General features: G+C 39.0%; 1 long non-coding RNA gene across 1 annotated transcript; it reads right to left on the bottom strand.

Moving 5' to 3' along the window:
• Nucleotides 1-26,585: 26,585 nt before the first annotated feature.
• On the bottom strand, nt 26,586-63,770 carry LOC131721006 (uncharacterized). Its single transcript, XR_009319809.1, has 5 exons — nt 63,674-63,770; nt 47,394-47,537; nt 44,773-44,893; nt 30,163-30,318; nt 26,586-26,665 (listed from the first exon to the last, which is right to left on the bottom strand). It is a non-coding gene; the product is annotated as an uncharacterized LOC131721006 (long non-coding RNA).
• Between the last annotated feature and the right edge of the window lie 8,319 nt (nt 63,771-72,089).

Raw genomic sequence — 72,089 nt, 5'->3', positions numbered from 1 at the left:
TGACTGCTGTGACGGAAGACGAGCGGTATGCTTGTGTGCCGGCAGTGCAGCGGGAATTGTGTAACAGAGGTATACTTGTGTAACGGGTGTACAGCGGTATACTTGTGTGACGGCAGTGCAGCGGGAATTGTGTTACAGGAGTACAGAGGTATACTTGTGTGACGAGAATCGTTATACGATGTGACGGGAGAAGAGCGGTATGCTTGTGTGACGGCAGTGCAGCAGTAAACGTCTAACGGGAGCACGCGGTATATTTGCGTGACTTGAATATGACAGAAAACTTGTGTGCTGGGAGTACAGCGGTATACTTGTGTGACTGATGTCACGGGAGTATAGCGGTATAGTTTGACGGATGAACAGCGGGATAATTGTGTGCTGGGAGTACAGCGGTATTCTTGTGTGACTGATGTCACGGGAGTATAGCGGTATAGTTTGACGGATGAACAGCGGGATTGTGCGAAGATAGCTGGATAATTTAGTGACGAGAAAACAGTGGGATAATTGTGTGATGGGAGTATCGCGGGATAATTATGTCACGGCAGTGCAGCTGTATACGTGTGTGAAGGGAGACTTGCTGGCTAATTGTGTGACGTGAGAATATCGGTATAGTTTGACGTATGAACATCGTGATAATTGTGTGACGGGAGTACAGCGGGATTATTGTGTGGCGGGATAATTGTGTGATGGGAAGTACAGCGGTATACTTGACTGACTGAAGTGACGGGAGTAGAGCGGTATACTTGTGTGCCGGCAGTGCAGCGGGAATTGTGTAACAGGAGTACAGAGGTATACTTGTGTGACGGGAATCGTTATACGATGTGACGGGAGAAGCGGTATGCTTGTGTGACGGCAGTGCAGCAGTAAACGTCTATCGGGAGCACGCGGTATATTTGCGTCTTGAATATGACAGAAAACTTGTGTGTTGGGAGTACAGCGGTATACTTGTGTGACGGGAGAACAGCGGGATAATTGTGTGACGTGAGTATAGCGTTAAAGTTTGACTGATGAACAGTGGGATAATTGTGTGACGGGAGTACTGCGGGATAACTATGTGACGGGAGAACAGCGGTATATATTGTGTGACGGTATGAGAGAGGTATACATGAGTGACAGGAATACAGCTGTATACTTGTGTGACTGCTGTGACTGGAGAACAGTGGTATACTTGTGTGACGAGAATACAGCGGGATTATTGTGTTGAGGGAAACTGTGTGACGGGAAGTACAGCGGTATACTTGTGTGAAGGAAGACGAGCGGTATGCTTGTGTACCGGCGTGCAGCTGAATACTTGTGTGACGCGAGGACAGCGGGATAATTGAGTGACGAGAAAACAGTGGGATAATTGTGTGATGGGAGTATCGCAGGATAATTATGTCACGGGAGTAGAGCGGTATACTTGTGTGACGGGAGAAAAGCGGTATAATTGTGTGACGAGAGTATAGCGGTATAGTTTGACAGATGAACAGTGGGATAATTGTGTGACGGGCGTATGATAATTGTGTGACGGGAGAACAGCGGGATAATTGAGTGACGAGAAAACAGTGGGATAATTGTTTGACGGGAGTATAGCGAGATAATTGTGTGACGGGAGAACAGCGGTATATATTGTGTGACGGTATGACAGAGGTATATATGAGTGACGGGAATACAGCTGTATACTTGTGTGACGGGAAACCAGCTGGCTAATTGTGTGACGGGAGTACAGCGGTATAGTTTGACGTATGAACAGCGGGATAATCTTGTGACGGGAGTACAGAGGTATTGTGTGGCGTGATAATTGTTTGACGGGAGTACAGCGGTATACTTGAGTGACGGGAGAATAGCGGTATACATGTATGTCGGGAGAACAGTGGTATACTTGTGTGACGGGAGTTCAGCTGTATATTGCTGTGACGGAAGAAGAACGGTATGCTTGTGTGACGGCAGTGTAGCTGGATACTTGTGTGACGGGAGCACAGCAGGATTATTGAGTGACGGGAAAACAGTGGGTTAGTTGTGTGACGGGAGTACAGCAGGAATTTTGTAACTGGAATTCAGAGATATACTTGTGTGACGGCAGTGCAGCTGGAATTCTGATACAGGAATTCAGAGATATACTTGTGTGACGGCAGTGCAGCTGGAATTCTGATACAGGAATTCAGAGGTATACTTGTGTGACGGCAGTGTAACGATATACATGGGTAAAGGCTGTTGAGCGGTAAACTTGTGTGACGGCTGTCCAGCGGTAAACTTGTGTGACGGCAGTGCAGCGGGAATTGTGTAACAGTACAGCGGTATATTTGTGTGACTTGAATATGACAGAAAACTTGTGTGCTGGGAGTACAGCGGTATACTTGTGTGACTGATGTCACGGGAGAATAGCGGTATAGTTTGACGGATGAACATTGGGATAATTGTGTGCTGGTAGTACAGCGGTATACTTGTGTGACTGATGTCACGGGAGTATAGCGGTATAGTTTGACGGATGAACATTGGGATAATTGTGTGACGGGAAGTACAGCGGTATAATTGTGTGACTGCTGTTACTGTAGAAGCGCGGTTTACTTGTGTGACGGGCGTACAGCGGTATAGTTTGACGTATGAACAGCGGGATAATTTTGTGACGGGAGTACAGAGGTATACTTGTGTGACGGGAGAATAGCGGTATACATGTATGTCGGGAGGACAGTGGTATACTTGTGTGACAGGAGTTCAGCTATATACTGCTGTGATGGGAGAAGAATGGTATGCTTGTGTGACGCCAGTGCAGCGGGAATTCTGTAACAGGAATTCAGAGGTATTCAGAGTGCAACGATATAAATAGGTAACGGCAGTTCAGCGGTATATTTGCGTGACGAATACGACGGAAAACTTGTGTGACTGAAGGTCAGCGGTATAACTAGTGTGATGGGAGAAGACGGTATGTTTGTGAGACGGTAGTTCGGCTATATACTTGTGTGATGGCAGTGCAGCGGTAAACTTGTGTGACGGCAGTGCAGCGGGAATTGTGTAACAGAAGTACAGAGATATACTTGTGTGACGGGAATCGTTATACTGATGTGACGGGAGAAGAGCGGTATGTTTGTGTGACGGCAGTGCAGCAGTAAACGTCTAACGGGAGCACGCGGTATATTTGCGTCTTGAATATGACAGAAAACTTGTGTGCTGGGAGTATAGCGGTATACTTGTGTAAATGCTGTGACTGGAGAAAAGCGGTCTGCCTGTGACGGGAGTACAGAGGTATTGTGTGGCGTGATAATTGTTTGACGGGAGTACAGCGGTATACTTGAGTGACGGGAGAATAGCGGTATACATGTATGTCGGGAGAACAGTGGTATACTTGTGTGACGGGAGTTCAGCTGTATATTGCTGTGACGGAAGAAGAACGGTATGCTTGTGTGACGGCAGTGTAGCTGGATACTTGTGTGACGGGAGCACAGCAGGATTATTGAGTGACGGGAAAACAGTGGGTTAGTTGTGTGACGGGAGTACAGCAGGAATTTTGTAACTGGAATTCAGAGATATACTTGTGTGACGGCAGTGCAGCTGGAATTCTGATACAGGAATTCAGAGATATACTTGTGTGACGGCAGTGCAGCTGGAATTCTGATACAGGAATTCAGAGGTATACTTGTGTGACGGCAGTGTAACGATATACATGGGTAAAGGCTGTTGAGCGGTAAACTTGTGTGACGGCTGTCCAGCGGTAAACTTGTGTGACGGCAGTGCAGCGGGAATTGTGTAACAGTACAGCGGTATATTTGTGTGACTTGAATATGACAGAAAACTTGTGTGCTGGGAGTACAGCGGTATACTTGTGTGACTGATGTCACGGGAGAATAGCGGTATAGTTTGACGGATGAACATTGGGATAATTGTGTGCTGGTAGTACAGCGGTATACTTGTGTGACTGATGTCACGGGAGTATAGCGGTATAGTTTGACGGATGAACATTGGGATAATTGTGTGACGGGAAGTACAGCGGTATAATTGTGTGACTGCTGTTACTGTAGAAGCGCGGTTTACTTGTGTGACGGGCGTACAGCGGTATAGTTTGACGTATGAACAGCGGGATAATTTTGTGACGGGAGTACAGAGGTATACTTGTGTGACGGGAGAATAGCGGTATACATGTATGTCGGGAGGACAGTGGTATACTTGTGTGACAGGAGTTCAGCTATATACTGCTGTGATGGGAGAAGAATGGTATGCTTGTGTGACGCCAGTGCAGCGGGAATTCTGTAACAGGAATTCAGAGGTATTCAGAGTGCAACGATATAAATAGGTAACGGCAGTTCAGCGGTATATTTGCGTGACGAATACGACGGAAAACTTGTGTGACTGAAGGTCAGCGGTATAACTAGTGTGATGGGAGAAGACGGTATGTTTGTGAGACGGTAGTTCGGCTATATACTTGTGTGATGGCAGTGCAGCGGTAAACTTGTGTGACGGCAGTGCAGCGGGAATTGTGTAACAGAAGTACAGAGATATACTTGTGTGACGGGAATCGTTATACTGATGTGACGGGAGAAGAGCGGTATGTTTGTGTGACGGCAGTGCAGCAGTAAACGTCTAACGGGAGCACGCGGTATATTTGCGTCTTGAATATGACAGAAAACTTGTGTGCTGGGAGTATAGCGGTATACTTGTGTAAATGCTGTGACTGGAGAAAAGCGGTCTGCCTGTGTGACGGCAGTGCAGCTGTACAGTTGTTTGACGGCATTACAGCGTTCTACGTGTGCGACGGGACTGCATCGATATAGTGTGAGAAATGTGACGGGAATATAGCGGTATACTTGGAATGCTTCCGTGTGTTTTTCCATACCAATCTGTGCTTATATATTCCTGTGCTTTACCATACGTGTCTTTGTGCTTTAGGTTACCTCTGTGTAATTTAAAATTCTTCCCTGTGGATTACATGCCTCCTTAAGCAATACCATACTTCTCTGTGCTATGTATGTATGCTTTCTCATACCCATCTCTTCTCTACAATGCTTTCTTGTGCTTTACAATGCTTTCCTGTGTTCTGCAATGTCTACCAGACCTCTCTATGTTTTACACTGTGCATAGACATGCATTTGTGCTTTAAAATACTTCCCTATGCTTAGCAATACTTCTCTGGCCTTTACAATGCTTTCCCATACCCATCTATGCTCTACAATGCTTTCATGTGCTTGACAATGCTTTCCTATGCTCTGCAATGTCTACCAGACCTCTCTATACTTTACACTGTGTATTGACATGCCTTTGCGCTTTAAATTACGTCCCTATGCTTAGCAATACTTCTTTGGTCTCTACAATGCTTTCCCATACCCATCTTTGCTCAGACCTTTCTATGCTTTACATTGTCAATTGAAATGCTCTTGCGCTTTCAAATACTTCCGTAAGTTTAGCAATACCTATCTGGCCATTACAATGCTTTCCGATACCCATCTGTGCTTTACAATGCTTTCCTGAGCTCTGCAATGCCTATCAGACACCTCTATACTTTACATTGTGCATTGATATGCCTTTGTGCTTTAATATACTTCCCTATGCTTAGCAATACTTCTCTGGCCTTTAAATGCTTTCCCATACCCATCTGTGCTCTACAATGCTTTCATGAGCTTTACAATGCTTTCCTGTGCTCTGCAATATCTACCAGACCTCTCTATACCTTACATTGTGTATTGACATGCCTTTGCGCTTTAAAATACTTCCCTATGCTTAGCAATACTTCTCTGGCTTTTACAATGCGTTCCCATACCCATCTGTTCTCTACAATGCTTTCCTATGCTCTGCAATGTCTACCAGAACTCTCTATGCTTTACATTGTGCATTGACATGCCCTTGTGCTTTAAAATACGTACCTACGCTTAGCAATACTTCTCTGGTCTCTACAATGCTTTCCAATACCCATCTGTGCTTTACAATGCTTTCCTATGCTCTGCAATGTCTACCAGACCTCTCTATGCTTTACATTGTGCATTGACATGCCCTTGTGCTTTAAAATACTTCCCTTTGCTTAGCAATACTTCTCTGGCCTTTACAATGATTTACCATACTAAATCTGTGCTCTACAGTGCTTCCCGATTCTTTACCAGACCGCTTTGTGCTTTAAATTGCCTGTGTGCTTCAAAAATGCTTACCTATGCATTTTACCATACCTCTGTGCTTTACAATCCTCCTATGTGCTTTACAATGCTTCCCTATGCTTTACCATAGCTCTCTGACCTTTACAACGATTTATCATACCTTTCGGTGCTCTACAATGCTCTCTATGTGAGTTGCCATACCTGTTTGCTTAATGCCTCTGTCTTAAAAAAACTTCTCTGTGGTTTGCCATACCACTCTGAACATTACCATACCTATCTGAGCTGTCCTATGCTTTACCATACCTATCTGTGCTTTACAACACTTCCCTGTGCTATACAATGCTTCCCTGTGCATTACCATACCTTTCTTCTATATAATACTTCCTTATGCTTAACAATACCTCTCTGGCCATTACAATGATTTACCATAGCTATCTGTGCTTTGCAACATTTCCATGTGCTCTACAATGCTTCACTGTGCTTTACAATACACCTCTATTCTCTGCAATGCTTCTCTGTGCATTACCATACGTTTGTGCTTGATAATACTTCCCTATGCTTAGCAATACTTCTCTGGCCTTTACAATGCTTTCCCATACCCATCTGTGCTCTACAATGCTTTCATGTGCTTTACAATGCTTTCCTATGCTCTGCAATGTCTACCAGACCTCTCTATACTTTACACTATGTATTGACATGCCTTTGCGCTTTAAAATACGTCCCTATGCTTAGCAATACTTCTCTGGCTTTTACAATGCTTTCCCATACCCATCTGTGCTCTACAATGCTTGCATGTGCTTTATAATGCTTTCCTGTGCTCTGCAATGTCTACCAGACCTCTCTATGCTTTACATTGTGCATTGACATGTCCTTGTAGTTTAAAATACTTCCCTATGCTCAGCAATACTTCTCTGGCCTTTACAATGCTTTCCCATACCCATCTTTGCTCTAGAATGTTTGCATGTGCTTTACAATGCTTTCCTGAGCTCTGCAATGCCTATCAGACACCTCTATACTTTACATTGTGCATTGATATGCCTTTGTGCTTTAAAATACTTCCCTATGCTTAGCAATACTTCTCTGGCCTTTACAATGCTTTCCCATACCCATCTGTGCTCTACAATGCTTTCATGAGCTTTACAATGCTTTCCTGTGCTCTGCAATGTCTACCGGACCTCTCTATACCTTACATTGTGTATTGACATGCCTTTGCGCTTTAAAATACTTCCCTATGCTTAGCAATACTTCTCTGGCTTTTACAATGCGTTCCCATACCCATCTGTTCTCTACAAAGCTTTCCTATGCTCTGCAATGTCTACCAGACCTCTCTATGCTTTACATTGTGCATTGACATGCCCTTGTGCTTTAAAATACGTCCCTACGCTGAGCAATACTTCTCTGGTCTCTACAATGCTTTCCCATAACCATCTGTTCTCTACAATGCTTTCCTGCGCTCTGCAATGTCTACCGGACCTCTCTATACCTTACATTGTGTATTGACATGCCTTTGCGCTTTAAAATACTTCCCTATGCTTAGCAATACTTCTCTGGCTTTTACAATGCGTTCCCATACCCATCTGTTCTCTACAATGCTTTCCTGTGCTCTGCAATGTCTACCAGACCTCTCTATGCTTTACATTGTGCATTGACATGCACTTGTGGTTTAAAATACTTCCCTATGCTTAGCAATACTTCTCTGGCCTTTACAATGCTTTCCCATACCCATCTTTGCTGTACAATGTTTGCATGTGCTTAACAATGCTTTCCTGTGCTCTGCAATGTCTACCAGACCTCTCTATGTTTTACATTGTGCATTGATATGCCTTTGTGCTTTAAAATACTTTCGTATGCTTAGCAATACTTCTCTGGCCTTTACAATGCTTTCCCATACTCATCTGTGCTCTACAATGCTTTCATGAGCTTTACAATGCTTTCCTGTGCTCTGCAATGTCTACCGGACCTCTTATAGTTTACATTGTGTATTGACATGCCTTTGCGCTTTAAAATACGTCCCTATGCTTAGCAATACTTCTCTGGCCTTTACAATGCGTTCCCATACCCGTCTGTTCTCTACAATGCTTTCCTGTGCTCTGCAATGTCTACCGGACCTCTTATAGTTTACATTGTGCATTGACATGCCCTTGTGCTTTAAAATACTTCCCTTTGCTTAGCAATACTTCTCTGGCCTTTACAATGATTTACCATACTAAATCTGTGCTCTACAGTGCTTCCCGATTCTTTACCAGACCGCTTTGTGCTTTAAATTGCCTGTGTGCTTCAAAAATGCTTACCTATGCATTTTACCATACCTCTGTGCTTTACAATCCTCCTATGTGCTTTACAATGCTTCCCTATGCTTTACCATAGCTCTCTGACCTTTACAACGATTTATCATACCTTTCGGTGCTCTACAATGCTCTCTATGTGAGTTGCCATACCTGTTTGCTTAATGCCTCTGTCTTAAAAAAACTTCTCTGTGGTTTGCCATACCACTCTGAACATTACCATACCTATCTGAGCTGTCCTATGCTTTACCATACCTATCTGTGCTTTACAACACTTCCCTGTGCTATACAATGCTTCCCTGTGCATTACCATACCTTTCTTCTATATAATACTTCCTTATGCTTAACAATACCTCTCTGGCCATTACAATGATTTACCATAGCTATCTGTGCTTTGCAACATTTCCATGTGCTCTACAATGCTTCACTGTGCTTTACAATACACCTCTATTCTCTGCAATGCTTCTCTGTGCATTACCATACGTTTGTGCTTGATAATACTTCCCTATGCTTAGCAATACTTCTCTGGCCTTTACAATGCTTTCCCATACCCATCTGTGCTCTACAATGCTTTCATGTGCTTTACAATGCTTTCCTATGCTCTGCAATGTCTACCAGACCTCTCTATACTTTACACTATGTATTGACATGCCTTTGCGCTTTAAAATACGTCCCTATGCTTAGCAATACTTCTCTGGCTTTTACAATGCTTTCCCATACCCATCTGTGCTCTACAATGTTTGCATGTGCTTTACAATGCTTTCCTGAGCTCTGCAATGCCTATCAGACACCTCTATACTTTACATTGTGCATTGATATGCCTTTGTGCTTTAAAATACTTCCCTATGCTTAGCAATACTTCTCTGGCCTTTACAATGCTTTCCCATACCCATCTGTGCTCTACAATGCTTTCATGAGCTTTACAATGCTTTCCTGTGCTCTGCAATGTCTACCGGACCTCTCTATACCTTACATTGTGTATTGACATGCCTTTGCGCTTTAAAATACTTCCCTATGCTTAGCAATACTTCTCTGGCTTTTACAATGCGTTCCCATACCCATCTGTTCTCTACAAAGCTTTCCTATGCTCTGCAATGTCTACCAGACCTCTCTATGCTTTACATTGTGCATTGACATGCCCTTGTGCTTTAAAATACGTCCCTACGCTGAGCAATACTTCTCTGGTCTCTACAATGCTTTCCCATAACCATCTGTTCTCTACAATGCTTTCCTGTGCTCTGCAATGTCTACCAGACCTCTCTATGCTTTACATTGTGCATTGAAATGGCGTGCTTTAAAGTACGTCCCTATGCTTAGCAATACTTTTCTGGCCTTTACAATGCTTTCCCATACCCATCTGTGCTCTAAATGCTTTCATGTGCTTTACAATGCTTTCCTATGCTCTGCAATGTCTACCAGACCTCTCTATGCTTTACATTGTGAATTGACATGCTCTTGCGCTTTCAAATACTTCCGTATGCTTAGCAATACCTATCTGGGCATTACAATGCTTTCCGATACCCATCTGTGCTTTACAATGCTTTCCTGTGCTCTGCAATGTCTACCGGACCTCTCTATACCTTACATTGTGTATTGACATGCCTTTGCGCTTTAAAATACTTCCCTATGCTTAGCAATACTTCTCTGGCTTTTACAATGCTTTCCCATACCCATCTGTGCTCTACAATGCTTGCATGTGCTTTACAATGCTTTCCTGTGCTCTGCAATGTCTACCAGACCTCTCTATGCTTTACATTGTGAATTGACATTTGAGCTTTCAAATACTTCCGTATGCTTAGCAATACCTATCTGGGCATTACAATGCTTTCCGATACCCATCTGTGCTTTACAATGCTTTCCTGTGCTCTGCAATGTCTACCAGACCTCTCTATGTTTTACATTGTGCATTGACATGCCTTTGTGCTTTAAAATCATTCCCTATGCTTAGCAATACTTCTCTGGCCTTTACAATGCTTTCCCATACCCATCTGTGCTCTACAATGCTTTCATGTGCTTTACAATGCTTTCCTATGCTCTGCAATGTCTAGCAGACCTCTCTATGTTTTACATTGTGCATTGACATGCCTTTGTGCTTTAAAATACTTCCCTTTGCTTAGCAATACTTCTCTGGCCTTTACAATGATTTACCATACTAAATCTGTGCTCTACAGTGCTTCCCGATTCTTTACCAGACCGCTTTGTGCTTTAAATTGCCTGTGTGCTTCAAAAATGCTTACCTATGCATTTTACCATACCTCTGTGCTTTACAATCCTCCTATGTGCTTTACAATGCTTCCCTATGCTTTACCATAGCTCTCTGACCTTTACAACGATTTATCATACCTTTCGGTGCTCTACAATGCTCTCTATGTGAGTTGCCATACCTGTTTGCTTAATGCCTCTGTCTTAAAAAAACTTCTCTGTGGTTTGCCATACCACTCTGAACATTACCATACCTATCTGAGCTGTCCTATGCTTTACCATACCTATGTGCTTTACAACACTTCCCTGTGCATTACCATACCTTTCTTCATATAATACTTCCTTATGCTTAACAATACCTCTCTGGCCATTACAATGATTTACCATAGCTATCTGTGCTTTGCAACATTTCCATGTGCTCTACAATGCTTCACTGTGCTTTACAATACACCTCTATTCTCTGCAATGCTTCTCTGTGCATTACCATACGTTTGTGCTTGATAATACTTCCCTATGCTTAGCAATACTTCTCTGGCCTTTACAATGCTTTCCCATACCCATCTGTGCTCTACAATGCTTTCATGTGCTTTACAATGCTTTCCTATGCTCTGCAATGTCTACCAGACCTCTCTATACTTTACACTATGTATTGACATGCCTTTGCGCTTTAAAATACGTCCCTATGCTTAGCAATACTTCTCTGGCTTTTACAATGCTTTCCCATACCCATCTGTGCTCTACAATGCTTGCATGTGCTTTACAATGCTTTCCTGTGCTCTGCAATGTCTACCAGACAACTCTATGCTTTACATTGTGCATTGACATGTCCTTGTAGTTTAAAATACTTCCCTATGCTTAGCAATACTTCTCTGGCCTTTACAATGCTTTCCCATACCCATCTTTGCTCTAGAATGTTTGCATGTGCTTTACAATGCTTTCCTGAGCTCTGCAATGCCTATCAGACACCTCTATACTTTACATTGTGCATTGATATGCCTTTGTGCTTTAAAATACTTCCCTATGCTTAGCAATACTTCTCTGGCCTTTACAATGCTTTCCCATACCCATCTGTGCTCTACAATGCTTTCATGAGCTTTACAATGCTTTCCTGTGCTCTGCAATGTCTACCGGACCTCTCTATACCTTACATTGTGTATTGACATGCCTTTGCGCTTTAAAATACTTCCCTATGCTTAGCAATACTTCTCTGGCTTTTACAATGCGTTCCCATACCCATCTGTTCTCTACAAAGCTTTCCTATGCTCTGCAATGTCTACCAGACCTCTCTATGCTTTACATTGTGCATTGACATGCCCTTGTGCTTTAAAATACGTCCCTACGCTTAGCAATACTTCTCTGGTCTCTACAATGCTTTCCAATACCCATCTGTGCTCTACAATGCTTTCATGTGCTTTACAATGCTTTCCTATGCTCTGCAATGTCTACCAGACCTCTCTATGCTTTACATTGTGCATTGACATGCCCTTGTGCTTTAAAATACGTCCCTACGCTGAGCAATACTTCTCTGGTCTCTACAATGCTTTCCCATAACCATCTGTGCTCTACAATGCTTTCATATGCTTTCATGTGCTCTGCAATGTCTACCAGACCTCTCTATGCTTTACATTGTGCATTGATATGCCTTTGTGCTTTAAAATACTTCCCTATGCTTAGCAATACTTCTCTGGCCTTTACAATGCTTTCCCATACTCATCTGTGCTCTACAATGCTTTCATGAGCTTTACAATGCTTTCCTGTGCTCTGCAATGTCTACCGGACCTCTTATAGTTTACATTGTGTATTGACATGCCTTTGTGCTTTAAAATACGTCCCTATGCTTAGCAATACTTCTCTGGCCTTTACATGCTTTCCCATACCCATCTGTGCTCTACAATGCTTTCATGTGCTTTACAATGCTTTCCTATGCTCTGCAATGTCTACCAGACCTCTCTATATTTTACATTGTGCATTGACATGCCCTTGTGCTTTAAAATACTTCCCTTTGCTTAGCAATACTTCTCTGGCCTTTACAATGATTTACCATACTAAATCTGTGCTCTACAGTGCTTCCCGATTCTTTACCAGACCGCTTTGTGCTTTAAATTGCCTGTGTGCTTCAAAAATGCTTACCTATGCATTTTACCATACCTCTGTGCTTTACAATCCTCCTATGTGCTTTACAATGCTTCCCTATGCTTTACCATAGCTCTCTGACCTTTACAACGATTTATCATACCTTTCTGTGCTCTACAATGCTCTCTATGTTTACATTGTGAGTTGCCATACCTGTTTGCTTAATGCCTCTGTCTTAAAAAAACTTCTCTGTGGTTTGCCATACCACTCTGAACATTACCATGCCTATCTGAGCTGTCCTATGCTTTACCATACCTATCTGTGCTTTACAACATTTCCTTGTGCTCTACAATGCTTCTCTGTGCATTACCATACCTTTCTTCTATATAATACTTCCTTATGCTTAACAATACCTCTCTGGCCATTACAATGATTTACCATACCTATCTGTGTTTTGCAACATTTCCCTGTGCTCTACAATGCTTCACTGTGCTTTACAATACACCTCTATTCTCTGCAATGCTTCTCTGTGTATTACCATAAGTTTTTGCTTGATAATACTTCCCTATGCTTAGCAATACTTCTCTGGCCTTTACAATGCTTTCCCATACCCATCTGTGCTCTACAATGCTTTCATGTGCTTTACAATGCTTTCCTATGCTCTGCAATGTCTACCAGACCTCTCTATGCTTTACATTGTGCATTGACATGCCCTTGTGCTTTAAAATACGTCCCTACGCTGAGCAATACTTCTCTGGTCTCTACAATGCTTTCCCATAACCATCTGTTCTCTACAATGCTTTCCTGTGCTCTGCAATGTCTACCAGACCTCTCTATACTTTACATTGTGCATTGATATGCCTTTGTGCTTTAAAATACTTCCCTATGCTTAGCAATACTTCTCTGGCCTTTACATGCTTTCCCATACCCATCTGTGCTCTACAATGCATTCATGTGCTTTACAATGCTTTCCTATGCTCTGCAATGTCTACCAGACCTCTCTATATTTTACATTGTGCATTGACATGCCCTTGTGCTTTAAAATACTTCCCTTTGCTTAGCAATACTTCTCTGGCCTTTACAATGATTTACCATACTAAATCTGTGCTCTACAGTGCTTCCTGATTCTTTACCAGACCGCTTTGTGCTTTAAATTGCCTGTGTGCTTCAAAAATGCTTACCTATGCATTTTACCATACCTCTGTGCTTTACAATCCTCCTATGTGCTTTACAATGCTTCCCTATGCTTTACCATAGCTCTCTGACCTTTACAACGATTTATCATACCTTTCTGTGCTCTACAATGCTCTCTATGTTTACATTGTGAGTTGCCATACCTGTTTGCTTAATGCCTCTGTCTTAAAAAAACTTCTGTGTGGTTTGCCATACCACTCTGAATATTACCATACCTATCTGAGCTGTCCTATGCTTTACCATACCTATCTGTGCTTTACAACATTTCCTTGTGCTCTACAATGCTTCTCTGTGCATTACCATACCTTTCTTCTATATAATACTTCCTTATGCTTAACAATACCTCTCTGGCCATTACAATGATTTACCATACCTATCTGTGTTTTGCAACATTTCCCTGTGCTCTACAATGCTTCACTGTGCTTTACAATACACCTCTATTCTCTGCAATGCTTCTCTGTGTATTACCATAAGTTTGTGCTTGATAATACTTCCCTACGCTTAGCAATACTTCTCTGGCCTTTACAATGCTTTCCCATACCCATCTGTGCTCTACAATGCTTTCATGTGCTTTACAATGCTTTCCTATGCTCTGCAATGTCTACCAGACCTCTCTATGCTTTACATTGTGCATTGACATGCCCTTGTGCTTTAAAATACATCCCTACGCTGAGCAATACTTCTCTGGTCTCTACAATGCTTTCCCATAACCATCTGTTCTCTACAATGCTTTCCTGTGCTCTGCAATGTCTACCAGACCTCTCTATACTTTACATTGTGCATTGATATGCCTTTGTGCTTCAAAATACTTCCCTATGCTTAGCAATACTTCTCTGGCCTTTACAATGCTTTCCCATATCCATCTGTGCTCTACAATGCTTTCATGAGCTTTACAATGCTTTCCTGTGCTCTGCAATGTCTACCGGACCTCTCTATACCTTACATTGTGTATTGACATGCCTTTGCGCTTTAAAATACTTCCCTATGCTTAGCAATACTTCTCTGGCTTTTACAATGCGTTCCCATACCCATCTGTTCTCTACAATGCTTTCCTGTGCTCTGCAATGTCTACCAGACCTCTCTATGCTTTACATTGTGCATTGAAATGGCCTTGTGCTTTAAAGTACGTCCCTATGCTTAGCAATACTTCTCTGGTCTCTACAATGCTTTCCCATACCCATCTGTTCTCTACAATGCTTTCCTGTGCTCTGCAATGTCTACCGGACCTCTTATAGTTTACATTGTGTATTGACATGCCTTTGCGCTTTAAAATACGTCCCTATGCTTAGCAATACTTCTCTGGCCTTTACAATGCTTTCCCATGCCCATCTGTGCTCTAAATGCTTTCATGTGCTTTACAATGCTTTCCTATGCTTTGCAAAGTCTACCAGACCTCTCTATACTTTACATTGTGCATTGATATGCCTTTGTGCTTTAAAATACTTCCCTATGCTTAGCAATACTTCTCTGGCCTTTACAATGCTTTCCCATACTCATCTGTGCTCTACAATGCTTTCATGAGCTTTACAATGCTTTCCTGTGCTCTGCAATGTCTACCGGACCTCTTATAGTTTACATTGTGTATTGACATGCCTTTGCGCTTTAAAATACGTCCCTATGCTTAGCAATACTTCTCTGGCCTTTACAATGCTTTCCCATACCCATCTGTGCTCTACAATGCTTTCATGTGCTTTACAATGCTTTCCTATGCTTTGCAAAGTCTACCAGACCTCTCTATACTTTACATTGTGCATTGATATGCCTTTGTGCTTTAAAATACGTCCCTATGCTTAGCAATACTTCTCTGGCCTTTACAATGCTTTCCCATACTCATCTGTGCTCTACAATGCTTTCATGAGCTTTACAATGCTTTCCTGTGCTCTGCAATGTCTACCGGACCTCTTATAGTTTACATTGTGTATTGACATGCCTTTGCGCTTTAAAATACGTCCCTATGCTTAGCAATACTTCTCTGGCCTTTACAATGCTTTCCCATACCCATCTGTGCTCTACAATGCTTTCATGTGCTTTACAATGCTTTCCTATGCTCTGCAATGTCTACCAGACCTCTCTATACTTTACACTGTGTATTGACATGCCTTTGCGCTTTAAAATACTTCCCTATGCTTAGCAATACTTCTCTGGCCTTTACAATGCTTTCCCATACCCATCTTTGCTGTAAATGTTTGCATGTGCTTTACAATGCTTTCCTGTGCTCTGCAATGTCTACCAGACCTCTCTATGCTTTACATTGTGCATTGACATGCCCTTGTGCTTTAAATACTTCCCTTTGCTTAGCAATACTTCTCTGGCCTTTACAATGATTTACCATAGTAATCTGTGCTCTACAGTGCTTCCCGATTCTTTACCAGACCGCTTTGTGCTTTAAATTGCCTGTGTGCTTCAAAAATGATTACCTATGCATTTTACCATACCTCTGTGCTTTAAAACCCTCATATGTGCTTTACAATGCTTCCCTATGCTTTACCATAGCTCTCTGACCTTTACAACGATTTATCATACCTTTCGGTGCTCTACAATGCTCTCTATGTGAGTTGCCATACCTGTTTGCTTAATGCCTCTGTCTTAAAAAAAACTTCTCTGTGGTTTGCCATACCACTCTGAACATTACCATACCTATCTGAGCTGTCCTATGCTTTACCATACCTATCTGTGCTTTACAACACTTCCCTGTGCTATACAATGCTTCCCTGTGCATTACCATACCTTTCTTCTATATAATACTTCCTTATGCTTAACAATACCTCTCTGGCCATTACAATGATTTACCATAGCTATCTGTGCTTTGCAACATTTCCATGTGCTCTACAATGCTTCACTTTGCTTTACAATACACCTCTATTCTCTGCAATGCTTCTCTGTGCATTACCATACGTTTGTGCTTGATAATACTTCCCTATGCTTAGCAATACTTCTCTGGCCTTTACAATGCTTTCCCATACCCATCTGTGCTCTACAATGCTTTCATGTGCTTTACAATGCTTTCCTATGCTCTGCAATGTCTACCAGACCTCTCTATACTTTACATTGTGCATTGACATGCACTTGTGGTTTAAAATACTTCCCTATGCTTAGCAATACTTCTCTGGCCTTTACAATGCTTTCCCATACCCATCTTTGCTGTAAATGTTTGCATGTGCTTTACAATGCTTTCCTGTGCTCTGCAATGTCTACCAGACCTCTCTATGCTTTACATTGTGCATTGACATGCCCTTGTGCTTTAAATACTTCCCTTTGCTTAGCAATACTTCTCTGGCCTTTACAATGATTTACCATAGTAATCTGTGCTCTACAGTGCTTCCCGATTCTTTACCAGACCGCTTTGTGCTTTAAATTGCCTATGTGCTTCAAAAATGCTTACCTATGCATTTTACCATACCTCTGTGCTTTAAAATCCTCCTATGTGCTTTACAATGCTTCCCTATGCTTTACCATAGCTCTCTGACCTTTACAACGATTTATCATACCTTTCTGTGCTCTACAATGCTCTCTATGTTTACATTGTGAGTTGCCATACCTGTTTGCTTAATGCCTCTGTCTTAAAAAAAACTTCTCTGTGGTTTGCCATACCACTCTGAACATTACCATACCTATCTGAGCTGTCCTATGCTTTACCATACCTATCTGTGCTTTACAACATTTCCTTGTGCTCTACAATGCTTCCCTGTGCATTACCATACCTGTCTTCTATATAATACTTCCTTATGCTTAACAATACCTCTCTGGCCATTACAATGATTTACCATACCTATCTGTGTTTTGCAACATTTCCCTGTGCTCTACAATGCTTCACTGTGCTTTACAATACACCTCTATTCTCTGCAATGCTTCTCTGTGCATTACCATAAGTTTGTGCTTGATAATACTTCCCTATGCTTAGCAATACTTCTCTGGCCTTTACAATGCTTTCCCATACCCATCTGCTCTCTACAATGCTTTCCTATGCTCTGCAATGTCTACCAGAACTCTCTATGCTTTACATTGTGCATTGATATGCACTTGTGGTTTAAAATACTTCCCTATGCTTAGCAATACTTCTCTGGCCTTTACAATGCGTTCCCATACCCGTCTGCTCTCTACAATGCTTTCCTATGCTCTGCAATGTCTACCAGAACTCTCTATGCTTTACATTGTGCATTGACATGCCCTTGTGCTTTAAAATACGTCCCTACGCTAAGCAATACTTCTCTGGTCTCTACAATGCTTTCCAATACCCATCTTTGCTCTACAATGTTTGCATGTGCTTTACAATGCTTTGGTATGCTCTGCAATGTCTACCAGACCTCTCTATGTTTTACATTGTGCATTGACATGCCTTTGTGCTATAAAATACTTCCCTATGGTTAGCAATACTTCTCTGGCCTTTACAATGCTTTCCCATACCCATCTGTGCTCTACAATGCTTTCATGTGCTTTACAATGCTTTCCTATGCTCTGCAATGTCTACCGGACCTCTTATAGTTTACATTGTGTATTGACATGCCTTTGCGCTTTAAAATACGTCCCTATGCTTAGCAATACTTATCTGGTCTCTACAATGCTTTCCCATACCCATCTGTGCTCTACAATGCGTGCATGTGCTTTACAATGCTTTCCTGTGCTCTGCAATGTCTACCAGACCTCTCTATGCTTTACATTGTGCATTGACATGCCGTTGTGGTTTAAAATACTTCCCTATGTTTAGCAATACTTCTCTGGCCTTTACAATACTTTCCCATACCCATCTCTGCTCCACAATGTTTGCATGTGCTTTACAATGCTTTCCTGTGCTCTGCAATGCCTATCAGAACTCTCTATACTTTATATTGTGCATTGATATGCCTTTGTGCTTTAAAATACTTCCCTATGCTTAGCAATACTTCTCTGGCCTTTACAATGCTTTCCCATACCCATCTGTGCTCTACAATGCTTGCATGTGCTTTACAATGCTTTCCTGTGCTCTGCAATGTCTACCGGACCTCTCTATACTTTACATTGTGTATTGAAATGCCTTTGCGCTTTAAAATACTTCCCTATGCTTAGCAATACTTCTCTGGCCTTTACAATGCGTTCCCATACCCATCTGTTCTCTACAATGCTTTCCTATGCTCTGCAATGTCTACCAGACCTCTTTATGCTGTACATTGTGCATTGACATGCCCTTGTGCTTTAAAATACATCCCCACGCTTAGCAATACTTCTCTGGTCTCTACAATGCTTTCCAATACCCATCTGTGCTCTACAATGTTTGCATGTGCTTTACAATGCTTTGCTATGCTCTGCAATGTCTACCAGACCTCTCTATGCTTTACATTGTGAATTGACATGCTCTTGCGCTTTCAAATAATTCTGTATGCTTAGCAATACCTATCTGGCCATTACAATGCTTTCCGATACCCATCTGTGCTTTACAATGATTTCCTGTGCTCTGCAATGTCTACCAGACCTCTCTATGTTTTACATTGTGCATTGACATGCCTTTGTGCTTTAAAATACTTCCCTATGCTTAGCAATACTTATCTGGCCTTTACAATGCTTTCCCATACCCATCTGTGCTCTACAATGCTTTCATGTGCTTTACAATGTCTACCAGAATGCTCTATACTTTACATTGTGTATTGACATGCCTTTGCGCTTTAAAATACGTCCCTATGCCTAGCAATACTTCTCTGGCCTTTACAATGCTTTCCCATACCCATCTGTGCTCTACAATGCTTTCATGTGCTTTACAATGATTTCCTGTGCTCTGCAATGTCGACCAGACCTCTCTATGCTTTACATTGTGCATTGACATGCCCTTGTGCTTGAAAATACGTCCCTATGCTTAGCAATACTTCTCTGGCCTTTACAATGATTTACCATACTAATCTGTGCTTTGCAACATTTCCATGTGCTCTACAATGCTTCACTGTGCTTTACAATACACCTCTATTCTCTGGAATGCTTCTCTGTGCATTACCATACGTTTGTGCTTGATAATACTTCCCTATGTTTAGTAATACCTCTTTGGCCATTACAATACATTCCCATACCCATCTGTGCTCTACAATGCTTTCATGTGCTTTACAATGCTTTGCTATGCTCTGCAATGTCTACCAGACCTCTCTATGCTTTACATTTTGCATTGACATGCCTTTGTGGTTTAAAATACTTCCATATGTAAAATACTTCCATATGCTTAGGAATACTTCTCTGGCCTTTACAATGCTTTCCCATACCCATCTGTGCTTTACAATGCTTTCCTGTGCTCTGTAATGTCTACCAGATCTCTTATGCTTTACATTGTGCATTGACATACCTTTGTGCTTTAAAATACTTCCCTATGCTTAGCAATACTTCTCTGGCCTTTACAATGATTTACCATACTAAATCTGTGCTCTACAGTGCTTCCCGATTCTTTACCAGACCACTTTGTGCTTTAAATTGCCTGTGTGCTTCAAAAATGCTTACCTACGCATTTTACCATACCTCTGTGCTTTAAAATCCACCTATGTGCTTTACAATGCTTCCCTATGCTTTACCATAGCTCTCTGACCTTTACAACGATTTATCATACCTTTCGGTGCTCTACAATGCTCTCTATGTTTACATTGTGAGTTGCCATACCTGTTTGCTTAATGCCTCTGTCTTAAAAAAACTTCTCTGTGGTTTGCCATACCACTCTGAACATTACCATACCTATCTGTGCTGTCCTATGCTCTTACATACCTATCTGTGCTTTACAACATTTCCTTGTGCTCTACAATGCTTCCCTGTGCATTACCATACCTTTCTTCTATATAATACTTCCTTATGCTTAACAATACCTCTCTGGCCATTACAATGATTTACCATACCTATCTGTGTTTTGCAACATTTCCCTGTGCTCTACAATGCTTCACTGTGCTTTACAATGCATTCCTGTGCTCTGCAATGTCTACAAGATCTCTCTATGCTTTACATTGTGCATTGACATGCTCTGGCGCTTTGAAATACTTCCATATGATTAGCAATACCTCTCTGGCCATTACAATGCTTTCCCATACCCATGTGTGCTCTACAATGCTTGCATGTGCTTTACAATGCTTTAATGTGCTCTGCAATGTCTACCAGATCTCTCTATGCTTTACATTGTGCATTGACATGCTCTGGCGCTTTAAAATACTTCCCTATGCTTAGCAATACTTCTCTGGCCTTTACAATGCGTTCCCATACCCATCTGTTCTCTACAATGATTTCCTATGCTCTGCAATGTCTACCAGACCTCTCTATGCTTTACATTGTGCATTGACATGCTCTTGCGCTTTCAAATACTTCCGTATGCTTAGCAATACCTATCTGGGCATTACAATGCTTTCCGATACCCATCTGTGCTTTACAATGCTTTCCTGCGCTCTGCAATGTCTACCAGACCTCTCTATGTTTTACATTGTGCATTGACATGCCTTTGTGCTTGAAAATAGTTCCATATGCTTAGCTATACTTCTCTGGCCTTTACAATGATTTACCATACTAATCTGTGCTTTGCAACATTTCCATGTGCTCTACAATGCTTCACTGTGCTTTACAATACACCTCTATTCCCTGGAATGCTTCTCTGTGCATTACCATACGTTTGTGCTTGATAATACTTCCCTATGTTTAGTAATACCTCTTTGGCCATTACAATACATTCCCATACCCATCTGTGCTCTACAATGCTTTCATGTGCTTTACAATGCTTTGCTATGCTCTGCAATGTCTACCAGACCTCTCTATGCTTTACATTGTGAATTGACATGCTCTTGCGCTTTCAAATACTTCCGTATGCTTAGCAATACTTCTCTGCTCTCTACAATGCTTTCCCATACCCATCTGTGCTCTACAATGCTTGCATGTGCTTTACAATGCTTTCCTGTGCTCTGCAATGTCTACGAGACCTCTCTATGCTTTACATTGTGCATTGACATGCTCTAGCGCTTTCAAATACTTCTGTATGCTTAGCAATACCTATCTGGCCATTACAATGCTTTCCGATACCCATCTGTGCTTTACAATGCTTTCCTGTGCTCTGCAATGTCTACCAGACCTCTCTATGCTTTACATTGTGCATTGACATGCCCTTGTGCTTTAAAATACGTCCCTATGCTTAGCAATACTTCTCTGGCCTTTACAATGCTTTCCCATACCCATCTTTGCTCTAGAATGTTTGCATGTGCTTTACAATGCTTTAATGTGCTCTGCAATGTCTACCGGACCTCTCTATACTTTACATTGTGTATTGAAATGCCTTTGCGCTTTAAAATACTTCCCTATGCTTCGCAATACTTCTCTGCCCTTTACAATGCGTTCCCATACCCATCTGTGCTCTACAATGCTTTCCTGTGCTCTGCAATGTCTACCAGACCTCTCTATGCTTTACATTGTGCATTGACATACCCTTGTGCTTTAAAATACGTCCCTATGCTTAGCAATACTTCTCTGGTCTCTACAATGCTTTCCCACACCCATCTGTTCTCTACAATGCTTTCCTGTGCTCTTCAATGTCTACCAGACCTCTCTATGTTTTACATTTTGCATTGACATGCCCTTGTGCTTTAAAATACTTCCCTATGCGTAGCAATACTTCTCTGGTCTCTACAATGCTTTCCCATACCCATCTGTTCTCTACAATGCTCTCCTGTGCTCTGCAATGCCTACCAGACCTCTCTATGTTTTACATTGTGCATTGACATGTCTTTGTTCTTGAAAATACTTCCCTATGCTTAGCTATACTTCTCTGGCCTTTACAATGATTTACCATACTCATATGTGCTCTACAGTGCTTCCCGATTCTTTACCAGACCGCTTTGTGCTTTAAATTGCCTATGTGCTTTATAAATGCTTACCTATGCATTTTACCATACCTCTGTGCTTTAAAATCCTCCTATGTGCTTTACAATGCTTCCCTATGCTTTACCATAGCTCTCTGACCTTTACAATGCTTTAGTGTGCTTTACCGTACCTATCTCCGCTATACCATACCTATCTGTGCTTTACAATGCTTCTCTATGCTTTACCAGACCTCTCTGTGCTTCACCATCCATCGCTATGCTTTACCAGACCTCTCTGTGGTTTACAATGCTGCTCTATGTTTTACCAGACCGCTCTGTGCTTCACCATCAGGACATAAGAAAGTTTACAAATGAGAGGAGGCTATTCAGCCCATCTTGCTCGTTTTTTTTAGTAGCTTATTGATCCCAGAATCTCATCAAGCAGCTTCTTGAAGGATCCCAGTGTGTCAGCTTCAACATCATTACTGGGGAGTTGGTTCCAGACCCTCACAAGTCTCTGTGTAAAAAAAAAGTGCTTCCTCTTTCGTGTTCTGAATGCCCCTTTATCTAATCTCCATTTGTGACCCCTGGTCCTTGTTTCTTTTTTTCAGATCAAAAGGGTCCCCTGGGTCGACATTGTCAATACCTTTTAGAATTCTGAACTTGAATCAGATCACCGCGCAGTATTCTTTGTTCAAGACTGAACAGATTCAATTCTTTGACCCTGTCGGCATACAACATGCCTTTTAAACCCAGAATAATTCTGGTTGCTCTTCTTTGCACTCTTTCTAGAGCAGCAATATCCTTTTTGTAACGAGGTGACCAGAACTGAACACAATATTCTAGGTGAGGTCTTACTAATGCATTGTAGAGTTTTAACATTACTTCCCTTGATTTAAATTCAACACTTTTCACAATATATCCAAGCATCTTGTTGGCCTTTTTTTTATAGCTTCCCCACATTGTCTAGATGAAGACATTTCTGAGTCAACATAAACTCCTAGTTCTTTTTCATAGATTCCTTCTTCAAATTTCAGTATCTGCCATATGATATTTATAATGCACATTTCTATTAACTGTGTACTTTTCACCATTAAATGTAATTTGCCATGTGTCTGCCCAGTTTTGAATGAAGTCATTATTATTATTTGTTTATTTAGCAGGCGCCTTTATCCAAGGCGACTTACAGAGACTAGGGTGTGTGAACTATGCATCAGCTGCAGAGTCACAAAATTACATCCCACTCAAAGACGGAGCACAAGGAGGTTAATTGACTTGCTCAGGGTCACACAATGAGTCAGTGGTTGAGGTGGGATTTGAACAAGGGACCTCCTGGTTACAAGCCCTTTTCTTTAACCACTGGACCACACAGCCTCTAGATCATTTTGAATGAAGTTTGCTGCTTCAGCAGTCTTTGCCACTCCTCCTATTTTTGTGTCGTCTGCAAATTTAACAAGTTTGCTTATACCAGAATCTAAATCACTGATGTAGATTAGTATAGCAGAGGACCTAATACTGATCCCTATGGTACTGGGTACACCACTGGTTACCTCGCTCCATTTTGAGGTTTGTTTTCTACATATAATTTACAAATGTATCTGTGCTTTAAAATGCTTCCCGGTGCTTTACCATACCTGTCTGTGTTTTACAAAGTATACCTGTGCTTTACCATAACTCTTTGTTTTACAATGCTTCCCTGTGCTTTACTAGACCTCTCTGTGCTTCACCATAATTTGCTTGATTTGTCGTCCATTTCTGGTATTGTCTGTCTAATGCTGAAAACTAGATTTTAGCAACTCAAAACAATGCAGCACTGACTCTGTCCCATCTGCTATGCTCAGTACAGCAGGTCACAGAAAAGCCAGTACAGACGCACTGATAGGCTGATTAAAACCGCTTTAGAGTATGTATTATTTATTTTTTAAAATGATATTTCACTGAGGTTTTTTTTTTGCCTAAGTGCTTAGAAATACAAAAACGCCCATCTACAAAAGAAAGATACGTAGTTTGCGTCACTTGCGTTGTGCAGTAGTTCACGAGGTTTCTTTCCTCCCCTCACCAACTGAAAAAAGTGTCCCGATTTTTCACTCTTGCTATCTGGTCACCCTAGGTCAGTATGGCAAAATAAATATGCACACAGGTTTAAGAATTTAGTTTAGTAGAAATGCTCGCGTGAACAGAATTAAGACAGCTAGCCGAATGCTGACAAATAGTTTAAAATCGCTGTGGTTTGAAGAGATATGTGCCCCTACGCTTTATGCTGTGTAAGGTGAAGAGGAGACGAGAGGATACGAACTAGGCAATGGTAAGTAACTGACGTACTTTCATTGTATTTAGTAATGCTTAAAAAATGTAAGATTGTGTTCTCGCTGGGTGACGCTGCCTATTTGACTTTTTAAAATACATTCACAGCGAATATATGCAAGTATATTTATTTTCTGTATACTTAAAACATTTAAACAGTTTACATGCGAGGTATATAGTGGTTGGGAGTGTTCCGTAGACAGTTTTCCATCTTAAATATTTTGGGAACTGAAAAATGAGTGTTTTGAATGTGTACTGTAGCAATGGCGGGCATTGGCGAATTAAAGTTGCTTTCAGCTTCTTGCAATTTACCGTGAAACAAATAGGCATTTTATTTCTTACAGTACTTCACACTATGAATTCATACTTTTATCAGCGCTGTGCATTTGGTTACTATGACAAGGCAGTCAAACATATAACAACTTTATCATGATTGGTGTTCGAGTCATGCTACATACCTAGTAAGGGGACTTTTTTTGACCTGCAAAAAGAAACAAGGATCATGGGTCACAAATGGAGATTAGATAAAGGGGCATTCAGACCAGAAAATAGGAGGCGCTTTTTTACGCAGAGAATTGAGATGGTCTGGAACCAACTCCCCAGTAATGTTGTTGAAGCTGACACCCTGGGCTCCTTCAAGAAGCTGCTTGATGAGATTCTGGGATCAATAAGCTACAAACAATCAAACGAGCAAGATGGGCTGAATGGCCTCCTTTCGTTTGTAAACTTTCTTATGTTCTTAAGGCAGTGGCATGTATCATGTTACAATGTATTAATAATTTGAAGGTAAGGTTTGTTGTTAACTTCTCTCGTATATGAGATTTAATTTTAAAGGGCAGCAAATATGGAAATTACACGTTCCTTTTCATTAGCGTGTCAACAATTTAAAAAGGTTTATAAAACTTGAAAAATGTTGCTGAATGTGTCACTGAAGGTTGTTTTTTAAAAAAAATCTTTTTGTCTGCTTGTTACGTTTTTTGCAGCCAGCACAATCTTTGTTTAGCTGTACCTGAGAGAATGCAGTGAAAACGAAAGCAGCCATATTTAGCGGGAAACCAGGTATTCTCAGCACAGCTAAGATTTTAATTTTGGTGTGAAGGCAGCAGGAGCTTAGCATGACTTTTAATTTTTGTTTGACAGACGTCCTCATGCAGGGCGACTTGGGTAACAAGTTATCACAATATAGCAAAGATTACAATACAGCAAAAAAAAAACAATACAGTTTTGTTTTGCACAGTGTGTTTGTTTTTGTAGGTTGTTTGCATGTGTGCTTTGTATTTGTAGTGTATATGTGCAACTACTGTTACAAATTGCAAAAGATATTCGCCTTGCTTCATTCGGCACCATACATTTTCAGTCTTGGCTACTTTGCTCTGTTTTAATAGTTTTAATTCATTTAAATCATGTTTGTAATGTAAACTATTTCCAGTGACGTCAGACCTAAGATACCCAAGATTGACTGTAATAAACAAATACATTCTCAACTTCACAACGTGTCCAGAAGTGTTCAACAGTCCAGACCTACAGTTTCCAGTCGCAAGCAAGCAAAGAAAATAAGTGACAATACATAAACGTATCCAGTGTTTAAATGTTCTGCACGTCCATGGCATTCTAATGTTCAGTTAATACACTGTAAATATTTGTGTAGTATAATATACTTACAGCTCTCCTGCAAGTTCTCTTCAGAGTTGCTGGTTCTTGGATTGTCAATTTCCCCTTTCACCCTGATCCTGACACAATCTTTCTTTTATTCTTTGGACTTCAGAGACTCATGCAGTGCATCCTACAAGGAAGGAACAAATACGTCAAATGCAATAGAGTATAAAACCAGTATATTCAGATGTGCAAATATTAGAACTTTATAGGAGGTATGCTACTCAAAATTGAAAAGTATGCATTGTCACAATGCATTTCTGATAAAAATGTTGTTCTTCATTTCTGTTTAAAAACTTTTATGAACTGAATTGAAATAGAAATGTATTGCAAATGAAGTACCTGTGGCACAATAACCCTCTCTGGCCTGGGCGATTTTGAATGTATCACAGTCTGCTGCAAACAGATTATCTAGGTCCAAGGAGATGACAAAACAAAAAATAGGAGGGGAGTTCGGCTCCTACCCCCACCCTTCAGGCCAGATAGGGGTTAAGATATTGCTCTACCCCATTTTTTGGAAGAAATCTGCATAATTTGAATAGGTTTTGGAGAGGTGTTGACTAGAAATTAGGATATCAGTGTTTTATTTTTAAATAACTGACTAACTGATAGGTGTTACAGAAACTTGGTTGTCTAAGAGTGATGGAGACGAATATAATATTAGTGGGTACAAACTGTATATGAAAGACAAGCAGGACAGAAGAGGCGGAGGGGTAGCGCCATATATAAGAAATAGCCTTGAAGCCCAGGAGTTAAATCAGGACAAAGACAATGCAGAATCAATATGGGTCAGAATAATGGACACAAATTCAAAGGGCAGAATAATAATACGAGCATGCTATAGACCGCCAAATTCAGACGCTGAGAAAAATAATCTGTTATACAATGACATTCGAAATGTGTGTAGAAAAGGAGAAGCCATACTAACAGGGGATTTCAAGTTCCCCCATACAAAATGGGAAAACCCGATGGGGGGCACAACGGACGAAATTGAAATGGTGGAAATGACAAACGACTGCTTCCTAACGCAATTTGTCAAGGCACCGACTAGAGGGGAGGCATGCCTTGATTTAGTCTTTTCAAATAATGATGAAGACAGAAAAACTAAAACAGGTCAGAGTGCCATTGGCAAACTCAGACCACAACATGGTCTAATTTGAAGTATTTTTTAAAACCCCAAAAGTAATGACTAAAGCTAAGGTTTACAATTTTAGAAAAGGAAACTATGAAGGTATGAAACAGAGACTAACAGACGTAGATTTGAGTAAAATAGAGAAAACATCCACAGAAAAAGGATGGCTGTTTTTTAAAAATGAAGTACTAGAAACAATTACATCCCAAAAGTAGACGAATCTAAATCTAAAACAAAATGGCCAAAATGGTTTAATAGATCAATTAAAAAACATATTCAGCGAAAAAAGGCACATTACAGAGCGTTTAAAAGGGACCAAAAACAAAGTACACAGAAAGAGTACTTGGAACTGCAAACACAAGTCAAAAATAAGTTAGAAAGGCCAAAAGAGAGATAGAAATCAATATTGCTAAAGGGGCTAAAACCAATTCGAAAATGTTTTTCCAATATTATAGCAGCAAGAGAACATTCATAGATGAAGAAAAAAAAATAGCAAATATATTAAATGATTACTTTTCACAGGTTTTTACAAAGGAGGACACGGACAACATGCCCGGCATGTTGACCTGTTCCTATCCAGTTTTAAATAACTTTAGCATAACAGAGGCAGAAGTGTTAAAGGGACTAGGAGCTCTTAAAATAAACAAATCCCTTGGGCCTGATGAGATCCTCCCAATAGTACTCAAAGAAATGAAAAGTTATTTACAAACCGCTAACCAAGTTCATGCAACAGTCTCTTGACACAGAGGTTGTACCGACAGACTGGAAAATAGCAAACGTAATACCGATCCACAAAAAGGGAGACAAAGCCGAACCAGGTAACTACAGACCAATAAGCCTGACTTCTATTATATATAGAATTATGGAAACTATAATAAGATCCAAAATGGAAAATTACCTATATGGTAACAATATCCTAGGAGACAGTCAGCATGGTACAGATTACTGATTAGAGGAGAAACCTCAAAATGGAGCGAGGTAACCAGTGGTGTATCACAGGGATCAGTATTAGGTCCTCTGCTATTCCTAATCTACATTAATGATTTAGATTCTGGTATAGTAAGCAAACTTGTTAAATTTGCAGACGACAGAGGAGTGGCAAACACTGTTGCAGCAGCAAAGGTCATTCAAAATGATCTAGACAGCATTCAGAACTGGGCAGACACATGGCAAATCTAATTTAATAGAGAAAAATGTAAAGTATTGCATGCAGGCAATAAAAATGTGCATTATAAATATCATATGGGAGATAATTAAATTGAAGAAGGGAACTATGAAAAAGACCTAGGAGTTTATGTTGACTCGGAAATGTCTTCATCTAGACAATGTGGGGAAGCTATTAAAAAAAAAAAAAAAAGGCCAACAAGATGCTTGGCTATATTGTGAAAAGTGTTGAATTTAAATCAAATATTGTGGTCAGTTCTGGTCACTTTGTTACAAAAAGGATATTGCTGCTCTAGAAAAAGTGCAAAGAAGAGCAACCAGAATTATCCCGGGTTTAAAAGGAATGTCATATGCAGACAGGCTAAAAGAATTGAATCTATTCAGTCTTGAATAAAGAAGACTACGCGGCGATCTGATTCAAACATTCAGAATCCTAAAAGGTATAGACAATGTCAACCAAGGGGACTTCTTTGACTTGAAAAAAAGAAACAAGGACCAGGGGTCACAAATGGAGATTAGATAAAGGGGCATTCAGAACAGAAAATAGGAGGCACATTTTTACACAGAGAATTGTGAGGGTCTGGCACCAACTGCCCAGTAATGTTGTTGAAGCTGACAAGAAGCTGCTTGATGAGATTCTGGGATCAATAAGCTACTAACAACCAAACAAGCCAGATGGGCTGCATGGCCTCCTCTCATTTGCAAACTTTCTTATGTTCTAATACGTATCCTTTTGATTGATGATCGCTTGTTGTCAAACGTTGTTATGCAATAATATTTAACTTAAATGCTTTAGTTAGCATCTTCTGAAGGCAGTGGGAAAAGGGTAGGAAAGTAAATAAATTGACTTATAGCCTGATCCAGTTTTTTCTCGAAAAAAATGGGAAATGTGTCACTAGCGATGCTAACTACACATATTGCTTATGGGATGGGTACCCTTTAATCAACATGATTAATATACACAAACATTTATGTTGTAATCTAGAAAATATTATAGCGGCCCAGTCAAAAGACAGAGACTTTGGATATTTATAATTGTAAACAGTTGCCTATGCGTTTGTGTAGAACAGTCTATGTCTGTGTGTTGGAACTGTGTTAGAGACTGGGTCTGGCTTTAGTCCAATCATCAGCGTGCATTGCAGGTTGAGGTTTGGGGCTTGCAGATGTGTGGCGATGGTTGGTGGGAAAAGTGTGTTCTGCAGGGATTGGAGTGCGTTTGTCGCTCTCACATATTATTGTGGGGTGTTGGTTGGCTGTGTGGGAGGGTGAAAGAGGGTGGATAAAAGTAACTGCAAAAGCTCTATTCTGTTGGATCCGGGATTTAAACTTACATTGTGAAGGAACTGAGATGGTCAAACAGCACTTGGAGCAAGGCTGTTTATCTTTGTCCTTTTTGCAGATTTAAGTTATCATGCTGATTTTGCAGGGCTGTCCTCATCATAGGTGGAAACATGGGCAAAGCTCCTACAACTCAAGACTGCAAGACTCTGAAAAAAAGAATAAATAATGGAGTCACAAATTTTATAAATGTATAATAAACTAAAGCATTTAAAATGTGTTAGAAATGGGTTTGATTACATTGTTTCAAAGTCACACTTAAAATGTGTACCACAACAAAATGCATAGGTCACAATAAATTGTTAAAAAGGAGAGGAGAAAAGTCGTTGAAAACCAAAAGCACCAATTAAAATGTATTTACACGTCAATGTGTGACGCGTTTGGCTTTTAACTTATTTTAATTAGCGGTTCTCATAAGGGGGGCACGGAATGTAGGCTATGGGTGGACGTGAAAAGCTTCAGGAAAAAATAGTCAAACATATTATGTACTGTAACTGTATATATGAATGGCTGTGTTTGAATGAAATCCTTACAGTTCTTATTTAAGGAGTTTAACTTAGTTTTTGGTACTTGGGGGTGGGTGTTGTGACGTAATTACCCAGACACCATAAATTGAGTCCCGCCCAAATATCCTTCCCTCTTTGCAGTCACCCTCCTTTCAAAAGCACATTCTGTCGCTCTCCACTCCAGAGCTGCGGACTCCGTCCACTTGTCACCCGTTGGCGCCTCGATCACCGTTATGTGGGTGACGTCACTCGCACACAGACACTCACGTAGGCAGGCAGGCAAGTCTGCCAGTGAAACATACATTCATTCACGCACGCAGCAGTACACGAAACAGGTTCGATTGATATGGTGTCAGACACGCGTAACTTACTGTTTCATTTCGTACAGTCATATATATATATATATATATTGTTTTTGCTCACATAATCAATTACTAAATCCTATAAACACTTGTATCTGCCTCATAGGCAGTAACATGATGTTATCGAGTTTCGTATTAACTTGAAGGGAGGGAAGGCGGTCAGAATTCTCAATTTGAAAATCACAACATTCTTCTCAGGCGCCGCTTGATTTTCTTGGCCCGCTAAACTCCACCTATGACGTTTTGTCGATTTTTTCATCTGCGCTTTAGGGCTTTGGTAACTTTTAGTGTCAATCTTACCTTTTCTGATTTGCGTGAACTATTTACACTTATTCAATTTAAATATATTTGCTAGCAATTCTTTCGAATATACAATATTCAATTTTTGTTTTTATATAGCGGCTAAATATTAAGTTTCCTCAAAGCGCTGTACAGGAGAACAATAAATACAAATAAAACAGAATCTTAATTCTTAAAAGGAACACAAGAAATGAATACATTGGTATAAATACATTAATAAAGAGTGGTAAAAACGTAGGCTAACAATAGGTAACGTTATTATTTCTAGCAGCAAATTAAAATATTGGCTATATATAAAGTGTAAAGGGATTTAATTACCAACCGCTTTCCTCCAAGTCTGGAACGCCTCTGACAATTATATTGAGATTTTCTCGAGGCAGAGACTCACGAGACATGAACTGCCTGTTTTAAAATGGTTCTTTAAAAGAACCCTTTGACTTGAGAATGAAAACGGTTCTATATGAAACCATTGAATGCTGTAAAGAACCCTTAAAGGGTGCAAAGAACCATTTTCTCTATGGTGAAGCTACGCCCCTGGACTGATGATAGGTGTACCGATGCAAAAAAAAACAAAAAAAAAAAAACCCCACACACACCACAGCTGAAGAGAAGTAGACTTAATTACAGTAATACAGTATTAGGGGATGGGGTAAAAGCCGGAACGAGGCGGAACGGTACTTTAATGAATTCAATTGCTTAAAAAAACAGCATAAAACGTTAGACATATGATGAGAAAATGTTAACAAATCAGAACCGATTAATAACGCGCTGTCATTAACCAGTTCAGGGACAGAACCCTTTTTATCACCAAAAAGCTCCCGTAACACTGGGTTCTGAAGGTGCAAAGACGACGAAAATTACGCACACAATACAACTAAGTGGGAACAACATAACACTTGAAAAAACCCACCGAACCGACCTTTAACTGCTGCCCATTCCGTGCAATAAACAGCCGTATAGACAAAACCGTCCGGAACACGGGGTTCCGAAGGAATACAGAGCATGAAAATGATACACACAATAAAACTAGGACATCATAACACAATTGAAAAAAAAAAAAAAAACATCTTTCATTTCCCATTGCGTGCAATAAACAGCTTGATTAATAAAGCTGCCCAGAAGACGAAAAATAAGATGCACATAATACAGTGAGTAACATACTTACAAAAACTGTACGAAGTGTTAACCGACCTTTAATTGCCGATTCACTGCATGAAATGGGTTAATATGACATGATCTACTGCAAATTCAAATAATGGGTATTCAGCGAAAAATGGCACTTTACAGAGCGTTTAAAAGGGACTAAAAACAAAGTACACAGAAAGAGTACTTGGAACTGCAAACACAAGTCAAAAAGGAAGTTAGAAAGGCCAAGAGAGAGATAGAAATCAATATTGCTAACGGGGCTAAAACCAATTCCAAAATGTTTTTCCAATATTATAACAGCAAGAGAACATTCAAAGAGGAGGTTAAATATCTAAGAGACACAAATGGCAAAATCATAGATAAAAGAAAAAAAAAATAGCAAATATATTAAATGATTACTTTTCACAGGTTTTTACAAAGGAGGACACGGACAACATGCCCCACATGGTGACCTGTTCCAATCCAATTTTAAATAACTTTAGCATAACAGAGGAGGAAGTGTTAAAGGGACTAGGAGCTCTTAAAATAAACAAATCCCCCGGGCCAGATGAGATCCTCCCAATAGTACTCAAAGAAATGAAAGAAGTTATTTACAAACCGCTAACCAAGGTCATGCAACAGTCTCTTGACACAGAGGTTGTACCGACAGCCTGGAAAATAGCAAACGTAATACCGATCCACAAAAAGGGAGACAAAACCAAACCAGGTAACTGCAGACCAATAAGCCTGACTTCTATTATATGTAAACTTATGGAAACTATAAGAAGCTATAAAATGGAAAATTACCTATATGGTAACAATATCCTGGGAGACAGTGAGCGTGGTTTTAGTTAAGGGAGATTGTGTCTAACTAACCTACTTGACTTTTTTGAGGATGCAACATTCAAAATGGATAATTGATGGTTTATTTAGATTTCCAAAAAGCCTTTGACAAAGTCCCGCATAAAAGATTAATTCTCAAACTGAACGCAGTAGGGATTCAAGGAAATGCGTGCACATGGATTAGGGAGTGGCTAACAAGTAGAAAACAGAAAGTATTGATTAGAGGAGAAACCTCAGAATGTACCACAGGGATCAGTATTAGGTCCTCTGCTATTCCTAATGTACATTAATGATTTTGATTCTGGTATAGCAAGCAAACTTGTTAAATTTGCAGACGACACAAAAATAGGAGGAGTGGCAAACACTTGCGCAGCAAAGGTCATTTAAAATGATGTAGACAGCATTCAGAACTGGGCAGACACATGGCAAATGAAATTTAATAGAGAAAAGTGTAAAGTATTGCATGTAGGAAATAAAAAATGTGCATTATAAATATCATATGGGAGATAATGAAATTGAAGAAGGGAACTATGAAAAAGACCTAGGAGTTTATGTTGACTCAGAAATGTCTTCATCTAGACAATGTGGGGAAGCTATAAAAAAGGCCAACAAGATGCTCGGATATACTGTGAAAAGTGTTGAATTTAAATCAAGGGAAGTAATGTTAAAACTCTACAATGCATTAGTAAGACCTCACCTAGAATATTGTGTTCAGTTCTGGTTACCTTGTTACATATAAAGGATATTGTTGCTCTACAAAGAGTGCAAAGAAGAGCAACCAGAATTATCCCGGGCTTAAAAGGCATGCCGTATGCAGACAGACTAAAAGAATTGAACCTATTCAGTTTTGAACAAAGAAGACTACTCGCCGATCTGATTCAAACATTCAAAATTCTAAAAGGTATACACAATGTCGACCCAGGGGACTTCTTTGACCTGAAAAAAATAGACATTTAATTTCTTACAGTATTTCACACTATGAATTCATACTTTTATCAGCGCTGTTCATTTTGTTACTATGACAACGCGGTCAAACATATAACGTCTTTATCATGATTGGTGTTCGAGTCATACTACAAATGACTTTTTTTGACCTGCAAAAAGAAACAAAGACCAGGGGTCACAAATGGAGATTAGATAAAGAGGCATTCAGAACAGAAAATAGGAGGCACTTTTTTTACACAGAGAATTGTGAGGGTCTGGAACCAACTCCCCAGTAATGTTGTTGAAGCTGACACCCTGGGATCCTTCAAGAAGCTGCTCAATAAGCTACTAACAACCAAACGAGCAAGATGGGCTGAATGGCCTCCACTCGTTTGTAAACTTTATGTTCTTATGCTAGTTGATTTTAACTGTCTATACAAACTGTACTTTTCAGCCTTGATAGAACACCTGCAAAGAGCCACTGATTAGTATGTTAATATTGTACTGGATCATAACACTACATTTGCCTACAAATTCAGTGACAACAGAGAATATCATGTTATTGACCAGATCTTGTTTTTAGTAATTAAGCACTAGAAGCAAATTTCAGCTATGCGTTATACTTTCAGGAAAACAAAATGGAGCAAAAACTGTTCTATGTCTTAGATGTGGAACCGTTTATCTGGTGCTGTGCTATTTGAAACCACATGTGAGATTCTGTATTTGTACTTTTTAATAATCAATCAGTTTAATAGTCCATGCAGTATGCTGGGAACTCTGTACTCATTTCTCTGCTGAATGTGCTTAGCGTTGACAATCATTCAAGCTTGTGTTGGTAAGTTTGTGGTACAATGGATGTTGTTGTAGACTGAATGATGAGAATATATGGGTTAGAGAACATCAGCTTGCCCCTCAGTTCCCATGTGCTTCTTCTTGGTCCATGCATCACTAATGATAGAGAATTTGTCCATATTACTAGATGTACATATTTTAAAAGAGTCATAAGAAACATGTGTGTGTACTTTTAAAAATGTTGACGGTGTAACCACATATAAATTGTTGATTGTTGACTTCAACAAGTTAGAGTTGTTGATGAAAATTTTTTTTTAGAGTGAGATGCAAAAGCGGCAGTAGTAAATGTGTGCTATTAAGATTGCAATGTAAACGAGTGAGATGTCGGTCGGATTGTTAAACTGGATCTCATTTTTAACGTGGTAGGCCTATGTGTTGGGCATGATGAGATTGGGGTTTCATTAGCCTTTAATGTAAGATACAACCCCTGTGGGTACGAATGAGCCAGAGCATTTATGATTTATTTATTTATTTTTTACAACACAAGCCAGTGTTTATTAAATTAATAAGAAAAAGGTAACGGGAACTCGGAGCAAATAAAAGACTGAAGTTATTTGTAAACTCCGGCGGCCACGACAAAGCCCAATAATAACCCCCCCCCCAGATAACCCCACAATCACACTCCACACCCTTGCTCAATGTCCAGCAATTCAGTAAATTCCCCTTCATCAGGGACCCGCTTCGAGGCGTTGGACCCCGGGGAAATTTCCCTATCCTCTCGGTGGGCCTGTTCATACCAGGTGGTTCCTGGTTCAAATCCCAACTCGCACTGTGTGTGACCCAGAGCAAATCACTTTGTCTCCTTGTGCTCCGTCCTTGAGACGTAAAACCGAGGTCCTGTTGGAGGCGACTGTGATGCATAGTTTACCCCTAGTCTCTGGAAGTCGCTTTGGATACAAGCGTCTGCTAAAATGACTAATTAATAATAATAATAATAATAATAATAATAATAATAAGAATAATAATGAATTATTAAGAGGCAAAACTGCTTGATGCAGAAACTCCAGACCGCACCCAAATTCCCATTGAGAATGGGTAATAACCATTTGTTTTGACTGCTATGGCTTAATATTGTTTGGTACTGTACTGGGAGTTAAATAAAGGTTTTGTTGATTGATGGGCTACACTTGCATCAGGTGTCTGATTTATTACTAACACCTTCCAGGAATATTCTAAAACATTTGTGAGGTTTCAAAATTTTACACTCTCTTGAAAAAGTATTCCAAGAAACCGTATTTCAGGGGTTCCAAATAGTATACAAAGAACCTTTTTAAACAGCAGGCTAATCAACCATAAATAAACGTTGAACTCTTGAAGGATTAATAAGAAACCCTAAAACACCCAAAGAACCCACAAGGGTTCTGATCTATAGAGCCTTCTAATACTAAAAAAGCCATGCAAATTGACTAAAACGCACAGATTTTGTGCATGGCTCCACATTTGAAAGCCATATATTCAATTAGACTTCAGCAGTAAATACCGCGTTGGTGACTAAACATTCCGCTACTTATTAGCAATAAAGGTCACACTGTAGCGAGGGCTAAACTGAGTTTAAAATATAATTTATGGTAGCCGCCTATGCCACTGAAGGCACTACCTTAAAATTAAGTTAAATATTTTAGGTTGTTATCACCAGGTTATTTTATTTGGGCCAGGGGATAAGGTCTTGACACAAACACAATAAAAATGGCAGGGATGTAAAATAGTTAAATTTATTTAAAACACAATTTCGTTTCAATTCTCATATTGCACAAACTAGTGCTGTCTATTAGTTACAGCCAAATACTTCAATTCGATACATTGTTTCAGGGGTTCAGTCGTTCTCTCTGGCATTACACTGTTACATAGTTTACTATAGCAGCAACTCATTTAGAGCAAGAATACATTGTTTCATTTCTCTCGTATTCAGACACACAGAACTAGACAAGGCAGGAGGTTCCCAAATTAGACATAAAAACGGTTTATGAAAATGTTTGTGTTTATTTTATTTAAGCATATGACACAATGTAAAAACAAATTCATTTTTTGAATTAAATGGGAAATGCATCAAGGTTTCTGTATTTGAAGTCATCCTGCATAATATTAAAATCTAAACTGTTTTTCTTTGTTTGCTCGTTTTTCCTTACATGTTGTAAACTACATAATTGTGTGTTTGCTTGCCTTTGCACTGAAATTGCATTGTATACATTTTGTATGAAATATATGTATATATGAATATGTTAAATACATTTAAACTATCATTGTAAGCAAGAACAAAAACGTTGTGAAATTGTTGCAGCTATATATACATGTTATTTTTTAAATCACATATATACTAACTGTTACAGTTAGGGGCTACCAGCAATTCTAGACCTTTGCAATGATTCTACTTGTGGAAATACTGTTACTTTATCACCTCCTTCCCTGCAAAGTAGAAAGAAGGCCTCAATATATTCCATTATAAAGAAAAAGATAGAAACTATGTTAATCAATATGGTTCTGCTAAAATAATATTAAATAGATAGATAATATAAAAACAAAATAAACAGTTTTATTACCCGGAATGGGCAGTTAAAGGCGGGTTCTTTCAATAGTGTTATGTTGTTCTCACTTAGTTGTATTGTGTGTATCATTGTCATACTCTTTGCAGCTTCGGAACCCCGTGCTCAGGACGGTTTTGTCTATTCATCTGTTTATTGCACGGAATGAGCAGTTAACGGCCGGTTCGGTGGGTTTTTTCAATAATGTTATGTTGTTCCCACTTAGTTGTATTGTGTGTATAATGTTCGTCGTCTTTGCACCTTCGGAACCCAGTGTTCCCAGGACCTTTTTGGTGATAAAAAGGGTTTTGGCCCAGAACAGGAGGCTGTGTGGTCCAGTGGTTAAGAAAAGGACTTGAAACCAGGAGGTTCCCGGTTCAACTCCCACCTCAGCCACTGACTCATTGTGTGACCCTGAGCAAGTCACTTAACCTCCTTGTGCTCCGGCTTTCAGGTGAGACGTAATTGTATGTGACTCTGCAGCTGATGCATAGTTCACACACCCTAGTCTCTGTAAGTCGCCTTGGATAAAGGCGTCTGCTAAATAAACAAATAATGTAATGAGGTTAATGACAGTGCGTTATTAATCGGTTCTGATTGTTAAAATATTCTCCCCATATGTCTAACTTTTTATGCTGTTTTTAAAAGCAATTGAATTCATTCAAGTTCCGTTCCAGCTTTTACCCCATCCCCAGTATTAGACTTGAGTCGAAAACAAAATAATCGGTTATAAATGAGTACTATCATTTTCCATAAACGACCAGCTTACATTTTCGTCCTCACTGTCAGACTGAAGATCTTGTAAAATATTACCAAAGGTGTTTTCAATCATTGTGTTTCTCACTGATGACTTCCATTTTCAAACCATTTTAGGTTGTTGAAAAACTAAAAGAAAAAAAATGCTCTGAAGCACCTAAGGAGATTCCTCGGACGCTCTTTCAGTGTCAGATTGAGTTTATGAACACACCCTATATCTTTCTAGGAAATTTGAATCAAAGGATTCTTTTCCTTTTTGTGAAAATAATTCTGTAAACGTGCCTGAGAAGTAATTAGGCTATTTGTATTTAGTTGTATCAATTTACTGTAAAAGAACTGCTTCATTGACACTTCAATAGAAAAAGCGGGCATTCCAGGTTTCCCAGGATGCTTAGAACACATTAATGTGATCTGGCAACAAATTCAATCGGCTAAAAAGGAGAGGAAGGAGCTCCATGTGACATTCCTGGATTTGGCTAATGCACCATTTCTCCACTGGCTTTTACCATGGCAATGGAAGTAATCATTAGGGCATCAAATTGGGTAAAGGTGAGGCAATACCAACAATGTCTGAGAAACCAGTGAAGAGTCTTGGGAGATGGTACGACGAGGATCTAAAGGACACAGTTTGTGTGGGAGAAGTTAGACAACAAGCAGTGGAAGGGTTGAAGAGCATAGACAGCAGTGCTTAACCAGGCAAACTAAAACTCTGGTGCTTTCAGTTTGGTCTACTGTCGAGGTTGCTGTGGCCACTGACTGTGTACGAGGTTTCTTTGACAACAGTAGAAAAGCTGGAAGCTTTAATCAGTTCATACATCAGGAAACGGTTGGGAGTTCCACGCTGCCTCAGCAGAGTGGGACTTTATGGTAAAAGAATACTGCAGCTACCAGTCTCCGCTCTAACCGAGGAGTTTAAGTGCGCCAAGGTCAGACTGGAAATGACATTAGTAGAGTCACGCGACAAATGCGTAAGGGAGGCAGCACCTGTGTTGAAAACTGGAAGAAAGTTGACGGCAAAGAAAGCTGTGGAGGATGTAAAGGCTGCCCTTCGAATTGGTGATATCATGGGGCAAGTTCAGCATGGAAGAGGGGGTCTTGGTCTCAGTTCAGCTCCTTGGCCAAGAGTTGTGTCGCACAGTGAAGAACTTATCTGAAGTTATCTGACTGGCACAGAGGATGGAAGGTGCCCACTTGAAGACCCCAGAGATGTACCCTACTTAGCTCAATCCAGACGGTTGTCGTCATGCTGATGCGCTGGGGAGACCGCACTGCGGTTGATCCCCGGAGCCAGCATCGCAGCCGTTGTGTGTGCTGATGCGCTAGGGAGGCAATAAGCCGGTCCCTGGAGCCAGCATTACACTTCAGCCATCAACACCAGACAGAAGGATATCTACATCATCATATGGAAGGAAGCGCAAATGGATGGAGACACAGATGGATAACATTAGTTTACTGTAAAGCTACGTCTTAGTTGGTGCTTATCTTGGCGAGAGCCGAGTTCAGATCAGCATGAAGTTTTAACATTTACTCTCGTGTAATGGAAATCATGTGTTCAAGCAACTTTTTAAAATTGACGTGTTGCAACCATTGAAAGGTAAAGTTGCTTATCTGAAAACCGGTTTTATTTCTTTCTTTCTTTTTGCTTTGAACACCTTTTTAATAATGAAAATTTCAAATCAAAACATTTTGATGGCAGAGGCGCTTAACATAAAGTTAAAAATATCAATAAAACTGTACAAGCCATAGAAAAAGCAGAATAGTAAGACTCACATAAGAATGGAAACGATAGATCATAAATTCATTTTCAATAGAGCCAGGGACAGCGTTCCACAGTACAAGGGCCCTACAACTGAATGCTCTACCTGTGTTTTACTTCAAAGCCCTTGGGAACGTAAGGGCCCTTCAGGGCTTCATAGGTTAGCAGCAGGACCTTGAAACCACTTGTAGACCACACCGGGAACCCATTTAGGGCTGTTAGCACAGGGGAGATATGTTGACGTGTTTTTGTTCTGTTGGAACCCTGGCCGCAGATAAATAAACATGGATATTAACTTGTGATATGGTTGGTAGAGTAATTAACAAAACAGAGTTATTTTTTTTAAAAAAAGGTCAGGTTCTCCATTTTATTCAACATAGCAACATCTGATGCATTTAAATCATTTGTTTCAGATATGGGATAGTTTACAGAGTGTCTCGGATTGAAGTTTTTTTTAACCAGTTGTTACTACCTAGGCAACTGCCTAAACTTGTGCAAAACTACAATTGGGGTAAGAAATAGCAATAGTGGCCAAACTGGGGGAAAACAAGCAACACACAAAATCAGTATAAATATACACTATCAAAACCAAACACAAATGAAACACAGCCACATTATCAACACCAAGCAAATCAAATTATATTGTAACAAGAAAGCACAAGCAGCATGCAACAAACATATTCCTTAATCTAATTCATAGCACACAGTTTTAAAAAGATTTAAAACCTTTTCAAACAGTTAAAGCACATGGCTTACCTGAGGTATCCTTCCAAACAAAGCTTCCCCAATGCCACAGGTGTTCTCAGTTTATACAAATAAAATCCAGGGTGCGTCCACCAGAGGGAACTCTAACTTAACCCATTTTCTGCCAAACTGGCCACATGAGTTTGAACTTTTAGTTTCCTTTTTGGATTCTTGGCTCACCTCTTATTCTCATTTGTTTCATTTCATTTTTTATAATGATCAAAAAGATGACATACCAAAATGTTATAGTGTCTTATGAACACCTCCTGTGTCTGCTGGCTTTCATTCCAGCTTAACTCCCAGTTAACTAGACCCTTCATTTCACGGATCATTTTTAATAGCCAGTTTAACATGCCCTTCATTTCACAGATCATTTTTAATTGCCAGTTTATACTTGTTTTCAGCTTTAAAGTAGGAGATTTCAAGTTAGCTATAACATTTTATCAGTCCACTAACTTTAACTCTGCAACTGTTTAGAGCTGAAAAACAATTTAAGGGTCTAATTAAGCCAATTATCAGTTCAGTTGTTAATATTAAAGGTTTTCTGACCATCGGGGATCGCTTTTGTGGCGGGATTTTAACTTTCCGACTTGTTCCGAGCAAAAATCCCTGATTTCACACAGTATGAAGGATGTTATGCAAATTAAGCGGGTACCTAATTAACATTTGCTCTCAAATGTAATTATTTACGGTTTATCTTCTCTATTTGATTTTGCTGTTACTACTAACTTTATTGTAATTTTAACTGCTTTTATATATAATGTGATATTTTGTAACAACTGTAAGCCGCCCTGGCTAAGGGCATCTAAGAAATACATTTTTTAAAAAGGCTACAGTAAAATAGGAGCTCTCTAAAAATTTACTTTTTTTCCTCTTTGTCCTGATGTACTTGATTTATTATTAAATGTCTCCTCTCTGCATCTCCTGAAACACGCGTCTGTTTTATTTTTCTCTGCCTTTATTATTATTATTATTATGATTTATTTCTTAGCAGACGCCCTTAAGGCACCGACGAGAGTGGAGGTATGCCTTGATTTAGTCTTTTCAAATAATGAAGACAGAATAACTAAAACAGAGGTCAGAGAGCCATTGTCAAACTCAGACCACAACATGGTCTAATTTGAAGTGTTTTTTAAAACCCCAAAAGTAATGACTAAAGCGAAGGTTTACAATTTTAGAAAAGCAAACTATGAAGGTATGAAACAGAGACTACCAGACGTAGATTGGAGTAAAATAGAGAATAGGGATAGGGATCATTCAAGAAGCTGCTTGATGAGTTTCTGAGATCAATAAGCTATTAACAACCAAAACGAGGAAGATGGGCTGAATGGCCTCCTCCTCTTATGTTCTTATCCAGGGCGACTTACAGTTGTATACAAAAAATACATCAATAATGATAGTGCAAATCAGACCTGTCCATTGATTGAAATCCTGAAATGAAGAATAAACTGTAATTTGAATGACCTGTGCTGCTGCAGCAGCAGCAGTCTTTGCCACTCCTCCTATTTTTGTGTCGTCTGCAAATTTAACAAGTTTGCTTACTATACCAGAATCGAAATCATTAAATGTACAGTAGGAATAGCAGAGGACCTAATACTGATCCCTGTGGTACACCACTGGTTACCTCGCTCCATTTTGAGGCTTCTCCTCTAATCAGTACTTTGTTTTCTACATATTAACCACTCCCTAATCCATGTGCATGCATTTCCTTGAATCCCTGCTGCGTTCAGTTTGAGAATTAATCTTATACAAAACTTTGTCAAAAGCTTTTTGGAAATCTAAATAAGCAATGTCATATGCTTTGCAATGATCCATTGTCAATGTTGCATCCTCAAAAATGTATCCCTCTGCTTTACCATAATTTGTTGTGCTTTCCAAAGCTTTACTTGACCTCTCTGTGCTTTAAAATGCTTCCCGGTGCTTTACCATACCTGCCTGTGCTTTACAATGTATCTCTGTGCTTTACAATGCTTCCCTGTGCTTTACTAGACCTCTCTGTGCTTCACCATAATTTGCTTGATTTGTCGCCCATTTCTGGTATTGTATGTCTAATGCTGAAAACTAGATTTTAGCAACTCAAAACAATGCAGCACTGACTTTGTCCCATCTGCTTCGCTCAGTACAGCAGGTCACAGAAAAGCCAGTACAGATGCACCGATAGGCTGATTAAAACCGCTTTTAGAATATGTATTTATTTTTTTTTTTTGCATGCGGGCAATAAAAATGTGCATTATAAATATCATATGGGAGATTGTGAAATTGAAGAAGGGAACTGTGAAAAAGACCTAGGAGTTTATGTTGACTCTGAAATGTCTTCATCTAGACAATGTGTGGAAGGTATAAAAAAAAGCTAACAAGATGCTCGGATACATTGTGAGAAGTGTTGAATTTAAATCTAGTGAAGTAATGTTAAAACTCTACAATGCATTAGTAAGACCTCACCTAGAATACTGTGTTCAGTTCTGGTCACCTCGTTACAAAAAGGATATTGCTGTTCTAGAAAGAGTGCAAAGAAGAGCAACCAGAATTATCCCAGGTTTAAAAGGCATGTTGTATGCAGACAGGCTAAAAGAACTGAATCTATTCAGTCTTGAACAAAGAAGACTACGCGGTGATCTGTTTCAAACATTCAAAATCCTAAGAGGTATAGACATTGTCAACCCAGGGGACTTCTTTGACATGAAAAAGTAAAGAAGGACCAGGGGTCACAAATGGAGATTAGATAAAGGGACATTCAGAACAGAAAATAGGGGGCACTTTTTTACACAAAGAATTGTGAGGGTCTGGAACTCCCCAGTAATGTTGTTGAAGCTGACACCCTGGGATCCTTCAAGAAGCTGCTTGATGAGATTCTGGGATCAATAAGCTACTAATAACCAAACGAGCAAGATGGGCTGAATGGCCTCCTCTCGTTTGTAAACTTTCTTATTTTCTTAAGTCAGTGGCATGCATCATGTTACAATGTATTAATAATTTGAAGGTAAGGTTTGCTGTTAACTTCTCCCATATGTAAGAGTTAATTTTAAAGGGCAGCAAATATGGAAATGCACTTCATTAGCGTATCAACAATTTAAAATGGTTTATAAAAATTGAAAAATGTTGCTGAATGTGTCATTTAAGGCTGTTTTTTTAAAAAAAAACAAAAAAAACTTTTTGTCTGCTTGTTACGTTTTTTGCAGCCAGCATGATCTTTGTTTAGCTGTACCTGAGAGAATGTAGTGAAAACAAAAGCAAACATATTTAGCGGAATACATGGTATTCTCAGCACAGCTAAGATTTTAAATTTTGGTTTGAAGGCAGCAGGAGCTGATTTTTAATTTTTGCTTGACAGATGCCCTTATGCAGGGCGACTTGGGTAACAAGTTATCACAATATAGGAAAGAGATTACAATACAGCAAAGAGAAAAAAAAGCAATACAGTTTTGTTTGGGGATTTTTTTTGTTTCTGTTTGCACTTTGTCAAATGAAACGGTTTTTGCAGTTATTGTGCACAGTGTGTTTGTTTTTGTAGGTTGTATGCATGTGTACTTTGTATTTGTAGTGTATATGTGCAACTACTGTTACAAACTGCAAAAGATATTTGCCTTGCTTCACTCGGCACCATACATTTTCAGTCTTGGCTACTTTGCTCTGTTTTAATAGTTTTAATTGATTTAAATCATGTTTGTAATGTAAACTATTTCCTGTGACGTCAGACCTTAGGTACCTCTTGACTGTAATAAACAAATACATTCTCAACTTCACAATGTGTCTACAAGTGTTCAACAGTCCAGACCTACAGTTTCCAGTCGCAAGCAAGCAAAGAAAATAAGTGTGAATACATAAACGTATCCAGTGTTTAAACGTTCTGCACGTCCATGGTATTCTAATGTTCAGTTAATAAACTATAAATATTTGTGTAGTATAATATACTTACAGCTGTCCTGCAAGTTCTCTTCAGAGTTGCTGGTTCTTGGATTGGCAATTGCCGCTTTCACCCTGATCCTGACACAATCATTCTTTCATTCTTTGGACTTCAGAGACTTATGCAGTGCATCCTACAAGGAAGGAACAAATACGTCAAATGCAATAGAGTTTAAAACCAGTATGTTCAGATGTGCAAATATTAGAACTTTATAGGAGGTATGCTACTCAAAATTGAAAAGTATGCATTGTCACAATGCATTTCTGATAAAAATGTTGTTCTTCATTTCTATTTAAAAACTTTTATGAACTGAATTGAAATAGAAATGTATTGCAAATGAAGTACCTGTGGCACAATAACCCTCTCTGGCCTGGGCGATTTTGAACGTATCACAGTCTGATGCAAACAGATTATCTAGGTCCAAGGAGATGACAAAACAAAAAATAGGAGGGGAGTTCGACTCCTACCCCCACCCTTCAGGCCAGATAGGGGTTAAGATATTGCTCTACCCCATTTTTTGGAAGAAATCTGCATAATTTGAATAGGTTTTGGAGAGGTGTTGACTAGAAATTAGGATATCAGTGTTTTATTTTTAAATAACTGACTATAACTGATAGGTGTTACAGAAACTTGGTTGTCTAAGAGTGATGGAGACAAATATAATATTAGTGGGTACAAACTGTATATGTTCCCCCATATAAAATGGGAAAACCCGATGGGGGGCACGACGGACGAAATTGAAATGGTGGAAATGACAAATGACTGCTTCCTAACGCAATTTGTCAAGGCACCGACTAGAGGGGAGGCATGCCTTGATTTAGTCTTTTCAAATAATGATGAAGACAGAAAAACTAAAACAGAGGTCAGAGCGTCATTGGCAAACTCAGACCACAACATGGTCTAATTTGAAGTATTTTTTAAAACCCCAAAAGTAATGACTAAAGCTAAGGTTTACAATTTTAGAAAAGGAAACTATGAAGGTATGAAACAGAGACTAACAGACGTAGATTGGAGTAAAATAGAGAAAACATCCACAGAAAAAGGATGGCTGTTTTTTAAAAATGTAGTACTAGAGGCGCAAAACAATTACATCCCAAAAGTAGACGAATCTAAATCTAAAACAAAATGGCCAAAATGGTTTAATAGATCAATTAAAAAAAAAAAGGACCAAAAACAAAGTACACAGAAAGAGTACTTGGAACTGCAAACACAAGTCAAAAATAAAAAAACACAAGTCTAGAAAGAGTGCAAAGAAGAGCAACCAGAATTATCCCAGGTTTAAAAGGCATGTCGTATGCAGACAGGCTAAAAGAATTGAATCTATTCAGTCTTGAACAAAGAAGACTACGCGGCGATCTGATTCAAACATTCAAAATCCTAAAAGGTATAGACAATGTCAACCCGGGGGACTTCTTTGACTTGAAAAAAGAAAAAGGACCAGGGGTCACAAATGGAGATTAGACAAAGGGGCATTCAGAACAGAAAATAGGAAGCACATTTTTACACAAAGAATTGTGAGGGTATACACAATGTCGTAAAGGTATACACAATGTCGACCCAGGGGACTTCTTTGACCTGAAAAAAATTTCATTTCTTACAGTATTTCACACTATGAATTCATACTTTTATCAGCGCTGTTCATTTGGTTACTATGGCAACGCGGTCAAACATATAACGACTTTATCATATTCGAGTCATACTACAAATGACCTAGCAAGGGGACTTTTTTTGACCTGCAAAAAGAAACAAGGACCAGGGGTCACAAATGGAGATTAGATAAAGGGGCATTCAGAACAGAAAATAGGAGGCACTTTTTTACACAGAGAATTGTGAGGGTCTGGAACCAACTGCCCAGTAATGTTGTTGAAGCTGACACCCTGGGATCCTTCAAGAAGCTGCTTGATGAGATTCTGGGATCAATAAGCTACTAACAACCAAACAAGCCAGATGGGCTGCATGGCCTCCTCTCATTTGCAAACTTTCTTATGTTCTAATACGTATCCTTTTGATTGATGATCGCTTGTTGTCAAACGTTGTTATGCAATAATATTTAACTTAAATGCATTAGTTAGCATCTTCTGAAGGCTGTGGGAAAAGGGTAGGAAAGTAAATAAATTGACTTATAGCCTGATCCAGTTTTTTCTCGAAAAAATGGGAAATGTGTCACTAGCGATGCTAACTACACATATTGCTTATGGGATGGGTACCCTTTAATCAACATGATTAATATACACAAACATTTATGTTGTAATCTAGAAAATATTATAGCGGCCCAGTCAAAAGACAGAGACTTTGGATATTTATAATTGTAAACAGTTGCCTATGCGTTTGTGTAGAACAGTCTATGTCTGTGTGTTGGAACTGTGTTAGAGACTGGGTCTGGCTTTAGTCCAATCATCAGCGTGCATTGCAGGTTGAGGTTTGGGGCTTGCAGATGTGTGGCGATGGTTGGTCGCCTGGTGTGGGAAAAGTGTGTTCTGCAGGGATTGGAATGCGTTTTGCAGGGATTGGAGTGCGTTTGTCGCTCTCACATATTATTGTGGGGTGTTGGTTGGCTGTGTGGGAGGGTGAAAGAGGGTGGATAAAAGTAACTGCAAAAGCTCTATTCTGTTGGATCCGGGATTTAAACTTACATTGTGAAGGAACTGAGATGGTCAAACAAGACTGTTTATCTTTGTCCTTTTTGCAGATTTAAGTTATCATGCTGATTTTGCAGGGCTGTCCTCATCATAGGTGGAAACATGGGCAAAGCTCCTACAACTCAAGACTGCAAGACTCTGAAAAAAAGAATAAATAATGGAGTCACAAATTTTATAAATGTATAATAAACTAAAGCATTTAAAATGTGTTAGAAATGGGTTTGATTACATTGTTTCAAAGTCACACTTAAAATGTGTACCACAACAAAATGCATAGGTCACAATAAATTGTTAAAAAGGAGAGGAGAAAAGTCGTTGAAAACCAAAAGCACCAATTAAAATGTATTTACAGGTCAAAGAGTGACGCGTTTGGCTTTTAACTTATTTTAATTAGCGGTTCTCATAACGGGGGCACGGAATGTAGGCTATGGGTGGACGTGAAAAGCTTCAGGAAAAAATAGTCAAACATATTATGTACTGTAACTGTATATATGAATGGCTGTGTTTGAATGAAATCCTTACAGTTCTTATTTAAGGAGTTTAACTTAGTTTTTGGTACTTGGGGGTGGGTGTTGTGACGTAATTACCCAGACACCATAAATTGAGTCCCGCCCAAATATCCTTCCCTCTTTGCAGTCACCCTCCTTTCAAAAGCACATTCTGTCGCTCTCCACTCCAGAGCTGCGGACTCCGTCCACTTGTCACCCGTTGGCGCCTCGATCACCGTTATGTGGGTGACGTCACTCGCACACAGACACTCACGTAGGCAGGCAGGCAAGTCTGCCAGTGAAACATACATTCATTCACGCACGCAGCAGTACACGAAACAGGTTCGATTGATATGGTGTCAGACACGCGTAACTTACTGTTTCATTTCGTACAGTCATATATATATATATATATATTGTTTTTGCTCACATAATCAATTACTAAATCCTATAAACACTTGTATCTGCCTCATAGGCAGTAACCTGATGTTATCGAGTTTCGTATTAACTTGAAGGGAGGGAAGGCGGTCAGAATTCTCAATTTGAAAATCACAACATTCTTCTCAGGCGCCGCTTGATTTTCTTGGCCCGCTAAACTCCACCTATGACGTTTTGTCGATTTTTTTCATCTGCGCTTTAGGGCTTTGGTAACTTTTAGTGTCAATCTTACCTTTTCTGATTTGCGTGAACTATTTACACTTATTCAATTTAAATATATTTGCTAGCAATTCTTTCGAATATACAATATTCAATTTTTGTTTTTATATAGCGGCTAAACATTAAGTTTCCTCAAAGCGCTGTACAGGAGAACAATAAATACAAATAAAACAGAATCTTAATTCTTAAAAGGAACACAAGAAATGAATACATTGGTATAAATACATTAATAAAGAGTGGTAAAAACTTAGGCTAACAATAGGTAACGTTATTATTTCTAGCAGCAAATTAAAATATTGGCTATATATAAAGTGTAAAGGGATTTAATTACCAACCGCTTTCCTCCAAGTCTGGAACGCCTCTGACAATTATATTGAGATTTTCTCGAGGCAGAGACTCACGAGACATGAACTGCCTGTTTTAAAATGGTTCTTTAAAAGAACCCTTTGACTTGAGAATGAAAACGGTTCTATATGAAACCATTGAATGCTGTAAAGAACCCTTAAAGGGTGCAAAGAACCATGTTCTCTATGGTGAAGCTACGCCCCTGGACTGATGATAGGTGTACCGACGCAAAAAAAAAAAAAACCCCACACACACCACAGCTGAAGAGAAGCAGACTTAATTACAGTAATACAGTATTAGGGGATGAGGTAAAAGCCGGAACGAGACGGAACAGGACTTTAATGAATTCAATTGCTTAAAAAAAAACAGCATAAAACGTTAGACATATGATGAGAATATTTTAACAAATCAGAACCGATTAATCAGAAAAAATCAGAAAACATTGCAGCTTAAAGCCTTGCAGCTGCGTGTATTTTTCTGATCAGCTGAAACTCGGAGCAGCTGATTCAAATCCCGCGGCGTTCTGGGACACGGGGGAGGAGCGGAGCACGCAGCACAAAAACAAACAAACAAAAGGCAGGCAGACTTCCAAGCGACAGCGTGTGGAAGCGACATCGTGGGAGAAGTACGAGTGGACAAGTACAACGCAGTTAGAAGCTACACTAAACAAAAAAAAATGGTATTCAAGCCAGTAATCTGTGACAACTGCATGATGTGGGAAATCCGAGAAAACCCAACAGAGCTCAACCAAGTTTGTGTAAAGTGCCGCACCATCCAGGACTTGCTTCAGCGATTAAGCCTGCTAGAAAAGGAGCTGGAGGAAATGAGACAGCAGGAGCTTGAGGAGCTGACACACCCACAATTCATGGAAGTCTGCACCCCTAGCAGACTGAAAGCCAATAGGGAGATGGAAGAGAGTCGAAACAGCTGGGTTCAGATAGGCAGAAGCAGGGAAAAAAAGAAACTTCGTCAAACACAACCACCAGAAATCCAGACAGCCAACACATTTGAGCCACTTCAACACTTAGATGACCAAAACCAACATCACGAGAATGAAAGAAACAACACCCAGGACCCTATAAACAGTGCTGACCAGGCAGCAAAAAGAAGGGAGGTCATGATTGTTGGGGACTCCATACTGAGAAACACCAAGTTCAGTTTGCAGTTTGGACCCCCTTACTACAACAGTGTGCTGCCTTCCAGGAGCCTCAGTCAAGCACATCACTGAGAATGTGGACAGGCTCCTAGAATGAACAGGGGATGACCCGGTAGTAGTCGTCCACATTGGTACAAACAACATTGGAAGAGACAGACCAAGATCCCTGCAAAACAAATTCAGAGAGCTAGGAAGGAAATTAAAAGACAAGACCAAAACTGTGGTCTTTTCTGGGATACTGCCGGTGCCTTGCAAAGGACCATATGGACAGCTGGAAACACAAAATCAAAATGCATGGCTGAAATCGTGGTGCACACAGGAAGGCTTCACCTTTCTTGAACATTGGAGCACTTTCTACAACAAGGACTATCTATACAGGGGGGACGGACTGCACTTAAACAGAAAGGGAACCAATCTACTCGGAGAAAGGATCCTTCAGGCGGTACAGAAGCATTTAAACTAGAAAGGAAGGGGGGAGAAAACAAAAAAACAGAAGGGAGACTACATCAAAACAAGAGCAACAACTCAGGTAAGACAACAATTAAATGTACTTATCTTAATGCTAGAAGTCTCAGAAACAAAATGTTAGAACTTGAAGCTACTGCACTAACAAGTAACTACGACGTGATAGGTGTTACAGAAACTTGGTTGTCCGAGAGTGATGGAGACGAATATAATATTAGTGGGTACACACTGTATAGGAAAGACAGGCAGGACAGAAGAGGCGGAGGGGTAGCGCTATACATAAGAAATAGCCTTGAAGCCCAGGTGTTAAATCAGGACAAAGAAAACAATGCAGAATCAATATGGGTCAGAATAATGGACACAAATTCAAAGGGCATAATAATAGGAGCATGCTATAGACCGCCAAATTCAGACGCTGAGAAAAATAATCTGTTATACAATGACATTCGAAATGCGTGTAGAAAAGGAGAAGCCATACTAATGGGGGATTTCAACTTCCCCTGTATAAAATGGGAAAACCCAATGGGGGGCACGACGGACGAAATTGAAATGGTGGAAATGACAAATGACTGCTTCCTAACGCAATTTGTCAAGGCACCGACTAGAGGGGAGGCATGCCTTGATTTAGTCTTTTCAAATAATGAAGACAGAATAACTAAAACAGAGGTCAGAGAGCCATTGGCAAACTCAGACCACAACATGGTCTCATTTGAAATATCTTTCAAAACCCCAAAAGTAATGACTAAAGCTAAGGTTTACAATTTTAGAAAAGCAAACTACAAAGGTATGAAACAGAGACTAACAGGAGTAGATTGGAGTAAAATAGAGAAAACATCCACAGAAAAAGGGTGGCTGTTTTTTAAAAATGTAGTACTAGAGGCACAAAACAATTACATCCCAAAAGTAGACAAATCTAAATCTAAAACAAAATGGCCAAAATGGTTTAATAGATCAATTAAAAAAAAATTTCAGCGAAAAAAGGCACTTTACAGAGCGTTTAAAAGGGACCAAAAACAAAGTACACAGAAAGAGTACTTGGAACTGCAAACACAAGTCAAAAAGGAAGTTAGAAAGGCCAAGAGAGAGATAGAAATCAATATTGCTAAGGGGGCTAAAACCAATTCCAAAATGTTTTTCCAATATTATAACCGCAAGAGAACATTCAAAGAGGAGGTTAAATGTCTAAGAGACAAAATGGCAAAATCATAGATCAAGAAAAAAAAATAGCAAATATATTAAATGATTACTTTTCACAGGTTTTTACAAAGGAGGACACGGACAACATGCCCCACATGTCGACCTGTTCCTATCCAGTTTTAAATAACTTTAGCATAACAGAGGCAGAAGTGTTAAAGGGACTAGGAGCTCTTAAAATAAACAAATCCCCTGGGCCGGATGAGATCCTCCCAATAGTACTCAAAGAAATGAAAGAAGTTATTTACAAACCGCTAACCAAGTTCATGCAACAGGCTCTTGACAAAGGGGTTGTACCAACAGACTGGAAAATAGCAAATGTAATACCAATCCACAAAAAGGGAGACAAAACCGAACCAGGTAACTACAGACCAATAAGCCTGACTTCTATTATATGTAAACTTATGGAAACTATAATAAGATCCAAAATGGAAAATTACTTATATGGTAACAATATCCTGGGAGACAGCCAGCATGGTTTTAGGAAAGAGAGATCATGTCTAACTAACCTGCTTGACTTTTTTGAGGATGCAACATTGAAAATGGATAACTGCAAAGCATACAACATGGTTTATTTAGATTTCTAGAAAGCTTTTGACAAAGTCCCGCATAAAAGATTAATTCTCAAACTGAACGCAGTAGGGATTCAAGGAAATGCATGCACATGGATTAGGGAGTGGTTAACAGGTAGAAAACAGAAAGTACTGATTAGAGGAGAAACCTCAAAATGGAGTGAGGTAACCAGTGGTGTACCACAGGGATCAGTTTTAGGTCCTCTGCTATTCCTAATCTACATTAATGATTTAGACTCTGATATAGTAAGCAAACTCGTTAAATTTGCAGACGACACAAAAATAGGAGGAGTGGCAGACACTGTTGAAGCAGCAAAGGTCATTCAAAATGATCTAGACAGCATTCAAAATTGGGCAGACACATGGCAAATGAAATTTAATAGAGAAAAGTGTAAAGTATTGCATGCGGGCAGTAAAAATGTGCATTATAAATATCATATGGGAGATACTGAAATTGAAGAAGGGAACTATGAAAAAGACCTAGGAGTTTATGTTGACTCAGAAATGTCTTCATCTAGACAATGTGGGGAAGCTATAAAAAAGGCCAACAAGATGCTCGGATATACTGTGAAAAGTGTTGAATTTAAATCAAGGGAAGTAATGTTAAAACTCTACAATGCATTGGTAAGACCTCACCTAGAATATTGTGTTCAGTTCTGGTTACCTTGTTACATAAAGGATATTGTTGCTCTACAAAGAGTGCAAAGAAGAGCAACCAGAATTATCCCGGGCTTAAAAGGCATGCCGTATGCAGACAGACTAAAAGAATTGAACCTATTCAGTTTTGAACAAAGAAGACTACTCGCCGATCTGATTCAAACATTCAAAATTCTAAAAGGTATACACAATGTCGACCCAGGGGACTTCTTTGACCTGAAAAAAATAGACATTTCATTTCTTACAGTATTTCACACTATGAATTCATACTTTTATCAGCGCTGTTCATTTTGTTACTATGACAACGCGGTCAAACATATAACGTCTTTATCATGATTGGTGTTCGAGTCATACTACAAATGACTTTTTTTGACCTGCAAAAAGAAACAAGGACCAGGGGTCACAAATGGAGATTAGATAAAGAGGCATTCAGAACAGAAAATAGGAGGCACTTTTTTTACACAGAGAATTGTGAGGGTCTGGAACCAACTCCCCAGTAATGTTGTTGAAGCTGACACCCTGGGATCCTTCAAGAAGCTGCTCAATAAGCTACTAACAACCAAACGAGCAAGATGGGCTGAATGGCCTCCACTCGTTTGTAAACTTTATGTTCTTATGCTAGTTGATTTTAACTGTCTATACAAACTGTACTTTTCAGCCTTGATAGAACACCTGCAAAGAGCCACTGATTAGTATGTTAATATTATACTGGATCATAACACTACATTTGCCTACAAATTCAGTGACAACAGAGAATATCATGTTATTGACCAGATCTTGTTTTTAGTAATTAAGCACTAGAAGCAAATTTCAGCTATGCATTATACTTTCAGGAAAACAAAATGGAGCAAAAACTGTTCTATGTCTTAGATGTGGAACCCTTTATCTGGTGCTGTTTGAAACCACATGTAAGATTCTGTATTTGTACTTTTTAATAATCAATCAGTTTAATAGTCCATGCAGTATGCTGGGAACTCTGTACTCATTTCTCTGCTGAATGTGCTTAGCGCTGACAATCATTCAAGCTTGTGTTGGTAAGTTTGTGGTACAATGGATGTTGTTGTAGACTGAATGATGAGAATATATGGGTTAGAGAACATCAGCTTGCTCCTCAGTTCCCATGTGCTTCTTCTTGGTCCATGCATCACTAATGATAGAGAATTTGTCCATATTACTAGATGTACATATTTTTAAAGAGTCATAAGAAACATGTGTGTGTACTTTTAAAAATGTTGACGGTGTAACCACATATAAATTGTTGATTGTTCACTTTAACAAGCTATTGTTGATGACTGTTTTTAGAGTGAGATGCAAAAGCGGCAGTAGTAAATGTGTGCTATTAAGATTGCAATGTAAACAAGTGAAATGTCGGTCGGATTGTTAAACTGGATCTCATTTTTAACGTGGTAGGCCTATGTGTTGGGCATGATGAGATTGGGGTTTCATTAGCCTTTAATGTAAGATACAACCCCTGTGGGTACGAATGAGCCAGAGCATTTATGATTTATTTATTTATTTTTTACAACACAAGCCAGTGTTTATTAAATTAATAAGAAAAAGGTAACGGGAACTCGGAGCAAATAAAAGACTGAAGTTATTTGTAAACTCCGGCGGCCACGACAAAGCCCAATAATAACCCCCCCCCCCAGATAACCCCACAATCACACTCCACACCCTTGCTCACAATGTCCAGCAATTCAGTAAATTCCCCTTCATCAGGGACCCGCTTCGAGGCGTTGGACCCCGGGGAAATTTCCCTATCCTCTCGGTGGGCCTGTTCATACCAGGTGGTTCCTGGTTCAAATCCCAACTCGCACTGTGTGTGACCCAGAGCAAATCACTTTGTCTCCTTGTGCTCCGTCCTTGAGACGTAAAACCGAGGTCCTATTGGAGGCGACTGTGATGCATAGTTTACCCCTAGTCTCTGGAAGTCGCTTTGGATACAAGCGTCTGCTAAAATGACTAAATAATAATAATAATAATAATAATAATAAAAAAAATAATAATAATAATGAATTATTAAGAGGCAAAACTGCTTGATGCAGAAACTCCAGACCGCACCCAAATTCCCATTGAGAATGGGTAATAACCATTTGTTTTGACTGCTATGGCTTAATATTGTTTGGTACTGTACTGGAAGTTAAATAAAGGTTTTGTTGATTGATGGGCTACACTTGCATCAGGTGTCTGATTTATTACTAACACCTTCCAGGAATATTCTAAAACATTTGTGAGGTTTCAAAATTTTACACTCTCTTGAAAAAGTATTCCAAGAAACCGTATTTCAGGGGTTCCAAATAGTATACAAAGAACCTTTTTAAACAGCAGGCTAATCAACCATAAATAAACGTTGAACTCTTGAAGGATTAATAAGAAACCCTAAAACACCCAAAGAACCCACAGGGGTTATGATCTATAGAGCCTTCTAATACTAAAAAAGCCATGCAAATTGACTAAAACGCACAGATTTTGTGCATGGCTCCACATTTGAAAGCCATATATTCAATTAGACTTCAGCAGTAAATACCGCGTTGGTGACTAAACATTCCGCTACTTATTAGCAATAAAGGTCACACTGTAGCGAGGGCTAAACTGAGTTTAAAATATAATTTATGGTAGCCGCCTATGCCACTGAAGGCACTACCTTAAAATTAAGTTAAATATTTTAGGTTGTTATCACCAGGTTATTTTATTTGGGCCAGGGGATAAGGTCTTGACCAAATACAACACAAACACAATAAAAATGGCAGGGATGTAAAATAGTTAAATTTATTTAAAACACAATTTCGTTTCAATTCTCATATTGCACAAACTAGTGCTGTCTATTAGTTACAGCCAAATACTTCAATTCGATACATTGTTTCAGGGGTTCAGTCGTTCTCTCTGGCATTACACTGTTACATAGTTTACTATAGCAGCAACTCATTTAGAGCAAGAATACATTGTTTCATTTCTCTCGTATTCAGACACACACAACTAGACAAGGCAGGAGGTTCCCAAATTAGACAAAAACGGTTTATGAAAATGTTTGTGTTTATTTTATTTATGCATATGACACAATGTAAAAACAAATTCATTTTTTGAATTAAATGGGAAATGCATCAAGGTTTCTGTATTTGAAGTCATCCTGCATAATATTAAAATCTAAACTGTTTTTCTTTGTTTGCTCGTTTTTTCTTACATGTTGTAAACTACATAATTGTGTGTTTGCTTGCCTTTGCACTGAAATTGCATTGTATACATTTTGTATGAAATATATGTATATATGAATATGTTAAATACATTTAAACTATCATTGTAAGCAAGAACAAAAACGTTGTGAAATTGTTGCAGCTATATATACATGTTATATTTTAAATCACATATATACTAACTGTTACAGTTAGGGGCTACCAGCAATTCTAGACCTTTGCAATGATTCTACTTGTGGAAATACTGTTACTTTATCACCTCCTTCCCTGCAAAGTAGAAAGAAGGCCTCAATATATTCCATTATAAAGAAGAAGATAGAAACTATGTTAATCAATATGGTTCTGCTAAAATAATATTAAATAGATAGATAATATAAAAACAAAATAAACAGTTTTATTACCCGGAATGGGCAGTTAAAGGCGGGTTCTTTCAATAGTGTTATGTTGTTCTCACTTAGTTGTATTGTGTGTATCATTGTCATACTCTTTGCAGCTTCGGAACCCCGTGCTCAGGACGGTTTTGTCTATTCATCTGTTTATTGCACGGAATGAGCAGTTAACGGTCGGTTCGGTGGTTTTTTTCAATAATGTTATGTTGTTCCCACTTAGTTGTATTGTGTGTATAATGTTCGTCGTCTTTGCACCTTCGGAACCCAGTGTTCCCAGGACCTTTTTGGTGATAAAAAGGGTTTTGGCCCAGAACAGGAGGCTGTGTGGTCCAGTGGTTAAGAAAAGGACTTGGAAACCAGGAGGTTCCCGGTTCAACTCCCACCTCAGCCACTGACTCATTGTGTGACCCTGAGCAAGTCACTTAACCTCCTTGTGCTCCGGCTTTCAGGTGAGACGTAATTGTATGTGACTCTGCAGCTGATGCATAGTTCACACACCCTAGTCTCTGTATGTCGCCTTGGATAAAGGCGTCTGCTAAATAAACAAATAATGTAATGAGGTTAATGACAGTGCGTTATTAATCGGTTCTGATTGTTAAAATATTCTCCCCATATGTCTAACTTTTTATGCTGTTTTTAAAAGCAATTGAATTCATTCAAGTTCCGTTCCAGCTTTTACCCCATCCCCAGTATTAGACTTGAGTCGAAAACAAAATAATCGGTTATAAATGAGTACTATCATTTTCCATAAACGACCAGCTTACATTTTCGTCCTCACTGTCAGACTGAAGATCTTGTAAAATATTACCAAAGGTGTTTTCAATCATTGTGTTTCTCACTGATGACTTCCATTTTCAAACCATTTTAGGTTGTTGAAAAACTAAAAGAAAAAAAATGCTCTGAAGCACCTAAGGAGATTCCTCGGACGCTCTTTCAGTGTCAGATTGAGTTTATGAACACACCCTATATCTTTCTAGGAAATTTGAATCAAAGGATTCTTTTCCTTTTTGTGAAAATAATTCTGTAAACGTGCCTGAGAAGTAATTAGGCTATTTGTATTTAGCTGTATCAATTTACTGTAAAAGAACTGCTTCATTGACACTTCAATAGAAAAAGCGGGCATTCCAGGTTTCCCAGGATGCTTAGAACACATTAATGTGATCTGGCAACAAATTCAATCGGCTAAAAAGGAGAGGAAGGAGCTCCATGTGACATTCCTGGATTTGGCTAATGCACCATTTCTCCACTGGCTTTTACCATGGCAATGGAAGTAATCATTAGGGCATCAAATTGGGTAAAGGTGAGGCAATACCAACAATGTCTGAGAAACCAGTGAAGAGTCTTGGGAGATGGTACGACGAGGATCTAAAGGACACAGTTTGTGTGGGAGAAGTTAGACAACAAACAGTGGAAGGGTTGAAGAGCATAGACAGCAGTGCTTAACCAGGCAAACTAAAACTCTGGTGCTTTCAGTTTGGTCTACTGTCGAGGTTGCTGTGGCCACTGACTGTGTACGAGGTTTCTTTGACAACAGTAGAAAAGCTGGAAGCTTTAATCAGTTCATACATCAGGAAACGGTTGGGAGTTCCACGCTGCCTCAGCAGAGTGGGACTTTATGGTAAAAGAATACTGCAGCTACCAGTCTCCGCTCTAACCGATGAGTTTAAGTGTGCCAAGGTCAGACTGGAAATGACATTAGTAGAGTCACGCGACAAATGCGTAAGGGAGGCAGCACCTGTGTTGAAAACTGGAAGAAAGTTGACGGCAAAGAAAGCTGTGGAGGATGTAAAGGCTGCCCTTCGAATTGGTGATATCATGGGGCAAGTTCAGCATGGAAGAGGGGGTCTTGGTCTCAGTTCAGCTCCTTGGCCAAGAGTTGTGTCGCACAGTGAAGAACTTATCTGAAGTTATCTGACTGGCACAGAGGATGGAAGGTGCCCACTTGAAGACCCCAGAGATGTACCCTACTTAGCTCAATCCAGACGGTTGTCGTCATGCTGATGCGCTGGGGAGACCGCACTGCGGTTGATCCCCGGAGCCAGCATCGCAGCCGTTGTGTGTGCTGATGCGCTAGGGAGGCAATAAGCCGGTCCCTGGAGCCAGCATTACACTTCAGCCATCAACACCAGACAGAAGGATATCTACATTATCATATGGAAGGAAGCGCAAATGGATGGAGACACAGATGGATAACATTAGTTTACTGTAAAGCTACGTCTTAGTTGGTGCTTATCTTGGCGAGAGCCGAGTTCAGATCAGCATGAAGTTTTAACATTTACTCTCGTGTAATGGAAATCATGTGTTCAAGCAACTTTTTAAAATTGACGTGTTGCAACCATTGAAAGGTAAAGTTGCTTATCTGAAAACCGGTTTTATTTCTTTCTTTCTTTTTGCTTTGAACACCTTTTTAATAATGAAAATTTCAAATCAAAACATTTTGATGGCAGAGGCGCTTAACATAAAGTTAAAAATATCAATAAAACTGTACAAGCCATGGAAACAGCAGAATAGTAAGACTCACATAAGAATGGAAACGATAGATCATAAATTCATTTTCAATAGAGCCAGGGACAGCGTTCCACAGTACAAGGGCCCTACAACTGAATGCTCTACCTGTGTTTTACTTCAAAGCCCTTGGGAACGTAAGGGCCCTTCAGGGCTTCATAGGTTAGCAGCAGGACCTTGAAACCACTTGTAGACCACACCGGGAACCCATTTAGGGCTGTTAGCACAGGGGAGATATGTTGACGTGTTTTTGTTCTGTTGGAACCCTGGCCGCAGATAAATAAACATGGATATTAACTTGTGATATGGTTGGTAGAGTAATTAACAAAACAGAGTTATTTTTTTTTAAAAAAGGTCAGGTTCTCCATTTTATTCAACATAGCAACATCTGATGCATTTAAATCATTTGTTTCAGATATGGGATAGTTTACAGAGTGTCTCGGATTGAAGTTTTTTTTAACCAGTTGTTACTACCTAGGCAACTGCCTAAACTTGTGCAAAACTACAATTGGGGTAAGAAATAGCAATAGTGGCCAAACTGGGGGAAAACAAGCAACACACAAAATCAGTATAAATATACACTATCAAAACCAAACACAAATGAAACACAGCCACATTATCAACACCAAGCAAATCAAATTATATTGTAACAAGAAAGCACAAGCAGCATGCAACAAACATATTCCTTAATCTAATTCATAGCACACAGTTTTAAAAAGATTTAAAACCTTTTCAAACAGTTAAAGCACATGGCTTACCTGAGGTATCCTTCCAAACAAAGCTTCCCCAATGCCACAGGTGTTCTCAGTTTATACAAATAAAATCCAGGGTGCGTCCACCAGAGGGAACTCTAACTTAACCCATTTTCTGCCAAACTGGCCACATGAGTTTGAACTTTTAGTTTCCTTTTTGGATTCTTGGCTCACCTCTTATTCTCATTTGTTTCATTTCATTTTTTATAATGATCAAAAAGATGACATACCAAAATGTTATAGTGTCTTATGAACACCTCCTGTGTCTGCTGGCTTTCATTCCAGCTTAACTCCCAGTTAACTAGACCCTTCATTTCACGGATCATTTTTAATAGCCAGTTTAACATGCCCTTCATTTCACAGATCATTTTTAATTGCCAGTTTATACTTGTTTTCAGCTTTAAAGTAGGAGATTTCAAGTTAGCTATAACATTTTATCAGTCCACTAACTTTAACTCTGCAACTGTTTAGAGCTGAAAAACAATTTAAGGGTCTAATTAAGCCAATTATCAGTTCAGTTGTTAATATTAAAGGTTTTCTGACCATCGGGGATCGCTTTTGTGGCGGGATTTTAACTTTCCGACTTGTTCCGAGCAAAAATCCCTGATTTCACACAGTATGAAGGATGTTATGCAAATTAAGCGGGTACCTAATTAACATTTGCTCTCAAATGTAATTATTTACGGTTTATCTTCTCTATTTGATTTTGCTGTTACTACTAACTTTATTGTAATTTTAACTGCTTTTATATATAATGTGATATTTTGTAACAACTGTAAGCCGCCCTGGCTAAGGGCATCTAAGAAATACATTTTTTAAAAAGGCTACAGTAAAATAGGAGCTCTCTAAAAATTTACTTTTTTTCCTCTTTGTCCTGATGTACTTGATTTATTATTAAATGTCTCCTCTCTGCATCTCCTGAAACACGCGTCTGTTTTATTTTTCTCTGCCTTTATTATTATTATTATTATGATTTATTTCTTAGCAGACGCCCTTAAGGCACCGACGAGAGTGGAGGTATGCCTTGATTTAGTCTTTTCAAATAATGAAGACAGAATAACTAAAACAGAGGTCAGAGAGCCATTGTCAAACTCAGACCACAACATGGTCTAATTTGAAGTGTTTTTTAAAACCCCAAAAGTAATGACTAAAGCGAAGGTTTACAATTTTAGAAAAGCAAACTATGAAGGTATGAAACAGAGACTACCAGACGTAGATTGGAGTAAAATAGAGAATAGGGATAGGGATCATTCAAGAAGCTGCTTGATGAGTTTCTGAGATCAATAAGCTATTAACAACCAAAACGAGGAAGATGGGCTGAATGGCCTCCTCCTCTTATGTTCTTATCCAGGGCGACTTACAGTTGTATACAAAAAATACATCAATAATGATAGTGCAAATCAGACCTGTCCATTGATTGAAATCCTGAAATGAAGAATAAACTGTAATTTGAATGACCTGTGCTGCTGCAGCAGCAGCAGTCTTTGCCACTCCTCCTATTTTTGTGTCGTCTGCAAATTTAACAAGTTTGCTTACTATACCAGAATCGAAATCATTAAATGTACAGTAGGAATAGCAGAGGACCTAATACTGATCCCTGTGGTACACCACTGGTTACCTCGCTCCATTTTGAGGCTTCTCCTCTAATCAGTACTTTGTTTTCTACATATTAACCACTCCCTAATCCATGTGCATGCATTTCCTTGAATCCCTGCTGCGTTCAGTTTGAGAATTAATCTTATACAAAACTTTGTCAAAAGCTTTTTGGAAATCTAAATAAGCAATGTCATATGCTTTGCAATGATCCATTGTCAATGTTGCATCCTCAAAAATGTATCCCTCTGCTTTACCATAATTTGTTGTGCTTTCCAAAGCTTTACTTGACCTCTCTGTGCTTTAAAATGCTTCCCGGTGCTTTACCATACCTGCCTGTGCTTTACAATGTATCTCTGTGCTTTACAATGCTTCCCTGTGCTTTACTAGACCTCTCTGTGCTTCACCATAATTTGCTTGATTTGTCGCCCATTTCTGGTATTGTATGTCTAATGCTGAAAACTAGATTTTAGCAACTCAAAACAATGCAGCACTGACTTTGTCCCATCTGCTTCGCTCAGTACAGCAGGTCACAGAAAAGCCAGTACAGATGCACCGATAGGCTGATTAAAACCGCTTTTAGAATATGTATTTATTTATTTTTTTTGCATGCGGGCAATAAAAATGTGCATTATAAATATCATATGGGAGATTGTGAAATTGAAGAAGGGAACTGTGAAAAAGACCTAGGAGTTTATGTTGACTCTGAAATGTCTTCATCTAGACAATGTGTGGAAGGTATAAAAAAAAGCTAACAAGATGCTCGGATACATTGTGAGAAGTGTTGAATTTAAATCTAGTGAAGTAATGTTAAAACTCTACAATGCATTAGTAAGACCTCACCTAGAATACTGTGTTCAGTTCTGGTCACCTCGTTACAAAAAGGATATTGCTGTTCTAGAAAGAGTGCAAAGAAGAGCAACCAGAATTATCCCAGGTTTCAAAGGCATGTTGTATGCAGACAGGCTAAAAGAACTGAATCTATTCAGTCTTGAACAAAGAAGACTACACGGTGATCTGTTTCAAACATTCAAAATCCTAAGAGGTATAGACATTGTCAATCCAGGGGACTTCTTTGACCTGAAAAAGTAAAGAAGGACCAGGGGTCACAAATGGAGATTAGATAAAGGGACATTCAGAACAGAAAATAGGAGGCACTTTTTTACACAAAGAATTGTGAAGGTCTGGAACTCCCCAGTAATGTTGTTGAAGCTGACACCCTGGGATCCTTCAAGAAGCTGCTTGATGAGATTCTGGGATCAATAAGCTACTAATAACCAAACGAGCAAGATGGGCTGAATGGCCTCCTCTTGTTTGTAAACTTTCTTATGTTCTTAAGTCAGTGGCATGCATCATGTTACAATGTATTAATAATTTGAAGGTAAGGTTAACTTCTCCCATATGTAAGAGTTAATTTCAAAGGGCAGCAAATATGGAAATGCACTTCATTAGCGTATCAACAATTTAAAATGGTTTATAAAAATTGAAAAATGTTGCTGAATGTGTCATTTAAGGCTGTTTTTAAAAAAAAAAAAAACAACTTTTTGTCTGCTTGTTACATTTTTTGCAGCCAGCATGATCTTTGTTTAGCTGTACCTGAGAGAATGTAGTGAAAACAAAAGCAAACATATATTTAGCGGAATACATGGTATTCTCAGCACAGCTAAGATTTTAAATTTTGGTTTGAAGGCAGCAGGAGCTGATTTTTAATTTTTGCTTGACAGATGCCCTTATGCAGGGCGACTTGGGTAACAAGTTACCACAATATAGGAAAGAGATTACAATACAGCAAAGAGAAAAAAAAGCAATACAGTTTTGTTTGGGGATTTTTTTTGTTTTCTGTTTGCACTTTGTCAAATGAAACGGTTTTTGCAGTTATTGTGCACAGTGTGTTTGTTTTTGTAGGTTGTATGCATGTGTACTTTGTATTTGTAGTGTATATGTGCAACTACTGTTACAAACTGCAAAAGATATTTGCCTTGCTTCACTCGGCACCATACATTTTCAGTCTTGGCTACTTTGCTCTGTTTTAATAGTTTTAATTGATTTAAATCATGTTTGTAATGTAAACTATTTCCTGTGACGTCAGACCTTAGGTACCTCTTGACTGTAATAAACAAATACATTCTCAACTTCACAATGTGTCTACAAGTGTTCAACAGTCCAGACCTACAGTTTCCAGTCGCAAGCAAGCAAAGAAAATAAGTGACAATACATAAACGTATCCAGTGTTTAAACGTTCTGCACGTCCATGGTATTCTAATGTTCAGTTAATAAACTATAAATATTTGTGTAGTATAATATACTTACAGCTGTCCTGCAAGTTCTCTTCAGAGTTGCTGGTTCTTGGATTGGCAATTGCCGCTTTCACCCTGATCCTGACACAATCATTCTTTCATTCTTTGGACTTCAGAGACTCATGCAGTGCATCCTACAAAGAAGGAACAAATACGTCAAATGCAATAGAGTTTAAAACCAGTATGTTCAGATGTGCAAATATTAGAACTTTATAGGAGGTATGCTACTCAAAATTGAAAAGTATGCATTGTCACAATGCATTTCTGATAAAAATGTTGTTCTTCATTTCTATTTAAAAACTTTTATGAACTGAATTGAAATAGAAATGTATTGCAAATGAAGTACCTGTGGCACAATAACCCTCTCTGGCCTGGGCGATTTTGAACGTATCACAGTCTGATGCAAACAGATTATCTAGGTCCAAGGAGATGACAAAACAAAAAATAGGAGGGGAGTTCGACTCCTACCCCCACCCTTCAGGCCAGATAGGGGTTAAGATATTGCTCTACCCCATTTTTTGGAAGAAATCTGCATAATTTGAATAGGTTTTGGAGAGGTGTTGACTAGAAATTAGGATAGCAGTGTTTTATTTTTAAATAACTGATAGGTGTTACAGAAACTTGGTTGTCTAAGAGTGAAGGAGACAAATATAATATTAGTGGGTACAAACTGTATATGTTCCCCCATATAAAATGGGAAAACCCGATGGGGGGCACGACGGACGAAATTGAAATGGTGGAAATGACAAATGACTGCTTCCTAACGCAATTTGTCAAGGCACCGACTAGAGGGGAGGCATGCCTTGATTTAGTCTTTTCAAATAATGATGAAGACAGAAAAACTAAAACAGAGGTCAGAGCGCCATTGGCAAACTCAGACCACAACATGGTCTAATTTGAAGTATTTTTTAAAACCCCAAAAGTAATGACTTCTTTCGAATATACAATATTCAATTTTTGTTTTTATATAGCGGCTAAACATTAAGTTTCCTCAAAGCGCTGTACAGGAGAACAATAAATACAAATAAAACAGAATCTTAATTCTTAAAAGGAACACAAGAAATGAATACATTGGTATAAATACATTAATAAAGAGTGGTAAAAACTTAGGCTAACAATAGGTAACGTTATTATTTCTAGCAGCAAATTAAAATATTGGCTATATATAAAGTGTAAAGGGATTTAATTACCAACCGCTTTCCTCCAAGTCTGGAACGCCTCTGACAATTATATTGAGATTTTCTCGAGGCAAAGACTCACGAGACATGAACTGCCTGTTTTAAAATGGTTCTTTAAAAGAACCCTTTGACTTGAGAATGAAAACGGTTCTATATGAAACCATTGAATGCTGTAAAGAACCCTTAAAGGGTGCAAAGAACCATTTTCTCTATGGTGAAGCTACGCCCCTGGACTGATGATAGGTGTACCGACGCAAAAAAAAAAAAAACCCACACACACACCACAGCTGAAGAGAAGCAGACTTAATTACAGTAATACAGTATTAGGGGATGGGGTAAAAGCCGGAACGAGGCGGAACGGTACTTTAATGAATTCAATTGCTTAGAAAAACAGCATAAAACGTTAGACATATGATGAGAATATTTTAACAAATCAGAACCGATTAATAACGCACTGTCATTAACCCGTTCCTGGACAGAACCCTTTTTATCACCAAAAAGCTCCCGTAACACTGGGTTCTCAAGGTGCAAAGACGACTAAAATTACACACACAATACAACTAAGTGGGAACAACATAACACTTGAAAAAACCCACCGAACTGACCTTTAACTGCTGCCCATTCCGTGCAATAAACAGCCGTATAGACAAAAACGTCCGGAACACGGGGTTCCGAAGGAAAACAGAGCATGAAAATGATACACACAATACAACTAGGACATCATAACACGATTGAAAAAAAAAAAACATCTTTCATTTCCCATTGCGTGCAATAAACAGCTTGATTAATAAAGCTGCCCAGAAGACGAAAAATAAGATGCACATAATACAGTGAGTAACATACTTACAAAAACTGTACGAAGTGTTAACCGACCTTTAATTGCCGATTCACTGCATGAAATGGGTTAATATGACATGATCTACTGCAAATTCAAATAATGGGTACTCAGCGAAAAATGGCACTTTACAGAGCGTTTAAAAGGGACCAAAAACAAAGTACACAGAAAGAGTACTTGGAACTGCAAACACAAGTCAAAAAGGAAGTTAGAAAGGCCAAGAGAGAGATAGAAATCAATATTGCTAACGGGGCTAAAACCAATTCCAAAATTTTTTTCCAATATTATAACAGCAAGAGAACATTCAAAGAGGAGGTTAAATGTCTAAGAGACACAAATGGCAAAATCATAGATAAAAGAAAAAAAAAATAGCAAATATATTAAATGATTACTTTTCACAGGTTTTTACAAAGGAGGACACGGACAACATGCCCCACATGGTGACCTGTTCCAATCCAATTTTAAATAACTTTAGCATAACAGAGGAAGAAGTGTTAAAGGGACTAGGAGCTCTTAAAATAAACAAATCCCCTGGGCCAGATGAGATCCTCCCAATAGTACTCAAAGAAATGAAAGAAGTTATTTACAAACCGCTAACCAAGGTCATGCAACAGTCTCTTGACACAGAGGTTGTACCGACAGCCTGGAAAATAGCAAACGTAATACCGATCCACAAAAAGGGAGACAAAACCAAACCAGGTAACTGCAGACCAATAAGCCTGACTTCTATTATATGTAAACTTATGGAAACTATAAGAAGCTATAAAATGGAAAATTACCTATATGGTAACAATATCCTGGGAGACAGTGAGCGTGGTTTTAGTTAAGGGAGATTGTGTCTAACTAACCTACTTGACTTTTTTGAGGATGCAACATTCAAAATGGATAATTGATGGTTTATTTAGATTTCCAGAAAGCTTTTGACAAAGTCCCGCATAAGATTAATTCTCAAACTGAACGCAGTAGGGATTCAAGGAAATGCGTGCACATGGATTAGGGAGTGGCTAACAAGTAGAAAACAGAAAGTATTGATTAGAGGAGAAACCTCAAAATGTACCACAGGGATCAGTATTAGTTCATCTGCTATTCCTAATGTACATTAATGATTTTGATTCTGGTATAGCAAGCAAACTTGTTAAATTTGCAGACGACACAAAAATAGGAGGAGTGGCAAACACTTGCGCAGCAAAGGTCATTTAAAATGATGTAGACAGCATTCAGAACTGGGCAGACACATGGCAAATGAAATTTAATAGAGAAAAGTGTAAAGTATTGCATGTAGGAAATAAAAAAAATGTGCATTATAAATATCATATGGGAGATAATGAAATTGAAGAAGGGAACTATGAAAAAGACCTAGGAGTTTATGTTGACTCAGAAATGTCTTCATCTAGACAATGTGGGGAAGCTATAAAAAATGCCAACAAGATGCTTGGATATATTGTGAAAAGTGTTGAATTTAAATCAAGGGAAGTAATGTTAAAACTCTACAATGCATTAGTAAGACCCTACCTAGAATATTGTGTTCAGTTCTGGTTACCTTGTTACATAAAGGATATTGTTGCTCTAGAAAGAGTGCAAAGAAGAGCAACCAGAATTATCCCGGGCTTAAAAGGCATGCCGTATGCAGACAGACTAAAAGAATTGAACCTATTCAGTTTTGAACAAAGAAGACTACTCGCCGATCTGATTCAAACATTCAAAATTCTAAAAGGTATACACAATGTCGACCCAGGGGACTTCTTTGACCTGAAAAAAATAGACATTTCATTTCTTACAGTATTTCACACTATGAATTCATACTTTTATCAGCGCTGTTCATTTTGTTACTATGACAACGCGGTCAAACATATAATGTCTTTATCATGATTGGTGTTCGAGTCATACTACAAATGACTTTTTTTGACCTGCAAAAAGAAACAAGGACCAGGGGTCACAAATGGAGATTAGATAAAGAGGCATTCAGAACAGAAAATAGGAGGCACTTTTTTTACACAGAGAATTGTGAGGGTTTGGAACCAACTCCCCAGTAATGTTGTTGAAGCGGACACCCTGGGATCCTTCAAGAAGCTGCTCAATAAGCTACTAAAATCGAAACGAGCAAGATGGGCTGAATGGCCTCCACTCGTTTGTAAACTTTATGTTCTTATGCTAGTTGATTTTAACTGTCTATACAAACTGTACTTTTCAGCCTTGATAGAACACCTGCAAAGAGCCACTGATTAGTATGTTAATATTGTACTGGATCATAACACTACATTTGCCTACAAATTCAGTGACAACAGAGAATATCATGTTATTGACCAGATCTTGTTTTTAGTAATTAAGCACTAGAAGCAAATTTCAGCTATGCGTTATACTTTCAGGAAAACAAAATGGAGCAAAAACGGTTCTATGTCTTAGATGTGGAACCGTTTATCTGGTGCTATTTGAAACCACATGTAAGATTCTGTATTTGTACTTTTTAATAATCAATCAGACAATCATTCAAGCTTGTGTTGGTAAGTTTGTGGTACAATGGATGTTGTTGTAGACTGAATGATGAGAATATATGGGTTAGAGAACATCAGCTTGCTCCTCAGTTCCCATGTGCTTCTTCTTGGTCCATGCATCACTAACGATAGAGAATTTGTCCATATTACTAGATGTACATATTTTAAAAGAGTCATAAGAAACATGTGTGTGTACTTTTAAAAATGTTGACAGTGTAACTACATATAAATTGTTGATTGTTCACTTTAACAAGCTGGTGTTGTTGATGAGACTGTTTTTAGAGTGAGATGCAAAAGCGGCAGTAGTAAATGTGTGCTATTAAGATTGCAATGTAAACGAGTGAGATGTCGGTCGGATTGTTAAACTGGATCTCATTTTTAACGTGGTAGGCCTATGTGTTGGGCATGATGAGATTGGGGTTTCATTAGCCTTTAATGTAAGATACAACCCCTGTGGGTACGAATGAGCCAGAGCATTTATGATTTATTTATTTATTTTTTACAACACAACACAAGCCAAGCCAGTGTTTATTAAATTAATAAGAAAAAGGTAACGGGAACTCGGAGCAAATAAAAGACTGAAGTTATTTGTAAACTCCGGCGGCCACGACAAAGCCCAATAATAACCCCCCCCCCCCAGATAACCCCACAATCACTCTCCACACCCTTGCTCACAATGTCCAGCAATTCAGTAAATTCCCCTTCATCAGGGACCCGCTTCGAGGCGTTGGACCCCGGGGAAATTTCCCTATCCTCTCGGTGGGCCTGTTCATACCAGGTGGTTCCTGGTTCAAATCCCAACTCGCACTGTGTGTGACCCAGAGCAAATCACTTTGTCTCCTTGTGCTCCGTCCTTGAGACGTAAAACCGAGGTCCTATTGGAGGCGACTGTGATGCATAGTTTACCCCTAGTCTCTGGAAGTCGCTTTGGATACAAGCGTCTGCTAAAATGACTAAATAATAATAATAATAATAATAATAATAATAATAATAATAATAATAATGAATTATTAAGAGGCAAAACTGCTTGATGCAGAAACTCCAGACCGCACCCAAATTCCCATTGAGAATGGGTAATAACCATTTGTTTTGACTGCTATGGCTTAATATTGTTTGGTACTGTACTGGAAGTTAAATAAAGGTTTTGTTGATTGATGGGCTACACTTGCATCAGGTGTCTGATTTATTACTAACACCTTCCAGGAATATTCTAAAACATTTGTGAGGTTTCAAAATTTTACACTCTCTTGAAAAAGTATTCCAAGAAACCGTATTTCAGGGGTTCCAAATAGTATACAAAGAACCTTTTTAAACAGCAGGCTAATCAACCATAAATAAACGTTGAACTCTTGAAGGATTAATAAGAAACCCTAAAACACCCAAAGAACCCACAGGGGTTCTGATCTATAGAGCCTTCTAATACTAGCCATGCAAATTGACTAAAACGCACAGATTTTGTGCATGGCTGCACATTTGAAAGCCATATATTCAATTAGACTTCAGCAGTAAATACCGCGTTGGTGACTAAACATTCTGCTACTTATTAGCAATAGAGGTCACACTGTAGCGAGGGCTAAACTGAGGTTAAAATATAATTTATGGTATCCGCCTATGCCACTGAAGGCACTACCTTAAAATTACGTTAAATATTTTAGGTTGTTATCACCAGGTTATTTTATTTGGGCCAGGGGATAAGGTCTTGACCAAATACAACACAAACACAATAAAAATGGCAGAGATGTAAAATAGTTAAATTTATTTAAAACACAATTTCGTTTCAATTCTCATATTGCACAAACTAGTGCTGTCTATTAGTTACAGCCAAATACTTCAATTCGATACATTGTTTCAGGGGTTCAGTCGTTCTCTCTGGCATTACACTGTTACATAGTTTACTATAGCAGCAACTCATTTGGAGCAAGAATACATTGTTTCATTTCTCTCGTATTCAGACACACACAACTAGACAAGGCAGGAGGTTCCCAAATTAGACATAAAAACGGTTTATGAAAATGTTTGTGTTTATTTTATTTATGCATATGACACAATGTAAAAACAAATTCATTTTTTGAATTAAATGGGAAATGCATCAAGGTTTCTGTATTTGAAGTCATCCTGCATAATATTAAAATCTAAACTGTTTTTCTTTGTTTGCTCGTTTTTTCTTACATGTTGTAAACTACATAATTGTGTGTTTGCTTGCCTTTGCACTGAAATTGCATTGTATACATTTTGTATGAAATATATGTATATATGAATATGTTAAATACATTTAAACTATCATTGTAAGCAAGAACAAAAACGTTGTGAAATTGTTGCAGCTATATATACATGTTATTTTTTAAATCACATATATACTAACTGTTACAGTTAGGGGCTACCAGCAATTCTAGACCTTTGCAATGATTCTACTTGTGGAAATACTGTTACTTTATCACCTCCTTCCCTGCAAAGTAGAAAGAAGGCCTCAATATATTCCATTATAAAGAAAAAGATAGAAACTATGTTAATCAATATGGTTCTGCTAAAATAATATTAAATGGATAGATAATATAAAAACAAAATAAACAGTTTTATTACCCGGAATGGGCAGTTAAAGGCGGGTTCTTTCAATAGTGTTATGTTGTTCTCACTTAGTTGTTTTGTGTGTATCATTGTCATACTCTTTGCAGCTTCGGAACCCCGTGCTCAGGACGGTTTTGTCTATTCATCTGTTTATTGCACGGAATGAGCAGTTAACGGTCGGTTCGGTGGTTTTTTTCAATAATGTTATGTTGTTCCCACTTAGTTGTATTCTGTGTATAATGTTCGTCGTCTTTGCACCTTCGGAACCCAGTGTTCCCAGGACCTTTTTGGTGATAAAAAGGGTTTTGGCCCAGAACAGGAGGCTGTGTGGTCCAGTGGTTAAGAAAAGGACTTGGAAACCAGGAGGTTCCCGGTTCAACTCCCACCTCAGCCACTGACTCATTGTGTGACCCTGAGCAAGTCACTTAACCTCCTTGTGCTCCGGCTTTCAGGTGAGACGTAATTGTATGTGACTCTGCAGCTGATGCATAGTTCACACACCCTAGTCTCTGTAAGTCGCCTTGGATAAAGGCGTCTGCTAAATAAACAAATAATGTAATGAGGTTAATGACAGTGCGTTATTAATCGGTTCTGATTGTTAAAATATTCTCCCCATATGTCTAACTTTTTATGCTGTTTTTAAAAGCAATTGAATTCATTCAAGTTCCGTTCCAGCTTTTACCCCATCCCCAGTATTAGACTTGAGTCGAAAACAAAATAATCGGTTATAAATGAGTACTATCATTTTCCATAAACGACCAGCTTACATTTTCGTCCTCACTGTCAGACTGAAGATCTTGTAAAATATTACCAAAGGTGTTTTCAATCATTGTGTTTCTCACTGATGACTTCCATTTTCAAACCATTTTAGGTTGTTGAAAAACTAAAAGAAAAAAAATGCTCTGAAGCACCTAAGGAGATTCCTCGGACGCTCTTTCAGTGTCAGATTGAGTTTATGAACACACCCTATATCTTTCTAGGAAATTTGAATCAAAGGATTCTTTTCCTTTTTGTGAAAATAATTCTGTAAACGTGCCTGAGAAGTAATTAGGCTATTTGTATTTAGCTGTATCAATTTACTGTAAAAGAACTGCTTCATTGACACTTCAATAGAAAAAGCGGGCATTCCAGGTTTCCCAGGATGCTTAGAACACATTAATGTGATCTGGCAACAAATTCAATCGGCTAAAAAGGAGAGGAAGGACCTCCATGTGACATTCCTGGATTTGGCTAATGCACCATTTCTCCACTGGCTTTTACGATGGCAATGGAAGTAATCATTAGGGCATCAAATTGGGTAAAGGTGAGGCAATACCAACAATGTCTGAGAAGCCAGTGAAGAGTCTTGGGAGAAGGTAC

The sequence above is a fragment of the Acipenser ruthenus genome, chromosome 46 (assembly GCF_902713425.1).
Source record: "Acipenser ruthenus chromosome 46, fAciRut3.2 maternal haplotype, whole genome shotgun sequence".
Taxonomy (NCBI): Eukaryota; Metazoa; Chordata; class Actinopteri; order Acipenseriformes; family Acipenseridae; genus Acipenser; species Acipenser ruthenus.
This window is presented reverse-complemented; position numbering and strand designations above follow the sequence as displayed.